At 36.7% G+C, this 72,089-nt stretch overlaps 1 long non-coding RNA gene across 1 annotated transcript; it reads left to right on the top strand.

The window, feature by feature from the left end:
* The first annotated feature begins 26,115 nt into the window (after positions 1 to 26,115).
* On the top strand, positions 26,116 to 52,551 carry LOC128085662 (uncharacterized). Its single transcript, XR_008209046.1, has 3 exons — positions 26,116 to 26,224; positions 46,311 to 46,516; positions 48,185 to 52,551. It is a non-coding gene; the product is annotated as an uncharacterized LOC128085662 (long non-coding RNA).
* The last annotated feature ends 19,538 nt before the right edge of the window (positions 52,552 to 72,089 follow it).

Here is a 72,089-nt window from a genome sequence, read left to right as displayed (position 1 = left end):
ATGACAGAAGACAGACCTGTTGCAGCTTAGCTGGACTGCTAATTCCTGCTAGGATGCAACTTAGTTTCATATCTTACAAATGGATTTCTTACTGCCAAGCTATGAATTTGGTGATTGAACAGAAGAAGGAATATTGGAGATCCTCTGCCATACCACGTGAATAATCACAGCTCTGTGGAACATATTTGCTAAAAGTAAATAGGCAGAGATAACAGGGTGTTCTGTATTGGACTTAGACACGTGCAGATAATTGCTCAGGAAATGACACTTAACTGTAAGAGTGTACGAATGCATGTGTGCATGTGCACACATGTGCTAGTAGGGAAAGAGATACACATGTCCACTGTAACAAAAATTTGCTGGTAAAAAAAGAAGTGCTTGGATATAGTTTACAGAACAAAATAAAAATGCATAAAAATAATTCCTCAGGAATATAACATAAATTTAACAATTTGTCTGTGAATAATTTAATTTGCAGTTTTAAGCCCTTAGAGTTATGGTCTATTTATAATTGGAGCCACAGTCTGCATGTATTTTAAATGCAAAGAGAGGTTCCAACCAACAGCCAAGTTATTATATTACTCGAGAGTTTAATTAATAACACACTAATTGTAGAAGCCAACATCAAGAGCCACACCATATTGTTTCCATTACATTTTGAAACTGTTTGAAGTGATTTTGTAATTAAAAAAAAATGAACTTCTGAGTAAAGTGTTATCTTCACATGAAGACATCATTTACTCTATGAGTTCTCCTGCTTCACAGGCTGTGGGATTCTTCACCAGGTTGAGTAGCAGAGCCTGCTTTTAGATCTGAATAGCATTGCACTCTCTCACACTTAGAGGGAAAGAAAAACAACTCAGTACAAAGGCTTTTGTTAGACTTCGTTTGAGCTCCCACAGTACATAAACGTTTAGTGACATAATATCATTAAAAATATAAATGATTCAATGTAAGAAAATTCATGTAAAAGTAAGCATAAATAGTATCTCCTGAGAAAATGCATGCCGTAAATTGGATTTTGCCTGTGATTTAGAGATGATAGATAAATTTAGTTCTAAAACACTGACTCTAGATATACTTCCTCCACGGGTATTCATTCCAATTGGTTCTAATCAAATACATAGGGATTCCAAAAGCTGATCAGTGCTCTGCAAACTCACAATAGGTACATTTTTTCCATACTTACCAGTAAACCTGAAACACAGCAGGGTTCCAGGACAAGGGCAGAGAGGGACATGGCCCTCTTTCCACCCACAGACTTCTGCCTCTTTGGGGACCTTTTCCTCTTCCACCCAGCACCTAGGAGACAATCAGCAGTTTTGTTAACAAGGCACTAATTGGTACGTAGGATAGAGATTGTGAGATACCCTCCTTGAAGTTTTCTCTTATGGTAATGCTCAAGAAAAATGATTTTCCTGCTTCTGTCCTTTCACTCCCCTCTCCTCAACAACCCTACTGTGTAACAGCAGGATTTTGCCCTAAGCTGTTGTGCTGACTCCAGAATTTTCAAATTTATAAACTCTTTGTAAATTGATAATCCATTCCTCCCCCTCCCCTGCATTTCAAAATAAGCAACCTACTGATGTAGTGAGATCTTAAGAGCAATTAACATTGCATATGCATAGCAAAATAAAATAATAAAAATAATACTTATATTCTACTTCTGTCTATAATACAGCAGGAACATGATTAAAGAATTTGAAATTGCAAATATTATTGAAAAGATTAATACATAAATATTTCTCATACCAGATTAGGAAACAACAAATTCATTTACACTATGCATACACACCCACTAATAAGATTAAAAAATCTAGTAATGCAACAGACAGAAACCTACAAATCTAAGTTATGTCAGCAGAAGTGCAATAATTCTAAGTCTCCTTCAATAAATGTTGATGTTCTATTCTACCATTTTAACCATCTCAAAACGATAACATTTTCTGTACCTTTAGTGAGTTGATGTTCCACAACCATATGGTGATTTATGTGTGAAATCTTAAAAAATAAATTAAAAAACAACCACTTATTTCACTGTTTCCATAGGCATGTCAGGTTATCATTTACATGAGAAAAGAGAGAGCCAAGTGGGAACTGATCGTTAACAGGGGGTTATTATCTGAGGTTTCCTCTTGATGAAGGATCCAGCTGAATTTGTGTTTTGTTTACCTAAACATTAACACGTGTCATTTAAAAACCAAGTACAGTTTGGCTGGCTTCTCCACTTAGCAGTTTACCATTAAATATTTCTTAAGCCCACTCAGTTTGAAAGTCCTCACTGTTCTTCAAAAGCCAGATGAAAGAAATGTACTTCTGCAGTATGTGTGCCACAGGACTTTTTGTCAACAATAGGAGCAAAATGGAAATGTGTCTCCTTTAAGATATATTTTCACAGCAGGTGAAGGACATATTGGATAGATTGAGAAGTTAAATTCAAAACATAATATGTTAGCAGGAGTTCTATACATATAAACATACATATATTAATATGTACATAACATGTACACAGGAGTTCTATATATATGCAATGTATATATACATGTACATTCCACAGAAGATCTGGTTCATTAACAAACCAGAGGTGGAAATGAACAGAGGAAAAGGCCCATGAAGAGACTACAGGAAAGAGGGACCCAGCATGATGTGTGGTGCAAGAAAGAGATGATGTGTTCCTTTTCATCAGCTCTCTTCCTGCTTTTACCAATTGAGGCTATAGAAGTCCAGCAACAGTCTGGTTAAGACTGGAAACTGAGAATTATTAAATAATTTTACTTTTGTAAGATGAATAAGTTTATATGCTTCTTACCTTATAAAATGAATACATAAGGAAATATACATATTTCCCAGATATTTTAATGAACTTGGAGCCTAATTAGATCTCATTTAATATATCCTCCTGCATGAACCAGGACAGCAGGCATCACATGGCTGAAATCTGAGATACTCTTGCCCATAGCACTGAGGCCTTCCATATTCTAGATACAGAATCTATCACTGATGAGCCTCCCTCTCTTAGTGTCAAAACATCACTGCTTGTTTCATGCAGTGGCAATGGCCCTGATGGAGATTGAGGATCTCCTAATGAAGCTTCAGTCTGTCTGGGCATCCCACACCTGAGGCAGGATTATCCTAATTCTAATCCAGGTTTAGTAACAGAGAAAGCCTTCAGGGCACCGGCTGTAAAACTGTGATTCTGATCCCTGTGTTGGGGCTGTCCTGTTTGCAGCAAAACCCTGCAAGAAGGGAGGGGGTTGATTCAGAGGGCAACACAAATCTTTTGTGCCAGGCTATTCCTTCCCGAGTCTTGCCCACAGTGGCAGAGACTCCATTCTGACAGACTCTTCAAAAGTCTGGAAAGATACAGCGTTCACTAGAATTCCCTCTGGATTGTGTTCTGGGCACAGAATAGAAACACACAACTGAGAAAAATGTCATGTATAGCTGAGCAGAGAAAAGTCATATGTGAAATGGAAGCATATAAAAATTGATAGAATACAGAGCTCACTGTGAATCAGAAAAACAATTTTAAAAAACAGCTTTGGAGATTTTGTTTTTGTATACCTAACATAAGTCTTTTTGTTAATGTTGTTCAATGCAGTCACAAATTTCAGGCCTGACAGTGAAAGCAGATCACAAAGTTTTCCCCTTTTTCCTCCAGACTCTCTTTGAGATTAATATAAAGAGGTACAGTACATGACTGATTGCTGGCATAAAAAATTGGAGGTAGGTAGAAGTGGTAACTCCCATGGCAGCAAGATGTGCAGTATATTGGCCAATGCTTAGTAATTTACAATAAGAACTTCAATTCAGAGGAGTTTTCACATGTCTTGCAAAGTTTCAGTGCAAGTGTGCCATTCCACATCCATGTTTTATTTTTGTGTAGGGCTGTATATCCCTGTAGAATTCTCAGTATCCTCTCAGATGTGCACAGGCCTAGTTATTCACTTTGAAATCATTTGCACATTAACAGATCAGTTAATTCCTCAGTCCTCTGGTGGTTCACGTCTGGAGTTGTTTGTTTTTGATGTTCACAACCCTCAGTTATGTGAACATGGTTTAAATATATTCAATCAGTATTCTTTTTAAATTGTGACTGACCTGCTTTTTGCTTTTAATGAGGAATAATAAGATTTGACTTTAATTTACTCCATGGCCTAGAGTCTTCTCTCTTGGATTAACTAGAATGATACATTCTACATGATACTTGGAGGTACTGGAGGTTTTAATTTAAAAGATAGTCTCCCAGCAAAACTTCTCAGACTTCTGAGAACTTCCTAAAATATTGTTTCTAGCTAACCTGTTCCTAAAAATAAAATTCACTGGGTATTACATATAAAGTAAATTAATTTTATACTCTTGAGTCACAAATTGTATTTTTCATGCAAATTTTTATCACATTATCAGTATTTAGAGCTCTTCTGAGTGATAATTCTGGCCAACAGTTCAGCAGTTAAGGTGAGGACCTGCAGCAGAAAGCCATGAAATGTGAGAGCATGACTAGGAAAGAGCACAAGTTTGCAGAACAAGTTTGTGTCTCTGTCCCCAGATAGATTTGCATGGTTTTCTCACCTCAGCTAAGAACTGGCAATATCACAGCTTGCATAGTAACTTGGCATAATTTTATGCCTCTGTTTGAAAGAAGCCTAGGATTAATGGACAAAAGTAAGCCCCTGACATGTAATAAGTTGTTGAAATCCTGTAGCAAGCCTTTTCCCCTTCATGTTTGACCTGAACCTGTTGGCAGATCATGACAGAAAAGAGTGACGTACTGAGAAGTTTGCTTGTAGCAGCGGGCGTGAGTCTTTCCACTTTTAAAAGAAACCACTTAAACATGCTAATAAATGCAATTTCTTATTGGATGTCTTCATGCGAGGTATCGTTTATGCTTTCATGAATTATGCTTGCAGATAGTAAGTTCTGGGGAGCTACAATCCTCTGCATTCCCTTTCTCCTCTATGTGTTTGTTCAGTACCAACTACTGAACTTGATGCAATCATCAAGAACAAAAAGTTGAGAAAGAACAAGTGTATTTGGAGGACTCTCAGTAAGACCAAATCAGCATTTTATTTGCACCAATCTTGTGTAAGAAAGGATTAGGCCTGCAAAAGCACTGCGTGATGTTCAAGAAATATGTAGTTGTAGTACTTAGGGACATGGTTTAGTGGGCCACCTATTGGTTGTAGGTGGACAATTGGACAAGATGATCTGTGATTCTACGATTCTATAACTGGTCACTTATTCTTTAATGGAAATGTCCATTCCTATTACTACGTAATCACTTCAGCTGTCTCTTATAACAAAATCCAGTATAAATGGATAGAGAATGATACCTTGTCTACAGCATTTTTATGCCAACTGAAAGGAATATATAGCAGAGATAAAATACTCTATTAGAAACGCATATATTTATTTTAAAATATTGTAAGACAGCCATTGCTACTGAGTTATATAGATTTTTCTTTTAATTCCTTTCTCTGCAATCACATTATATGTTGGTATAATTAAACCAGCTTCAGCCCCATTTACATTCTATGCTATGACCTCCACAGTGCACCGTGCTTCCCTGGCTCAGTGCTCGGAACCTGAGTCATGTGCCTGCTTACTGCTACTGCTTCTTCACTAGGCAGTCTACAAGTAAAGCTCTGCACAGGACTGCAAATCCTCATTCTGGATGGGGTTTTTCTTACAGTGATTTTATCTTTCACTATCTCCACACTGACAAAAACATTGAAACATCTACCTCGTGCCTGGAGAACGACAAAGATCTTTAACAGTGTCTGGTAGGGCTCAGTGTCCAGGATGCTGTTTTAGGCACCCTACCTTACTGTGACACTCTGCAGAGATCTATCCAGATCTCAGGAATGTCTTTATTCATTCAAAGTGAATAATATGGTATGTTTATCATCCTCTGTGTATACATGTCAATAACTGTTCACAACATTTCTTCAAGAACATTATCAATACTAAGTTCTTCTGTCTGCTTTGCTGTAGTTCATTACTGTCTGCCAAAGAAATCAGTAATTTACCTGGAAATTTTCTTTACAATCAGAAGAGCAGGCTTCTTTGAAACAGAATAACTTCCAAGCTATATGTGCTGAAGTTCACATAAGGAAAAATACTTTTATGGGGGAAAAAAAAAAAAAGAGAGGAATTGTTTGGGTTTTTTTTCACTATAGAAAAATCTGATTTACTATTTCAGTTTTCAAAACTAAAGCTGAGTTCTTAAAAAAAATAAAAAATAAAAAAAAAATGTTATAATTGAGAAATTCTTTTTTTTTTTAATTGAAAATCTGAATTTCAGCAAGCTTCACTTTCTACTTGCATAATTCACATGACCCAAATCAACAACTTGAATATTCAGAATACTTGATTGTCCCATTGTTCTTGTAGGAGGGGTGGACAGGGCATATATATGAGTGGTGGGTTTTTTTTCCAGCAGAAAGAGGAGGGGAAAATAGTTCATTTTTCACGTCTAAAAATCATGTCTAAAATTATGTAATCCATCATGATTTATATTTTGAGACCAAACTGTTTGAATACTTTAGGTAAAAATTTAAAAGTGTTACCAGAACTGTGAGAATTCTGGACAAATTTGCGTTCTTAATGGTTTTCCACCCCAAATGATGCCATTGAAAGGTCCTTGCTAGGCATCCTTGGATGACATTTAATCTAGTTTATTTAAGCAATTTCTGTAGACTGAAGAATTTATTGCATCAGTTAATAATGCCATATTCAGAAAACACCTTTCAAAATATCCTAGCACTCCAGATTCTGAAATTTGGCCAAAACATGAGAGGACAGTGGAAAATATGAATGTCAGTATTTGATATGTTTTAATGAACTTTGAGTTTCAAAATGTACAGAATATGAAAATGGTGATATTTAAGACCTACCAAATTGTTACTAGATGCATCTAGAATCTTTTGCTTTTTTTTCTCTGAGATCTGATAAAGTTGGTTTTGTTTTTTTTGGTTTTTTTTTGCCTGAATATCAACACTTGCATATTTGGAGGCTTTACTACAAATGCTGAATATATAATAAAGGATAACAGGGTTGTAAGTTTTACAATAGCTCTGCTTGATTTATTTCACCCCAGGACCTATCACAAGCAAGTGACAGTACTGTCATAGAGCCTCTCAGAGCTGCTTCACCTAGCCCTGCTTCCAGGAAATATGGACCTGCTTCTTGTGTCTCGCTCTGTGCCTATGGCATAGCTATGCAGGATTGACTTAGTAGCTTGATAAACTTTTCTTCATATTATGTCAAGGGCCAGAGTTCAAAGAATAATCATAGAACTGGAGCTGTAGCACATGCTGTAGCTTGATCTGGTGCAAGCATACACACCTCTTTCTCAAGAAATGGCAACTAGTGTTTCGTCAGACCATTTTCAGTAAGAAGCAAGGAGTTTCAAGAGTTTTGAGTTTGCTTTCCAAATCAAGTGAGTACTGAACATGAGTGACAGTGTGGATTCTCTTCTCTCTAATAAAGCCTGAGAGGCATTTAGGTAGTTCTCTGAGAAGGAGCACAAATATGAACTCTGTCCTCTGAAAGCTGTCTACATTGAAAAGATTTGCAGAAACTCATTGTTTTTGAGACTTTATCCTTAACAGATTTAGTTGAAATTAACCACTTAGATCAAAAATGACGAGGAAAGCAGGGAAAGGTCTGAAAGTCATAGTGGACAGAACTCCATTAGAAAGTCAACTTCAAAAATTCCTAAATAGCAACACAGCCTGGTGTTATAAAAGATTGTTTGTTTGTTTGTTTGTTTCTAAATCTCTGTTTTTTTTTTAATAAATCTATTATTTCTTTAGAACTGGATCAGAGCAGGACCATAAAAGCTAAAGAGAGCCAATAATTCTACCCTGAATCAAAGTAAGGCTGATGTATCATAAAGACTGGCAAACCTTAACCGTGCTGCAGAAAGTAGGGAACTGGACCTGAAGTCTACCTGGAGTAGCTCATATGCTGTCTTTCATGCTACCTCTGTAATACCATATGTGTAGCATAACATGTAGACGTGTTATGTTCACTGTCCCATAAGGAGACTAATTCTTTCCAAGGGACACACAAATTTTATTATTCACACTGACCACAGATACTCGTTGATTTTTAATAGTGACATTTTATCCAAAGGAGAAAGTTTTGGATATCAAACATAAGCTGACACAGTATTATACTTTTGAGCCTTTACTTTTTAAAAGTGAAATTTATGGCAGAATGCCCTGAGTTTCCCTGTTGCACCATTTTTCATAAAGCCAAGTTTCCCAGTGGATGCGTTAATCATGTGTTTTACATGCTGTCATATCACATAACATTTTGAATTTGACTTAACCTGGTGTGATATGTCACAATCCTACAGTATGTGTGCCCCAGGGAACTTTAAATCAGTTTGCTGAAAAACACAATTAAAGACCCACATTGAACTGAGTTTTCTTGAAAACGCAATACACATACAAAAGCATATCTCTTTCTCTGTGAAATAGCATACGATATTTGTGAAGATATTAATATCATATGCAACCTTTAGATGTTTCAAAGATAATTAGAAATACTGCTTTGTAATTGCTACATCATGTAATAAGATTGCATGTATGCAGTGGAATTTGATAATTCAAACTATTCTTCCCACCTAAGGAATTATACTGGTTTTCTTAGGCAGCTGCAAAACAATATTGGAATTGGCACTGGGAAACCCATTTAGAGTGCTTTATCATACCCTGATGCTTTGAATTCTGGCTAGTTGAGAGAAATCTATAGGCAAATGCTTAAAGAAAGGAACTGCAAGTCAGGAAGGTTCTGATCAGAGCTGAAGTAATAATTTATAATTAAAAAAAAATACTAATTACAGCTTTTATTTGCCAAAATTTGCCTTTTTTCACCTATTTGCTCTCTGACCAGAAATTGACCCTCAATTGTTTTGTTCAGTCAGATTTCAATGGCCTGACACTGGCTTGTGGATTTGTTGACTGACCTTCATGAGTTGATTAAGCCTGTGTCCCAAATGAATCTTTTTTCTCTCAAAACTATTCCAAAATTATCTACAGATCTGAATTCTTTATTTCTACAAATATAATGGGCAATAGTGGGTATGTTATTAAAGGAATTTGACCATGACAAACATTAATTTCTATTTTACAATTTATTCACAAATTCTATTTCATGTTATTTATTCAGTTATTTTTTTAGTTCTAATGATGATATGTTTTTTTTATTCTCTATCATATCATGTTGACAGTATGAGTGGCCACACATCTAAAATGGGTTAAGTGCTTTTCTCATAAATTCACTGTATACAAAAAGTGCATTTTTAAACAAAAGTTACTGTTCCGATCATAAAAGAAAAGACTTGATATTCTAATTCATTTTGCTGTGACTCATATTTTACATGAAACTGGATGTATGATCACGTGCAATAGTAATAATGAAAAAAACACTAACAAGACAACATACTGTCTAAGCATGTGGCCAGGTTTAACAGTACGTATTTTGACACGCATGTAAATACAGGCAGAAGAAAACAAACATGTCTTTTTCACTGTATATGATAGATAAACAAATTCTAAAGGGAAATGACACATTTTGTTATTCATTAACATCCAATGATCCTTTCATGCAACACCCTGGAGGCTGAATGCAGTGACAGGATAAAAAGGTATACACCCACTAGTACTTGGCATCAGGCACCAAGCAGTTTGCTGGAAAGGAGTTGGCATATATTCCTTGATAATATGTCTCATAGGTTTGTTGGATGGCAATACAGTGAAGTGTCTGACCATTGAACGAGGAACCAAAAAAGCTGACATTTAACCATGTGTGCTGGTTGCCAATCAGTCAAGTTCTCCTCAACTTCTATTCTTTTTCTGCTTAGTACAGTTTAAATACATGTTGGCTGCAAGCAGAGACTGAGTAACATGTAAATATGTTTCATATGTGTTATGAAAGACAAAAATGTAAATTTACAAGGTAAGCATGAAGCAGAGAATTGCTTTACACTGCAATATATTAGACTGGACCTTGCTGAAAATGAGTCATAAAATCTACTCTTTATTTTATATATACATGACAGTTAAATATTCACTGCATAAAAAGATAGCAGCATACAAGTGAAACATGGATATCTTTTTTATCCAATGAAAATGTACAAAAGGGTAGAATGTCTTTGCTTTTATTATTTTGTAAGAGTTTTTGTCTCTGACTGTAAAATAATAATGATAAGAGAAACTAAGAGAGAAGTTCTGGCTGTATATGGGCCTGCAAAAATTACTGAAATAAAGCTTTCAGATCAAATTTTAGCTAAAAAGGTCTCTGAAGTTGGAACCACATGAGCTGTTTTCATCTTTAACTCCTTCTCTGTTTAGAGGAGTGACTCTTACAGTCTTGCAGCTGTACAGGTAACAAAACCTTCCATAAAGAAGTTGAAAATAACAAGGAAATAGAAAGGAATATCCAGATAATCAGGGAAACCCAGACAAGTTTATAGTTGTTAATGCAGTATTTAAAAGGTAAATTATTTTCTCTTACTCTTCTCCAAACGCAAAACTATGTGGCCACATGTTCAAAACGGGTCAAATAAAATTATTTTTAAACCAGTGGACAATTAACCCTTGAGAATAATCTCTGCAGAATATTACTAATGCAAATATCTGAGTGAAGTGTATATGGAAAGAGATGGAGTTGGCAAAGTATAATATCTGTAAGAAAAAGTATTAGTATAATGTATCAGCAAAAATAGGATGGAAAATAGCATAGGGAACCTGAGGAAGAAGTTCCTGCCAAAGTAAAATGAAGAAGGATCCTATTACTAGAGGAAGAGAGGGAGTTTGATATGTGTTACTGCTATCATTAGTATAGTAGCTGGTTTCTGATGTAGTGTCTGGATATGTTAGTCTATTTTTTGTGTGTATGTTTAACTTTCTAGAAATCCAGAAGAGACACAGTGCTCATCCACTATTACTGCTCTTCACTACTGTCATTCACTACTTTGTGAGATTTGGGAGGTGAAGGTTTTATATGGAATATGAAAAAATAGCTCTGCAGTTTTCACATAAATTAAACCTTATTTATTCATTTCTGTAAAATTTATTTCAGGTTTTTTACTAGCAGATACTACACATCTGTATCATTTGTAGACAAAATGTTCAGTTCTACCCTTCATCTTTGCTTATTCATTGCTGCAAAATGCAATCAACTGAAAAGCAACTCTGGAATTCACATCGACTTTGTTCACAGAAGCACCTAGTACCTTTGTATACAGTCCTGTAAGGAATTCTTTGTACATGCATAAGAAAGTTGCATGGCACAGACAGGCACTTTGAGCTAAAACCCTCAGCTCGTCACATTGCAGCCTGACTCTGAAATGGCTGTCCTAAAAGTTTCCCTGAATGTCCTATTACTAGGCAAAATTATTTACCTTCTTGCCTTTAACAGATATATACATTCCCCTGCAGGAACTGACATTCTGCTCAACAGTTCAGTAATAATATAAAGTGATCTGCCCTTTTAGAGACATGCTTCCTGAGAAAAATTTGCTTTCCCTTTACACGTTACATGCAAAAGGACATTGAAGGGGATTGATGAGCCTAACTGTTGTCAGTCAGAAGTGACATCATTGGGTGTAATACTTAGAAGATTAGTAACATCTGCTTTTTTAAATATGGTTAGTAGCAACCCCTCCAGCCCACTGCAACCATACGGGAAGCGCTGTATACCATGAAAGTTATGCTCGAGAAGGAATGTTTTCTACATATAACATAGTTAAAAAAATAGAATGAAAAACTGCATAGTCTTTCTAATCTGTCAGAAAGAGCAAATGCAAAACCATACTGCTGAACAAGTTTAGTATTATTAAACGATACCTTTGCAGTATGCCTAATATATTAAGAAAATTGTTATTCTTGAAGTATTTGTATTGTGTGGAAAAAAATCTTGTAACTCATCAAGACTATCAAATTAAGAAAAAGTCATTCTGATTTTAAGCAGAGTATCCTAACAGTTTAGTTCTTGGTGATTGGCAAATTATTGTTAATAAGTGCAAAGATAAAGGCTGAATAAATGTCTCAGAAATTCAGAAATTCAAGCCTATAAACCCCCTTGTTTCCTGGAGTGCAAGCTTACTGTAATTGCACTGATCCTCATACAAAAAAAAATTACTACTGAGACATGCAGAACAGAATGAAATCCCTGCACTTCAAACTGATAATGGGAATGACAGCTCCCATATATTTACGCTCAGAAAAGGTATTCATGTTTTGAAAAAAGAAAATGCTTAGAAAATTGGTGGGCTGCCCTTTAGCCCTCTGAACAAGAGAGATACTGTAAAGTAAGGGAAAGAGCAAGAAGGAAAACAAAATAATTATTTTTGTAAATGTTTTTTTCGTGTGACAAATCTGATTTCAGCAGTTTAAAAGGATATTGATAAAACGACATGAACAGTTTCCTTTTGTTTGTTAAGGATGGATTCGCTCTTTCCAGAGTTCAAAAAAATAAGGTATAAGGTTTCCAAATGAACATGACACACAGTTAAAACTCAGTAGCTTTCACTGCAACATGAGTTTGTACATTAGTTTTCCTTCCTCTTTTTCCATCTTGTAGTCTACAGCATGCAGTCTGTAGTCTGCAGAGATTCCTGAACAATTTTGGCATAGGATAATGAAAAATAATCTTTTTTTCCCCCTGCATTCATGTATAAATCAGTCATTTCGTATCTATGACACAGAATGGAGTATCTTGGAAATTATCATAAACTAGTATTGAATAAATTCCTATGCATTACATGCGTGTGCAGGCTGCTGTAGGGGGCATGCTTTGCAGGAGGTTTGGACTCGATGATCTCCAGAGGTCCCTTCCAGCCCCTGCAATTCTGTGATTCTGTGATTCAAACATAATCTCTTCTATACCGCTTATTTAGTCTTTTATGCTTTATTGCTATATTGTAAGTGGAGTGTGCTTTGTTAATACCTATAACACTTTCAATAAATTAACAGCAATTATATCTGCTAAAAATGGGCACATTTTCAAAACATCTGGTCAGAACAGGTCAGGACTGGCCTCTGTCTCTTCTCGCAGGAACAGTTGGGGCTGATACAGTTGTAAGCATTAGAGTTCCCAAGGGAACGTTACTTTACCTAATGTACTGGCCGAAATGGCACGCTTCACTTCCACAACACCTGCTTACAGATTCCTTGCTGCCACTCAAACCCATGCTAGCAGAGCAAGGGAAGCTGGGAATGGTGATACAGGCACACAAAGAATATCTTGGGAGACGATGACATGGTAAATGGGAGCAGGGTGCATTGAAAATCATAGAATGTACAAGGGGGCAAGAAAGAGGAAACGGTCCAGCATTTGAGAGGCGACTGTTGTTTGGCTAATTGTCGTTGCTAATTATATTTTCTTCCTACAGAGCTAGGTTTGGTTTCAGTTTCTTTTACGTTCATGGTTACATCAGGGCACCCCATCTTTTACCCACAATGAATAGTTTTACACTCTTAGGTTTTTTAGCATTACCCCTTGCTGTTTTGCCAGGAACTATCATATTATATTTTATAAATCCCAGGGAGAAAGGTCAAGAAGTTTTAAAGTTTTCAGCAACCAGCCCAGCAATGCATTAGCCATCTTTGCAGCCTGCTCATTCTACCTGTTTGAGGTGGTGACATTATTTGCAGAACTCACCTGCTATAGTGTAAACTCTCAACTTACTTCAAGTAGTGGTTTGTTGATTGGAGCAAGTAGTCAAAGGCATTAATTTTCTTTATGTGAAAAATCACTGATAAAATGAGAAGGAAAGGCAGATCCACACCAACATCTGTGAAACTTTGGTAGTATCTAGAGCTTATAACTGTTGTTTCTTTTTGCACAGGGAGAAAAAGCAGTATGAAACTGTGCCTTTACATTTCTGCTGGACCAAACTCAGAATTAATTATTCTCTCAGATTGTTGTTTTGAATATTGAAGTTAGGCAGGATCAAGTCACTCTGCCAAAATCTGGATTTACATTTTCCCAGAGTTTGCATTTCAGATTTGTACCTTTAGATGGGATCCACACTGACATCAATTACAGGAGTTCTTAAGGCACAGGACATTCCTTACAAGTAATTAGAAGTATTTTATTCTGACAGCATTTAAAAGAGGTGTGACCAATAAATCCATTTTATTTTTTGTCTTACTGTCCATTATATATGAAATAGTTTAATTAATATGAACCAACACTTACTCAGCAACCTCTTGCATTATTCTGATAAATGTAAGATTTTCTTTATGGTATTACAGCCAATACTTAGTAAAATGTAGTTTGGAGGAGTACACACTATAGCCGCAGATCCTTTTGGCTCTATTGTTAGTTGCTTTATAAACCTATTGCCCATATAGAAAATAATTTCATAAAATCCAAAAAAGTGTATCAAGTTTCAGAAGATCTGAATATGAAATAGCTAACTATGCAGAACAGCTTTTGTTTTCTGTTCAATCTTGGTTGCTTAATTTTCTTAGTGCCTTCTGGTGGTAGTGTGGTTTAATGCTTTTGAAGTCAGCAACACCAACCTTACAGTATATCATTGACGTCTCTAAGTTGTTAGGCCCAGAGTGATTGGGCAGTTTATTTTCCATATACTCCTGATGTGTTGACTATACGCATCTTTCTGATTTACACACTGAGCAGCCATGGACAAATAACAGTGTCAAAACATACTGTTTGCTAGCTAGCATTATGTATGTTACAGAAAAAATGTCCATCAGAAAAATCAGCCTGGGACCCAACTTGCTTCCATTTGTACCTTTTTTGCACTATTTATATTAATTAGTTTTTCTGGAGTTTATCTAAGTCATGCTTAGTACCATTCTACATCTGACTTGGGTTGAGGATTTAGGTTTGACAAATAATTTTACAGTTGAAAAAATAATAATAATTTATGGGAATACAAGGCAGAAACCACACCTACAGGCAAATTAGCTACTTCTCAAGAGGTTTATTAGCCTATGAATGTGCATTGGGTCAGCTGCTCTACCATAATTGCTTGCTCACACTCTACTCACCCAAGTGTAATGCATCCAGATATTTGCAGAGGAATAACTGGACAGATGATGGTGACATTTGTGATGCAAGTTCTCCCTCTAGCTTGCCTCAGGGAGGTATATAAAGTGCAAATAAAACAACAGAAAGGCATATTTAGCCTTGAATTCTACAGTTTGTCCAAGATTCCTTATTATGCATGTCAGTGTGTTAGTAAAGGCAACTAAAGGCAACTCAGATTCATGAAAAGCAAAAATATTAGATGGTGTTTGGGCTTTGTGTGAGTTCTACCACCTCAATGACTAGCCTACAATCTTTGTAAATATAACTTTGTCTGACAGACATTTAGCAATAAGTGCAGTTGAGTATAAAACCATTTATGTGCCAATGTAAGAACAGTACCAAAAAGACATGAAAAGATAGGAAAGTTTAAATAAAGTTAATAGAGCCAATGTGAAGAAATTTATATAGATTTAATACACATAATAAAGCTACTGGGGTAATATCTGGGGTATTATTTATCTGGTTTTGCACTTCCCAATCATATTGGAGCCTCGCTGTAATTTTCTAAATTGAGATCTTCTATTCAGTCAGCAAAAGGCCATGCACAGAGCAAATTTACTGATATTTTTGATTTTTTAAAATTAATTAAATTTTAAATGCTTTAAACACTCATTACATAGCAACAGCAGCAATTAAATACTTGGATTGGCTTATATAAGATGGGCTCATATAAGATGCTGATTTGCAAATTAGCTGGCCTTGGCAACCAAGGGAGAAGTCAATTTGAAAATGAGTGACTTTTCACCTCAAAAGGCCAGTGTTCGCTGAAAAATTGTTGCAGACATACTTATGGTGGAGGATTTGTGATTTGTTATACTGTTGACCACCGACATAAGTAAGTAGAAAACCATCATCCTGAGGACAAAAATAAAAATAAATCAAAGCTCACTTATCAGCTGTCTATAAGAAGAACTCATTATTAATGTAATTTTTGGCTAAAATTACTAGACACGTGCCAGGTACTTTGTCAAAAGTGCAGTTCTGGTTATTGGGAGCTCTATGACTTGTCAACAAGAGATAAAATCAGAAAGGAGGAGGTCTTGCTTAAGCCCCTCTTTGCATGCAGAGATATGAAACAAATTGTACAGAAACACATACACAAATTCACACCCTGATAATTCCTTTATAAAAAGCCTATTAGTTAATATAGCCTTTAAATTGCAGTTATGGAGTTTTATATGACGTTAGGGTTAGCAATATATAAACTGTTCCCCCAAAGTCTATAACATTTCCAAAGTGAAAGCTCATACTATTTGGGTTGGAACCAGCTGACATGAGCATGACTTGGATGAGGCTGTGCTAGTGTCAACAGTCAGTGGCAGAAAGCAAGCTGTTTGCATCAAGGCATTATCTCATTGTGAGACTATGATGAAGATGCACTTTGTTCTGAGAACTCAACCCAGACAGAGGAAATTGTGGGGACAGGAGGTGAATCTTCTCTTGCTTTCTCTGTCCTTGAAGCTTGTCAGTCTCCAGCTTCACCCTGAAACTGCTGTGTGCAAGCCCTGACTCCTTGAAGGGATGGAAGGTGGCTGACAGATCTGCAGAGCTCAGACTGGTGTCACTTTTCTTATAAAGCACAGGTCCCATGTCTCTTTTCAGTTTCTTTCTTCTACAGCAAAGAAATCTTTATATGTGAAAAGCCATCCTTGGCTCTTCCAGGTGATTCTCTAAGGAACAGTCTCAGCTGCTGCATGGGTGGCCTGGCTCAGTGAGACTGGGAGTGGTGGGGGGATTAATGCCGTGAATGCTGTTTCAGGGCTTTCCTCTGCTTCCCTATAAATTTGTGATGGGTCAGGAATCTAGCCTCGCCTCAAGAGATGTGGTTATTTAATATTCACATGTTAGACAGGAGCAATTTTGCTCAGCACTCTGAATTCTGAAAGTCATGTTTCTACTTCGTATGAATGGAAAATTTTTGCAGAATGGAAATGAGTGAAGTGGACTTTTTGGTTTTTCTGACAGATCTGTGGCTAGAGCAGTAACCTTGGATGTAGAAAGCTTAGGATCAGGTTCCTCCTCCTGCTAACTGAGTAATCAAAGATAAAAATCAGCATTGAAAACCAGTAAAATGTGATTCAGTCTGAGAAAGGACTTCTCTCTTGTATCCTTGGCTGAGGTACACAGACATACTTGTACGTAAGAAATTTTTTCACTAAGAGAGTGGTCAAGTACTGCAGTGGCCTGCACAAGGAGGTGATGCAGTCACCGTCCCTGGCAGTGTTCAAGAGGATTCTGGATGAGGAATGAGATATGGTTTAGTGGCTTGTGGTAGCCATAGCAATGGGAGGACAGTTGTTCTAGATGATCTTGTAGGTCCTTTCCAACCTTGTGTTTCTATGCTTCTATGATTCTAAAGGCAATTTCACTATAGTAGAGTGAAGAGTTTGTGTTTTGTATAGAAAATGAGACAAAAGCAAACCAAAACAAACTAGACATGAAGACACAGTCTTGAAAATTAATGTAGCGTGGAATTATTGTCCTCCAGTCAGCTTTAATTGCTAGTGCAACAATTGATGATTAGGATTCAAAAATTCATATCCCACATGAATTCTTCAATTTTTGTTTATAATTTGTCCTCCCAGCAGATTGTTCTTACAGTAAGTTTATTTATCAGAGTATTCATGGAAAGTAGAGCCCAAAGGGGATGTAAATCCGAAGTAAGTGAATTTGTTTAAATATTTAAATCAACATTTGTGTGATGTATTATCCTAGCTCCATTCAGCATCCAGGACTAAAATGGGATGGAAAATAATTTTCATAAGAAGTTTTTAAAGGTGGAAATAAATTACATTTCCAGTGTCTAAGATATACTGTGTAAAATAATGTTTCCTTCTTTTGTTGAATCAGGAAATTTACTCATATTTATTATCAAAAAATATTTACATCATTAACAGAAGATTGAATAAAATTCAAAGCTTAAATAAAGGGACAATAATTTGACCATGCAATATATCTTGAAAAGCTTCTCTACACAATTATTTTTAATTTATTTTTGTACGGAAAAAAAAATAAAATCTTTTAATCCACTTCAGCTAGTTCTATTTTGGACATTTTTTTGTTTGTTAGAAACATGTTGATTTAACTTGAACGTTTTCCAAAGATATTGGAACTAATCTAATATAATGAAACTCATTTTATACACTGTGTAAATGCAGTATATAGAGTTTGTTCATCCAGGAAGAAAAGGAAAGGCATCCTTTTAGACAGACTAGTGCTGAGAAGACATTTTGAACCATACTGAGAAGTCTGAGAGGTGGGTGGGGAAATTTAGGAGTCTGACTGTAAAAGTCCATGGTTGCTCCAAACATATTTCTGTGGTCACTGTGTACTTTTTGCTATGTATTCATTTTAATCATGTTTGCAATTTCTTGGGTGTACCTGGTGCAAATGCAACAGGGATCAAAACCATCTATGTCTGCCACAGTAGTTTCAATTCCTTTCTTATTGTATGTTTAAATGACTGGCACCGCAGAGTACATTCCCAGTAAACTGATAGACTTTTGCTTAAATTCATGTCAGTTGAAAGTCCTAAAATCAGCAAGGCACTCTCATTATGTAAAGTTAAGAATATGCTCAAGTGTTTCTCTCATCAGGGCTAATCCATTACATTTAGATGAAAATGGGATACTTAAGATATACAATATTTCTATAGAAGCCTACAAATGGGTTGTATATATAGGTTTCTGCATAGCTTTCTGTAAAAACCTATACAATTAAACTGATTGAGCAGTTTATATATTAGTTATGTATGTGCATGTATGAATATGTATATGTATTAACATGTTGAACTCATGCACTCAGATATTTAAATTGGACTCAGTAGTGCTAAACACATGCCAGGCTTAATTATATGACTTCTTTTTCTTCCCCAAAGTGGGTTGCAGTAATACCTGTTGCAAGGAGATGTGATTAACATTGTGTTGGCCCTGTAGCATTATACCTTTTATTTATTTATTTCCGAGAGAATCTCTAATCCCTGCTTAATTTTATGAACTGTCAGAATGATTCTAAATATCTCTCTGGTTTGCATTTTCACCTCAGGACAGGAGTCCAGAGGTACAGATTTGTTGTACAACAGTGGACTTCAGGCAATTTTCATCTTTTAATGCCTGCAGCGTCCGAGGTTGAATTTGAAATAATCACCAGATTATCTCTGAAGAATCTTTCTCTTATACTTGCAAATGGTTTTGCAGGAAAATGCAAAAGATAGTGAAGAAAAATAATTGATTAGATGCAGGGGATCATTTTGTCACATAATCCCAGATGGAATAGAAAACAAATGTTGATTTTTTTTTTATATTTTTTTATTTTTTGGATGGCAGTTGAAAGATACTATGCGAAAGATACTAAGATCCTTGCTATTCTGGTAAGTCAGATGCTGGTCTCAGTCCCCTGGTTAGTCCTTAAGATGCAGTAAGAAAATATACAAAAATAACAGTGCATCTAGAATTTTGTTTAAGAATGAGAATAAATTGTTACAGTGTTATATTTAATCATAACTAGGAAATCAGTATGGGTACACTGTTATTGATATGGCGGGTATGTAAGAATAAAAGGGGGACATATGCATTTATATAGAAGAGATTCTTATTATTTTTTGGAGGGGGGAGATGATCTATACACAAATTGGATGATACTTCCTTTCAGAAAAAGAAACAATATCTGACAACAGATTTCATATAGTACTTCTGTGTATGGAAGTCAGATGATGGTACTTATTAACATTTTATAAATATTGCTAAATAATTTAATTTATTATTGGTGTCACAAGTCAGGCCTAGTTCAGGTGTAATTTGTGGGCTGCTATAATTTTCTTAAATTGGTCCTTATTACTTTCTCAAAGCTGGGGTGAGACTCATTTTACTCGTATTCTAGGAAATTCATATAAATTGCAGTAAAGGCATCACTAAAAATTTACAAGAAAATAATTAACAAATTGAGGAATCTGGACTAACAAAAATTGTAAGGCATGCTTTTGAATTGAATTATTCATTCTTTTATACATAGATTAATCTCACACAGATCTTAGAGCCCAGAATAATTGGTGAGGCGTCATCGATGCTGGACAGGGAGAGGATGAATGGTTAGTCTGTAAGGTTTAAAAAAAATTAGAGGAGAGTCAATGGCTTCCAGGCATATTTGACATTAGGGGGAACAAGGAAGGAGAATTATGTGGGCATATCAAGAGGTAAAAAGAATGTATTAGTATTTCTATTCGTAACTGATAGTATTAGTATTTGATTAGTACTGGCTGGACATGCAGCACCCTAAATAGATACCCGGTACCTGTGCAGAAAGAAGTTGAAATTGAATTCTATGGAGAATCACAAGGGAAAAGTACACAAGAATGAGTAAAGAGATGCATTTCATATTGTTTCTGCATCTAAAGAAGTCAAATGTCATTTGGGATAATACAAAAACATTCAGACAGTACTTGCACAGAAATGCATATATGTTTTTTTCTATTGTAAATTAATGTATTGTTCTGAAATCACCCTGGATAGTCTATCTCCTGAAGTATGGGCCAGGAAACCCAGAAGCACAGTGATGTCTCTTGTCACTTTTTTTTTGCTCAGAAATGCAGGCTGTCATAAGCATCATCTTCTATTTTTCAATAGGAGAGAAATAACAATGTCTCTTTTCTCTGAAAGCTCCACCCAAAGCAACCTGTAAGAGAACAAAAACTTAAGAAACAAGTGGATAATTAAAACAGGGTCAGTAGCAGAAGTGTAGAACTCTGTAGGAGTGCAAATGTCTAGTCCCATCCTGCTGCAGAGAAAAAAATGACATAAATGAGGAAATTCTGGTTCTCATTTGCTGTTTTTGAAGGCTGAAATATCATTTTCACATCTGAGCAGTTAGTGCTGTTAAAATGAAAGTCAAAAAAGAAACCAGAATATTGAAATCCTCTTTCTACTTTCTACAGGCTTGTTTTCACAAATATAGGAAAAAGAAGCTAAGATTGAAATTGGTAAGCCAGATGATTAAAATATCATCTGTGGCCAGATATATAGATACATTAGCTATTGTCTCTATAAATTGATGGTGCACTGAAGGTATAAGACAGAGGTATAAGGCATAGCACTTCATTTGTTTGTTTTATTTGGCCAATGTGTTAAGTAGAATAACTTATGAGAAATGTTAGAATTCATCTCTGTTACTCCTTTTGTTAACAGGTTAGCACTCGACCACTTCACATATCCAAGGCTTTATGTATTATTAATCAAAAGAGTTAAAAAGTCAATCCAATCTGGTTATATACAGTAGTTCTCATGGTTTTCAAACCTCTAAATAATTTATGGTGTCATCACTTTCCCAGTGGATGTCAGGCTGGTAGAATGTCTGGAATCAGAATCCCACTGGGAAAAAAGAAACATAGTCAGAAAAAGTAGTAATTTTTTTTTTTTTTTTTAATAATAGCAACTCCAGCCTATTGTATCATCCCTATCAGTCTCTAGAGAGATCATTTCTCAGAAAGAGAAATTTTTCTTCTATGAATCCTTTTGGGATCAAAGAATCCTGACAAATCTATGCCTACACAGTACTCTAACTGGCTAAGGGTGCATGTACGTGTTGAGCATAGACGAATGTGTCTTCACTTTGAAAAAATTCCTAGATCTTTATTCAGTGAAAACCAATCATAATTGATAATAGTTCTTTTAGTATAAATTGTACCCTAACGGTAATTATCGTTATGATGTTGAGATCCATTCAGACCTTCTTAATTCAAACACATTTTTCTGTTTCTTTTGAAGTGATAAGCTGCTCCCCCCCTTTCCCTCCCCGACTGATCACTGTAATCTTAAATGGCTTTCTTTTTTTGTGTGTGTGTTCCAAATTCAATCAACCATTTTTGATTATACGAATATTGGAGAATCTACTTTCAGGCTTTTTTAATCTTTCTAGATATTCAAGAATATCATAAAAATGTGATTTAAAAATAATGCATTCAATTTAAAAGTGTGTTAAGAAATAATGGCATTATTTTATGTGATAGAATACTAGATTCTGGCTCCACACGTAAGGGCCTTGACTTCTATTATTGAAGAGACTGCTACCATATATTTAACACATAACCTCCTTTCAGAATTAAAAACCTCCTCTCAAACCAGAAAATCATATATTCTTCCTCCATGCAAAATAAGGTCATTGAGAGCCAGCAATATCTGGCAGGTACTCTGATACCTCCCCAATAGATTATCAGTTTTTATATCTCCTTGATTTGTGCCATAGAGTTGTATCTTAGATTCAGTGCAAAGCTATTTTCTTTCCCTTGCACTCCTCACTAACAAACCCAGGAATAATCAGTTAAGAAAGCTGTCCCATACTCTATAACACAGCTGATTGTACTTTCTGCTGCCAAGTCTCCATACCCATTCTGCTCAGCCAAGTACAAAGTCCTCCCTTCTGAATCAAAATCCTGTTGTCCTATATGTCTAAGAATTTTCATTTCCTAGCCCTTCATTGCTATGCATGCAATTATTAATGGAAACAGGTGAGAGTAAGGATGCATTTCTACGTGTAGTCAGATGTTTGCCAAGAAGGCTGCATGAGATTCAGAATTCTGCATTTATATAAATTAAAATCTTGGCCTGAAACATAGGTAAAGAAAGTAAGCTTCTGCAGCTGTGAAATGTTTGTCATATCATTATGAACTGGGGTTGGGAAAATTTGGTGGGAATGTCACGTACAGAATCAGAGTTTGGGACACTTATTCTTCTAAAAACAATAACAAAAATAGAAGCACAAAAAGTAATATTATAATCAATGAAAACTGTGAAGAATTTAGGTTCATGCATATCATAAAATTCCCTCAATACCACTAACTCAATTGTATTGATGACACATATTGACTCACAGTCTGCTTTCAGTAACACTTGCGTAAATCCAGGGTACTGCAGCTCCAGTCACTTTGGTGTAATTGCTCATGATTTACACTCATGTAACTGACAGCATTTGACCCTTAGACTGTACATATATCTTAAATTATGCATTTAGCTCCCTGAGCCACAACTGAACAATAAGGCAGTATATATATCATCCGGTATGTACCATGCATCAGCTTAATGTGGACATTTTAGTTTTGCAATTCTTCCACTCTTGTGCTGCCATTCTCACACTTGAAAGGGTATTAAATTATATATATATATAAATATATAACACTCATGCATACACTTTTAAGAAATTTGGGTAATTCCTAGGTCATCTCTGGCTCAAGAAAACTCTGTACTTTTGACATCTCTGTTAACCAGTATGTTCAAAAAATGAAGGCAGAAGTGCATGAGTATTTAAATTGATTTTAACTGGCCTTTCCACATATTCAGATCCTCCAGATAAAAGATAGACATTTCTCAATGGGAGGTTACTGAGATGAGGGAAAAGTATAGAAGAACCCTTAGTCCTCTGTTGATTTTGGCAGTATTTATGTATCACAGTTCCTTTCTTCATGTGGTGAGCTTATGGCTGAGGAGTGTTCCTTCTCCTAGGGTAAGTCTGCTGAACCTTGCAATATCAATGTTATACTGCAGGTTCTCTGTCTAGCTCTAACTTACCTTATGCTTGTCCTGCAGTCACATTCTTAGAAGTTTCCATTGAAGACAAAAGAGGCTTCCAGAAATATTTCAACAGATCGAGAGCAGACTAGGCAATCTGTTTTAACTTTCAACAAACAAAAATGCCTTTAAACAACTCCATTTTGTAGGGTCCCAAGTGTTGTGTCCTATACTCACTGTTTATATAATTGACACAGGATAGTCACAGTCAAGATGAGGCCAAAAGCAGAGAAACAGTATCTTTGGAAATACCTGAATGCTCTGAAGCATTTGCCTTCATTTTACTGCATTATAACATTTAACATTTTCCAAGACCCTTCTTTCTAAGGAGCCTAAACCTGCAGAGCTTGCATTTCTGTAGATCCTGCAGGCGTCTAAAAGGCAGATATACTCTGAAAAAAAGATTAAAAGTAACATCGTCTTTAAAAATGATATTGCTAAGAAGTGAAAATAGAAATTCATTTCATTTATAAACAAAATCACAGGGAAAAAAGAAGAAAGTTTAACAGAAAAGCAGTAAAGTTTTGGACAGTTCACAAGGTCTAGCAGCCTGTGGGCCAAACAATAAGCAATTTGTTGAGGAAGAGAGAATAAAGACATTCTTTCAGGCTGGCTGGCTGGCATGGTGAGCTGCCCATTGTGCTGCTGGCTGCAAGACCTGGGATTAGGGAGCAACTCAGGTTCCCAGGCTTGGCACCAATGGAGGCTCAAGTTTATGTATTTAGTCTTTGAACAGAAGAAGAGGTCACAGTTCAGTACCATTTGAGAGCTCATCTACCAAACAGCGCTAGTATTGGCTCCAGAGGATGGATGTTCGTCTGCCCATTTGGTCAAAGGTGAACTGCCCTAATAATGCCTCTAGCAAGGTAGAAAAGATAAAAAAAAGCTTGAAAAGCAAAGCTGAGATGGGGGAGGGAACTCTTTTAAGTGATAGACTCCAGTGAAAAAGAAAGCACAGTCATAATGACAATCTGTCACCTGAAAGTAGCACGGTAGGTTAAAATTGAATAATGCAACATACACCAAAATGTATTTTAAAATGTTTTCCTAAAGTTCCTCATCTAAAGTTTCATGTCATTTTTATTTCTGCATTAGGAAGCATGAAAGGAAAGGAAGACAGGGTGCTTCTATGCTGTACTAAATCTTCAGTTTCTTTCAAAAGCCCCAGATATTACACTCTACACTTAAAAATTGGGGGAAAAAAAAGAAAGAAAGAAAAAAAAAAGAAACAATATAGTTATCAATCAAGTATATATTTCAGGATTAATTTCACAGATTTCCATAGCTGCCAGATTCCCTAGGAATTACTAGCTGGGAATAAGAAAGCTACATTAGCACTTGAAATGTCCAAAAATTATTACACTCTGATGAACATTAGGGGTTTTATCTCTGAAACTGTCATTCTCTGTTGATAGATGGTCACTGCAGATATTCCAAAGGGGATTTCTCCAAGATTACAGCTTTCCTTGACCAGTTTAAATTACCAGATCTTTTATGATGGCCTCCAAATATTTGAATTATTTACTGGATAAGATATGCTGAAAGAATTGTATTCTAAAAGGAGAAATTATACATTAATAACAAACACATCTGTAGGAGGGCTTTTTCTTTGCTGATACCATTCATGTTTTGATACTTTAATGTAGGTCTAGGTGAATTTTAATAGAGGGATGACCTTATTTCACACTAATATTCAAAAATTAAGTTTTTGGAGTCATGTACAATAGATATTTACAGTTTATGTTTTTCTTTCACTTTCTGCGAGCACTCACAGAACAGAGTTTTTCCAACTTTCATGTCTCAGAAAGAAAAGTTGAGGCTTATGTGTGTGAATGTGAAATTAGAAATAAGCAGAATGAAAGGAACATGCAAGAGTCTAAAAACAAAACAAAACAAACAATAAACAACTAACTAAAACCAACATCTACATCATTCAAACATTCATGATTGCTCTCTAGAATAAGGAAGACAAAAGTGAAGCTAAACAAACAAAAAGCCTCATAGCCCAATTTTCCATAATGAATGCATTGGAGGCAAATGCAGTCTGTTTATAAGCATTTAAATTTGTCACCTTTGGGTTTAAACTGAGCCAGGATAGCAGAATCTAGCCTCAAGTGAATTGCTTGTTAAAGGCATTAGGTCCACCTCTACCTTCTTCAGATACTCAGAAAACTTTGGACGTTCTAGGCAAGGTTTTTCTGGACAAGAACATTTCATATGCGGGCATTAAAAAAATAAATCCGAGGCATGACGTCTTGAGGTTAGTTTCGGTTTTTCATTAAACTTCTGCTTGATATTGCTATCTTCTTCCCAGACAGAGAAAAGAAACTTTTATTTTTAACCAAATGAGACCACATGGTAACCAGGAAGAATAATTATTATAATTTACATTTTTGGTTTGAGGTAAAAGCATGAGATAGGATGATAGGATGAGAATTTGATGTTGTTGATCTTGAAGCAAATCAAGGCCTAGGTTCAGCCCAGAATAGAAAGAGAGCACATCGTGCAAGGTAGCACACCTCCCTACCAGGACATCCTGGCTGGCTGCTGGTTGTCTCTGTTCTCTGCAAACCCCTTAGCCTCAAATTCTTGCTGTAAGTTTTCCGAGTTTCTTAAATACTGAGGTTGGGTTTTTTGTTTGTTTGTTTTGTTTTTGTGTGTTTTTTTTAATTATTTTTTAAGGCAAATGAATGCTAAGACTTCATTTCTGTGCTGGAAAAATGGAATGCAAACAAGCTCTGCTCAAAACAAACTAAGAGGCAGATGTCATGAGGGGCAGGTGACATGAAGAACCACCACATTACCACATAGTGGTGGTTGGAGGTGATATGCTTTATCTTCTCAGAACTGCCATCTCCGGGGTTGGGGAGCTGACTAGCTAGCGTCCTCTCCCTCCAAAAACTACTTAAATGAAACAGTGACAGTCCTTGGCTTGAAAGTTATTTGGAACAGATGCTAAATCCTCCTTTTGGTTTGTTTTGCACCATGCAAGGAGAAGGGGAAACACTACTTCTGTGTCTAAACATCATATGAAATAGAAATAATTAACCATCTATTGATCTATACTGAGGAGTATAGCTCAAGTTAGTGAGGAACCTAAATATGAGTTTGAAAGCCTGAGAAACTATCCAAGCCTTCAAATCTTAGTCAATAAATCATGTTAAAGATTATTTTTTCTGAATTTCATCATAGTTTAACTGTAGCTTTACTCATAGAACTTAGAGTGGGGTTTTCCATCCTCCTTATCTCAGCCATATTGTACCTTTCATCTTCGTTATGATTCTGCTCCCCTCCAGTGTCAGTTCTCACACAGCTTCTAGCTTTACATCTTGATGTGTGTCCATTGTACGACTTCGGCCACCTGCATGTGCCTGGTACAGGCCCCACATGTCACCCCTCCTTTTTTCTTTTGCTGCCTCTCACTCTTTCTCAGACCACAGGGGCTGCAAGCTTGGTCTCCCATCATCACTTTCTCAGTGTGGCATTTCCTTCTGTGCATTGCTCTTGCACGTTGTTTATCTCTCAGAAGGATTGTAGCTATAGATAGCATCAGTGGAACTGTATCTGTCTAGGAGCAGATGTCTACCTCTGCCGTATCATCTTAATTGCCCTGCTGTGGCTCACCTACCAGAAGTCTCTTTTTTTTTCTGCCTTAGCTTTTTAATTTTTATTTTTCCATCAGTTTTGCAAATGATTAGTTGAAAAACAGCAGGACTAAGCTTTTAGGCATAGGACTCATCTGGGAATATTTAACTTTGAAAGGTAAAAAAAATCTTTTCAGTCCCTAATCAACTGGATAGAACTTTCTAAGATCTTTGAGATTCAGTCTCATCTCTTCATTTTGTAATGCATTACATCACCACTGAAAGAGAAACTAAAGAGGTAGGAAATTAATATAAAAATATCAGTCCAAAAAAAGGTAATAAATTTTGAACTCAGATCATAAGGAAGTCACGTAAATAATCTTCCTATTTATAATAAAATCAGTTTCACCTGCTTCATGAGTATTGATTTTGAGTTCACATTTTTTTCAAAACAAAATTGAATTACATAACTCTTCAGGGGCCTTTCTATTTGAAAAACTTGAAAGACATTCATTTGTTAGTCTTAAATATAAGTGGATAGTATTCTATCTCTCAATCATTTTGGATTTTCATTGATCAACAGTAAAAAAAATGGATTTGTATTAGTTTAAGAATAAAATTTAGCCTATGAATAAAAATGAAAGCTGTCAAATGATTTATCCATATTCCGTTTTAATTACTTCTGCAGAGACCTGAAGAAAGTGTACCAAATGGCTAAGCTTGAATTATCTCACTGTTCTCCACATGAGCAACATAGGTTTGAAAGGTATCCAGATTTCAGTGAGCTCAGAGTTAACCTTACATTGCAATAAAATTTTAAAAAGGTTTCATTTTATTTCTTGTAATTATGTTTTTCAAATGGCTTCTGAGTGACCTGAATTATATTAATCCAAAAATGTTTTACATAGTATGTGTATATATGATATGCACACATTTACTGCTGGTGATATTATAAAATTAATCAGACATTATCATGCATTGATGCTAAAATATTACAGTAATTTCCAAACACAGGTGGTTCTAGGAATTCTACTTTGAAATACAAGTAAAATTGCTGAGAACTTTGCACAGAGAACTCATAATCGGGTTGGGCTTGTTGATCTCTTGAGGTCCCTTCTAACCCCTGCAATTCTTTGTGACCCCGTAATCCTTGATAAATGCAGCTCTTCTTCCTTTTTCCTTACCTTCCAAGATCTCTAGACACCTAAGCTTGATTTCAAGCAAGTGTTCCTGTTTCTGTATCAAGATATCTTTTCTGTGACCATCACAGTAGTATGAAGAAGTATGTACATTTTTTTATAAATTTCTCAAGATTTCTGTCACGGAAAAATATATTCATTACAGTGCTGAAGTTCTTGATGTTCTGCAATGTGTAAAAATATTTCCAATTGGATGTAGTGAGCAACAAAAATCAGAAATAGTTATTACTGCAAAGCATTCATAGTAAAATGATCTAGTAACGAAGTCTCCTGTTCTTTGGGAGATAATAATTTTCAAGAGTTTCCATAACCATACCACCAGTCTTCTGTGTTTTTTTTAGGGGGCAACTGACTGGGCTCTCCCTGTGTTTCATTTTCTTTGGAAAAGTGCATTAATAACTTTCTTTTTTTCTATTTCTGTTTATTTTTTTATTTTTTACAGACTAAATTTGAAGTTTTTGAAAGATGGATGCTTGTTTTTATATGTAGGTAGCATTAGGCAGTACAGTACATTAGAATGTCTGAGTATTCTATAATACTATTTGTTGGAATAGTAAATATTAATAAATAGTAATTAGTAAATATAATAAATAGTAAATGATGAATTGATGTGAAGAATTTGGAGCTAACGTTAAACCTCAAATGAATCCACACTGTTTAGATGGCAGTAGTCCAGGCATTAAGAGTCATATCTGAATTTCTTTCAAGTATGAAATGTTTGGGTAGTTCAAGCCCAAAGGACTTAATTATCTTCATGACTAAACTTGTAGTATCTCTGCGGAACTGGAAATTCCTCCCTATTTATGCAGGCAAAATAGGGTTACATATAAGAACAATGTGAATCAGGAGAGTGGCACCAGGATGTCATGTGTTCGCTGTTATACAGTGTGACTTGGGAGCATGTGAACTGCAGAAGAAGCACCAATCAGAGAAGTGCAAGGTCTGCCCAACATTCCTTTCTGGTCATTTCTGCCACAGCAAGCAAAATCAGATCCATTTAGTTTGTTATTCCCAAGTGATACTAACATTATTGTGATTTGAATTTGGCAAGAAAGTTCCTTCTCCACAGTTCTTCCTGATTTTTCTTTTTCTTATGCAACAATGAATTTTGGCCACATACAGTGTCAGCTGAGCCAATATCAGCATACATTATCATTCATTCAATACTGTATCTGGAAGCATTGTTACTATGTGCACATTATAAGCTACTCAACCCTATCCATCTGATGCTCATAATTCACTGTGACAAGAAGGGAGAATTTAATAAAATTTGATCTGTATATCTAAGAGAAAGTGGAAGAATCTGGATAGTGGGGAAAGCATGTCTTGATCCATAGTTACTATGAACTGAATCAACACTGATGGCTACCACCCTTCATTTGACATTGAAATGATTGAAATACTAATGAGGAATGTCTCTGAGACCTTGCTCCTGTGTGTTGCACTGATTGGTCACCTAAGAAATCGGGAAATGGTTTCAAGCTTAAAGAGGGTATATTTAGGTTGGATATAAGGAAAAAGTCTTTTACAGAGAGAGTGGTGAACCACTAAAGCAGGTTGCCCAGAGATATGGTGGATGCCTTGTCCCTGAAGACTTTCAGTGTGAGGCTGGATCAGGCTCTGGGCAACCTGACTTAACTATGGATGTCTCTGTGCATTGCAGGAAAGCTGGACTAGATTACCTTCCAACTGTAAGGATTTGATGATTCTATAATTGTGGATCTAAAGAGAGTTTTCATTTCCACACTTTGCCCTCCAGACCAAATCTGGAATGTTTCTGTAGATAAAGGGTTTCCGTTTGAGAGCAGGAGAAAAGTTTTGTACAGTAAATACTGACTTTGATCTGTACTAGGGTTATTTTGTATCCTGATATTGGAGACTCATCCCTCTATATTGGAGAGTTATCTCCTTATTGTGTCCAGGTCTGTGACTCCCAGCAGAAGAAAAAAACATGGAACTGTAGGAGTGGAACAAGAATCACAGAATCACAGAACTGTAGGAGTTGGAAGGGACCTCTAGAGATCACTCCTTAGACCAGGTTGCACAGGTAGGTTGGGTCAATTGGGTCTTGAATGTCTCCACAGAAGGAGACTCCACAGTCTCTCTGGGCAATACCTGTTCCAGTGCTCTATCACCCTTACTGTGAAGAAGTTCTTATCACTTATAAACAAAGGGGGCCACAAGGATGAGGTCTGGGGCACCTCATCTCTGAAGACAAGCTGAGAAAGCTGAGCTTTTTCAATGTGGAAAGAAGGTTCCAGGGACACCTCATTGCAATCTTTCACTAAAGGGGAGAGGCTGATTTTTTATATCTACCAACAATGATAGACAAGGGGAAATGGTTTTAAGCTACAAGAGGGGCAATACAGGTTAGATGTTAGGAGGAAATTCTTTATTCAGAGGGTAATGAGGCACTGGCACTGCTGCCCAGAGATCTGTGAATGCCCCATCCCTGAAAGTGTTCAGAGCCAGGTTGGATTGCGGCCCTGAGTAGCCTAATTTGGAGGGTGGCAGCCAGCACATGGCAGGGGTTTGGAACTGGATGGGCTTTAAGTTCTCTTCCAGCCCAAATCATTCAATAGTTCCATGATTAACAGTTTTTCATTTCATTTTGCTTCATTTAGCCATGGGTTCCCATGTAGCATTTACAACATATTCACATTTTTACTGGACAATTTTTGTTACCCTTGCAGATTTCATTTAGAAGGAGAAGGACCTGAAAATAAGGTTGATCTTTGCTTGATTAAGGTGTCTGGAATTTGAACTGTTAGCTTGTCCAATTTTAGAACAGACTCAGATACAAAAGAGCAATTTTGAATATGGCAGTACCTTCCCTAATTCCCTGTTCGTTCTGTGGGAAGGACCCATTGTGTTAATCTAGCTTTTTCATCAGCAGTGTCTGTCATTATAAATACTTTTCATGAATTTATGGTAAAAACAATAAAAATAACATTTTCTTCTGCATAAAGTTTTCTGCAAAAACTGTTTTCAGAAAGGTTGTATTTTAAATACTGTACAGGAACATACTGATTTTAACAATATATTCAACAGAAACTATTTCAATACCTCAAAATCAAAGTAGATTAATTCATTTCTGCTTTTTTCTTCTGTATTTATCCTATCAAAATTTGCATTTATTCTGTATTAGTATTTGTATCATGTGCACATTCAATATTTTAAGCTCTTCAGTGAGAAAACTTGTGGACTTCAGTGACACAATTCAACGATATAAAAATAAATGCATTGTTTCACTTGAAAATAAACATTTTTAGAGAAACTTTCCCATTGCTGTGTGAATGTGGAGTTCTGTATTTTGTCCTAGATTCACACTAAAGAAAAAGTTAGAATTTATTCTACCACTCAGGATGGAAACTTGCTCTGTATTGGCTCTACGGGAAAAGAAAAAGTGGAGGCGGTATGTGGGGAAATGTTCCCAGGGGAAAAAAAAAGGGAACCCAAATTCTGTTCTCTTGTCACACATACCTTACCACCTTTGGAGATTCACTGCAATTTGTAGCTCTGATCCTCCAGTTCTTTTTTTTTTTTAAAAAAAAATACTCTCTTTCTACCTGTCTGTACAGTATAGTCAAAACAAAGCTATAAGTATTAAGAATTTTTTAAAGACATTTTTTCTACTAACCTTTTTTTTTTTTTTTCATAACAAAAAACAGTCTTAAGAGGTAGAAGCTTCTATATGATAGGTGACACATCTGAGAGATAATGAAGTAAAAATTTATCTACCCAGTGAGTAATAAAGTCATTGGTCAACTGTATTATACTGAAATATTTCTGAATAGTTCCAGTAAGAGTGTTTCAATTTTAGGGAAAGAAAAATTACTTGGCCTGTCATTAGTGAAGCTATAGCAGTGTCAGCAGGGGAGAAGGTAAAGAAGCCTAAAATAAAAGACAGAGAAAAGGAGAAAACCTAATTAATGGAGTTTGTAGATTGGAAAGCCTATATGTGGTTCATTTAAACACGAATATCTAATGTAAGGCTAGGCAATCCCTCATAGCACTGACTTCTATAAACTGTGAAAAAAAGATCATGCTTTAGTCCTGCTATTACTTTACCTTGATGATAGGAGGTTAGAATATGAATGCAGTTTGAAAGATAGTACCATTTCTTTGATACATCAAAAAGCACTCTGCAGTAGACTGCTACTTTAGTAGGACACTTATAGTCAAAGCTAGTATTTGACTATGCTCCTAATGTCATATTACAATGACAGAAGCTCTAGATATATCAATTTAATCTTAGTTCAAAAAAAAAAAAAAAAAAAATCTTTTAGTTCTGCTATAGTGAAGTCAAAATGGACTTTTATAGTTTTTCTGCTTGAAATTGGACAACGAACAACTTTTATAGTAAAAATGAAATGCAGAATATGGTTGAAAGGGTAATCATATTCAGAGTTAAAAAATATAGCACCTTGTACTTATTTGGCACTAAAGTTTCTAAATAGGAAGCTATGTTAACAAGATTGAGATTACATAATTAAAAATTGACTCTTCTGACTAGTAAAAGATAGTGACTCTGTATTTCTTGTACACTTATTTTACACTGTTTAAGGATAATGGTGTCTTTGAAATTACTCCTCATTTATCCTGATGAAAAGGAAAACTAGGTTCACTTCATTGATATTAGTTGTACTGCTCAAAATAATATTGAGTGAATGGATTTTTGAGTCATCTTTTGTGTTTTTAAACTTCATCAGTCTAATCTTTTATTTATTTATTTTTGTAAACGTTCATTTGTCAAATTAAAATGCATTAGACGTTCTTACAAAGGATAGGTGTTATCAGTTACCGGTTTTACCAGATTGTAAAATGAATCCACAGACTGAGTCATGCAGTTCAGAGCAGATACCTGGCAGCTACTTTGTTACTCACAAAGAGATACGCAAGTGGTGTGTACACAAACTCATCAGCAATATAATGTTTAAGAGGTTTACTTGACTTTAAAAAATTTCCAAATCTAGATATAATCTAACTCAGGCTTCAATTACGTAACTTAAATGAGTGGACTTAAGGATAAAAATATACCGTCTGCGGCTAATATAGGTAATTCTTTCTCTGCATATGTAATGCCTTTTTCTAGGAAGCACTGTAACTACACGGAAAGACACAACGTATGAACACACTCCTAATTGCATTCTTTTCCTGCCCAACATTGCACTTGGAAGCTTCCTCTTGCTCAATTCTTACTATATTTGGTATACTTGATTGAGAAGCCTCATCCTTGGAAGAAAACTGCCTTCCAGCTCTGTGTCAAACCCATTGGGATTCCTTAATAGTTGCAACAACGACACTCCCCTCCCCACTAAGACACAGCTATTCATGAGTCTATGTAACTTCTCATTTGTACTTTGCTGTCATTGCTGCAATAATGAAATTCTGTAAAGTATTGTGGAAGTAAACTTTCCAAATCTTTGGCTTGCTTAAAAGGTATTTTGTGGTTGAGTACCAAAAAGACGTGTCAAATTACCTAACTTTAATTTCAAGTAACGGTAAACGGAATTACCCTTGGGGTTAAGGGAATTATAAACAATGCAGCTCCTGGTACTTTCTCCCCTCTAGATAGAGACAAGTGGAAATTTCTGCTGGTGGGTATGTTACAGCTGCTCGTGACAGACTGGGAAGGTGGACATTTGAAATAGTACAGTTCACTTGACCTTCGCTGCTTGGCAATGAAAGAAAAATTGTCTGAAGTACTTTCTTGGGGTTTTGGTAAGCACTACCATTCCTGTGACTTCTGTGATAACCATTTATATCCTGGTAACCATTTAAGACAATTTCTTCTGAATAAGTTTTGATATGTGTGGAATTAGCCTAATGAAAAAGGACAATCCAGACTTAACCGCAAATGCTGTTCTTTAGTTAATACTATGCCTGCAAAAGAAACATGAGGCTTATATTGATTAGCAGGAAAAAAAAGATATAATTAATAATATATTAATTATTAACATCATTAATAATGTTAATAATATATCTGACTTTTCCTGCATGCATTTTGCTTATGCTTCTTGTATGAAAGAGGTGATGCAGTGGAATTCGTGGATTTTTCACTTCCCAGAAGAATTTCTGAGAATTTACTGAGCCCTGACAGAGCTCTACTTTTGTTGTCAAACTCAAAGGGCCTGATTCTCATGTCACATTGTTTATTTCCTTGACTTGAATAGGTTTAATTTTGTTTTATGTAGGATATGTCAACACATGCTTCTCAGGGTATTTTGTTCTGGACTCTCCAAATCAAGATGTGAGAATAATTCAAATCAGTTTGAGATAAATACCTGAGCTGAAGTTGTCCCTTTCAGGCTTGATTGGCATTAAGTAGGAACACAGCAGGTCTGTCAAATCCTTTCTTAACATAAACTAGTCAGATTACTTTGGATATATTCATTCCTATTTTTCATGTGTTGCTGTTTCCTCTGTTGCACTGATCACTTCTGAGGCTGATGGGATTTTGTTGCCAGTGTAAGAATCTGCTGGGCCACCTAGCTTCTGAAATATCTTTAGGGACTTTATGATACAGTCTCTAGACCACAGAGCTAACCACCAATTGCAAAGAGCCTCAGTTAGACAATTCTGCAGAATCGCTGACAAAGGAGGTGAGGAATGATGACCAGGCAACTTTAAAAGACACACTGCGTAGAAAGTTAGTCCACCTGTTTGGGTAATGGCTTTTAAACTTAACCATAGGCACACATTATTGTCAAACACTCAGACTGAAAGCCTTGTAAAACACATAGACATATAAATCTGAGTAAATTATTAAGAACATGATCAGCATCAGTTAGAGTCTTGTAAACATCAGGCCATGCATCCCAATGTAAAACACTGTAGGTCTAAGTGTTCCCATAGTATTTCAGTCCAATGGGTGAGAGAAGAAAAAGTGCAGTAGTCTGCTGTATAGGGGGTAAGAAAGGCCTTTGGCATCCTAGTATATTATTGGCAAAGGCATCTGTTGGCCAAACTTTGTAGACCACTGGTTTTGCAAAACAGCTAACTATGCCAGTGGTCCAAAAATAAGTAAGTAAGTAAGTAAGTAAGTAAATAAATAAATAAATAAATGAGGAAGAATACAGTGTTTAATAGACTCTTCTTACTATTACTGTGTGTTTGAGATGGTGAATTGCTGTTGTTTGTAAGATGAAACAGACTACTGGGGGGGGGAAATAGAGTTTTATTTTATGTTCTATATCTCTTTTCAAAACCATTGTTAACGGATGTAGGCAACCAAGAACCATACTGTGAGGTATTATGTAGCTGTGCTGTAAAATAAAAATTGAATTTGAATTCTTATAATACAAGAGAGGAAAGGCATTACTGTGTTGATTTCTACATCGACTTCCATAGTAATGAACAGTGGCAGTCCAGGCCCACTCATGAAACAAAGAATTAGGTTTGCATGATGAAGTCCTTCTTTCAAGAGAAAGAAAAATCAGATATCAGATTTTTTCTTTCCAATGCCACAGGACATTTGATATCTTACTTGTTCAACAGGTTTTACTTGCAGCTGCTTGTCAGGACCTGAAGATTGCCTCCATTTCGTTTGGTAACTGTAACTTAACCTGCTACCAGTCTGTTTTACTTGCAAATGGTATCTCTCCTCTTTCGTTTAGAGCACTATCCATAATTACGTCTGTGAGTGAGTGTGCTAATGCATCATTTACCTATAGCACAGAATGTTTGTACACGAGGGCAGCAATGTCTATGGGTGGTCTCTAGCCAGAAATATTCTATGATCAATTTCTATGGGTTTCAGAATACGTACAAAGACAAGGAGTCAAATCTTGGGCTTGCAAAAATCATTTTATTCCAGTTGAGATCAACGGAAGATAGAAGTTTGGCCTCAGGTGTTTAAGGCCTTTCCTTCCTTTTCAACCACACTTGCCTTATCGGCCCCAAACCATTTCAAGTTTGTCAGCTTTTAACTGTGAGAAAATGAGTGAGCAACCGTCCGAAGCCCTGCCCGCTTCTGCTGCTTCTGCTGCTTTCAGTGTCTGTTCATGACACTTGCACCCCAGCCCTGCTTCCTGCCTGCAGTACCCATCAGCAGCACACATCCTCCTGCAAAGTTATCCCCTCTGTGCACCAAAAACAATTGTTAAGTGAATGACAACATTTGAGCTGAAGCCTCTCTGATTTGGTTCTTTTTTTTCCTCCAGTCCTAGCACTTCTCTCTGGAGTTCTTAATTATTAGATTTCTTCTGTTATTTATTTATTACCAAGCTGCTATGCACAACTGGAGATGTTTTTCAAACTTTTAGAAAAGTCATGAAGCAGGAAGTTCTGTGAGCTTAAGTCTTTCCTTTTTGGTTTGATTTATTTCTCATTTAATATGTAATGTTGAAAATTTGCCCCTATAAAATGACACATTTGCTACAAGAACTAATTCATTAGAGTTTGCAGTGCAGCTTCAGACTAAGAGGAGGACAGTTAAATTTTTTTCTGCTTTTCCTTCCACTTTCTTAATAATACTGCTGTAATGTCATTAGTATGCTCTGCTCCTTCTTTTTGTGCACTGTTAAAATCAAGGAGCCTAAAAATACATCAGGCTCTGGAAACATGGACATGGCTTAAAAAGTAAAATATGTTTCTGTGTTTTTTTTTTTTTTTTTTTTTTTTTTTTTTTTTTTTTTGTTTAGTTTTGTTTAGTTTAGTTTAGTTTAGTTTAGTTTTGTTTTTGAGATTTTAGGGTTTATTCTGAGCAAATTTTCAAGTTTTGTTTTTGCTAGTAATATTTTATTTCATAACAAGAGCTGAAATTCTTATGGAATTATTTGATTCCAGCAGTTATGTGTTTAAAATAGCTAAAAACTCAGAATGAGGCCCTGACAAAAGGTCTCTTAGGTTAATAAATATTTAAAAAGCAACAAAAACAACAACAAACACAAAACATTTTTTTAATATACATTTAACATTTCTAATTGCTTATAAAAAACTAAGTAATGTCTCTTAGTACTCCTGATTTTTTATGAACTCCAGAAAGTCAGTTTTAGCTTAATTTGATCATCTAGTTGGTCTTCACATTTTGATTTTTTGAGAAGTTTAAGAAGTGATTATGTATTCAAATTTCCACAGACCTGGTCATTCTGATTTGATACTTAAATTCTATAATTTTTTATGAGTCATTTCTCCTGACGAATACTGTGTTACTCTTTCAGCAAGAAAATGTCTTTTTCTCTCCATCTACTGCGCCAGTATATCTAGTAAAAAGGCATCATATTCATGATGTCACCATGGACTGGGAAGGTGTTCAGGGATATTATAACCTAGTAAGAAGTTTGCATTATTATTTGTATTTTACTACCAGTAGTAGAGGTGCTCATGTAGTGTGAACACAAAGAAGCCCTCTATCTGAACCCCATCATGCAGGGTATGAGGAGAAATGAAGAGCATACAGCTTGATCTTAGCTGAGAATGAAACCATAGTATTATTTCTTTATACATTCATTGCACAGTGGCTTTTTCTGCTCCTTCAGTATAGAAGACAGTATTAGTGACCTTACTGAGTTATGTTTAGTCATTCACAATTAGAATAGAGGTATTTTTGTTTGTTTGTTTGTTTGTTTTCCTTATTTTAAGGACCCTTCATAACTAACGAACAACACAAATTCTTCAACATCTAGGAATATTTAGTGTTTCAACTTAGAAAGCAAATAAAAGTAGAGCTCCAAACATGTAAAAATCACATCAAACTAAAAAAAAATAAAAATAAAAATAAAAAAAAAAATCGCATAATGCATAATAAAGCCAGGGCATGAAGAAAAATAACAGCAATACAGAAATATTGAGACTCACATGATGCCAAATTACCAGCCATTCTCCTCTACCTGTTTAACCAGAAACTCAGTGTCCTGGTGCTCCATGGATGGGAACAGAAATAACTAAGGTACAACTCAACCAACTGAAGTACAATGGTTGAAACAAGTATGACTAGGCAGGTAGAGGGTGAGGAGTCAGAAAAAAATTAAGCTATATATAAAAAAAAAAAGCATGACATATCACTAAGGAGAGAAAACTCTCTGTACTATGGCAATTCACTGCACATGGAAACCTCACCTCCAACGATCTTTAGAGTTTATATGGTTATATTATTTACATCTGATCATTCAGTTTAGTAAAACAAAAAAGCACCATCTGCCCAACCGCACTTTCCTTCCAGGAAATTGAAATGAGAACGGATGTTGTCTTTCGTGCTTATTTTCATTCTTTTTCATATTTAACTCTTAGCACAGTTAGTATATACTCAAAGAGAAGTGTAAACCAGTCCATTCCACAACCACTTTTCCAAGCACAGCAAAGGGGAAAAAAAAGGAAAAAAAAAGACAAGCATAGAAAGCAGAGGAAGATCCAAACTGAAATAGATCTCAGTGCCCAATTATCGCAATTAGGACTTGGGGACACTCATTGCTTATGTTTCTTGGCAGCTATTTTTTTCCTAAAAGGCATGTAGTTAACCAGACAGAAAACAGCTCAGGAGAATAGTCAATGTACTGGGGAGCTATCACTCCCTGGAACAAGTTTCATGCTTCATTTTTCAGATTTCTGAAATGTTACAGGTAACTGAAAGCCCCATCGTGCCCTCTGTCTCCCAGATACGTAGGGCTGTGTGCTTATGTACTTAAGCATGAACGTCAAATAGGTATAGAAGAAAGACTCATAGTTATATTTTGAAGCATGTGCTTGGCAGTTTGGTTGCACAGACTGAGCTGTTGTGGTAGCTTGAATTTTTACTTCACTTCTCAGAAAATTCTGCAACATCTTCCTGTCCATTTTTTTTAACGCTTGTATTCCTTGTGTAGTTAATATTAAGGAGCTATACGCCTATCAGGCATAGTCAGGCTGCAGTCATATTCTTCAGGGAATACTGTTCTTACCATACTCATTTTATAGAAACTGTCTATATATATGCAGTTTAATCCTCATGTTTCTCTGATAATCTGTGATTATCTCTGAGGTGAGGAGGAAGGATGATGAATCTCTACACTCTTCACCACACTGAGGTAACCAGAGACTGCTGTTGGCACCCAGTTTAAATGAGGATAGCCACAGATCTGCTCAAACCTACGCAATAACTACAGCAGCTTACTCACTACGAGCTGCTCCACTGACTCACTAGCTGGCAGTTTTTATCTTTAATTGCACCTCCCCACATGTTGGACATGACCCCTTCTTCACTAGATGTTCGTGTTTCCCCTTCTTGCCTATGTATTAAGTACACCTCCTAGTGGCTGTAGAACAGGAAGCCTTGAAAAGATCAAAAAACAGCATGGAGCCTACACTGAGGGAATAGACAGCTGTGAACTGATGGACATCTTCTTCCCCTCACCCTTCTGGATTGTCCACGTTTTCCTTGGCAGAAATGTTAACATGTGATAGATGATTAAAGTTCAAGTTATTATCACCATGTTTTTAGGGATTTGTTTCCAGCCTAGAAATGACCAACTACTAATTTTGGGTTTTCACAAGAATTCTAATTGCAATCCTAAAAGGTTTTGCATCAAAACCTAACATTTCTTCTAGTAATAGGAAAAGAGCACTTTTTTTAAGGATACATTCTATTGGGTAGCTTGGCTTGCAAAAATTCAGTTTCAGTGTCTCTTTTGTCACAGTCATCCTGCAAGACCTCAGACATTCCTCTGAGGTTTCTTTGTCTAAGTGGTGCATGCAATACAACTTCTGAAGTCAAGAAATAAAAAAGAAAAAATGTACTAGCACAGGCACAAATCCATTCATCAGAGCTTTACTGCTTGCAGTACTCATGCCTTATACAGCTTCAGTCTCTCTGGTTCCAGTCCTAAAAAGTATTTGAAACAAATTAGGTGCATAAGTACTTTTGAGATTCAGGCTTCTCGCCTTCATTTCCCATGTCTATAATGCAGATAATAAATGCTCTTCCTTACCTAGATGGCCTAAGGATATTCATAAATCATATTAAGGTTGTGGGGTGCTCAGATACTATAAATAGTGGAGGTGCATGGTGGTAACCTAGGAGATACATGGATAAACACACCCCTACTTTGCCCCTTTGGGGTTGATATGGCCATGCTTTTCACTGATGAGATCCTGCATGTTTTATCACTGTTCTGGTCAGATTCAAAACTGCAAGTAGAATATGGCTTTGGAGAGAGGTAAAAGCCGTGCTTTCTAATTTGCTTTCCCACTCTCTTCCCCATTAGTGTAATAAGTCTCTCCTCTCTGTATTAACAATTAATAGTCTTTAAAATGCCCTTTTTCTGAAATTTTAACATTTTTATTTTTAATTAGAGAGTGCAAAATAATAGCAGCAAAACTACCTACTTCTATGCTGCTCTTTAGCTTAATAATAAAAAACTGCTCGTTTAAATCAATTTTATGTAAAAACAATGGTAAAGGCTTAGTGCTTTGCACGCAGAGATCCTTCTTGATGGAGAAAGAATGCACCAGAGAATGGAAGTGCCTGTCTAATTGGGATGTACTGCCGTACTGAGAACTGCTCAGCTCTATGGTATAGACCCTGAGCTGCTAACAGATATCCTTCTTTAGCTACAAGACTGTGCTTTTGGAGTAAAGAAGATCACAACTCCATCTGTACTGTTGCTGTGATGTACTGAGTGGGAGTTGTGTACAGGACAGTGAGAACTGTGAAGTTTGAAAGTGGCCATAGATATATTACAGAGAACTCTCAAGCTGTGTTTTGTTTGTGGTTTTTTTTTTTTCAAGTCTATCTTGAATGAAGCTTTTTAATATTTTTACTTAGTTAACTCTCTGAACAATTTCTTCCGATTTTCATTTTCTTATTTACTTTAAAGGAGAAATGGCAAGAGCAAAATATCATGAAATGAGGAATTTTTTTTGTGCGTGATATTTCTGATTAAAAGGGGGAAAAAAAATGATGAGAAAGACCAACATTATGTAAGTATCCCAAACACTTTTGTTACCTTTGCTCATTCTAACCCTGAATTCTTCCTTTTGAAGACTGAGTAATGCTGATCCTCAGGCTACAAAAGGAAGGATAGATCCCAAAAAAAATTTATAGAGGCAGTCTGAATCTCCTCAGCTGAACTTTATGGATGTTTTTAATCAAGACAGTCAAATATTCAAAGCCATTCTGAAGTGTGATTCGTACCTCCTTATGGAATAAAGTCCAGAAGCCTAGCTGGGCTTGGCTACATCAGCAGCCTGCCCAGCTCAATTCTGTGCCCAGCCTCAGAAATAAGGGATGCTGTTTAGGGAAATCACACAAACCTGGCTGCTTTCTGCAATTCAGTACCATTCATGCTGATTGGATTAGGGCTATTAGAGGGTACACCTTCACTTAATCCCTTTAGCACCCTTTATGGACCTGTTGTCCATGATAAAACAGCCAAATGTAAAGCCCCTTACAAAATGAAGTTCTTTAGGGGAAACACTGACAAGCTCCTTTAGTCTATTAGCACTGTTGGGTGCTGCTTTAATAAAGAACTCCAGTTGCACTGTGAAGCAAGAGCAATGCCTGACTGCGATATCACTGTCATGTGAATGAGCTGTCCCAGTACTGCAGAGTCTGCTCTTTACTGTACGCAGAGACACATCAATACTGAATATAGTGTGTTAGCAAAACAGAATGGAAATCTTTTAGGTGAAGAATGGCTTTGCTGATTGCTCTGCTCTACCAGAATGGGGTGTGTTTTCAGGCTTTCTGATAAATGTGTGCTATTTTTCAGCCATTCAGTGTGAAGTGCTGTAGGTTTCGTATAAACTTTTATTGCTCACCACAGGCATGGAAGGATTGATTACATTGTTTGGGGATTTCCTAACTTCTGAGGCAGCCTCTTTAGCCAGACTTAATACAGTACACAAGGGGAACAAAATGCTGTTGGGCTACTTTGTAGTTTGCTTTCTACCTTTACTTTTTTGAGATCATCCCATCTGGTTTGGAGTTGTATAGTCCACAGTCTACAGCTATCGTCAATAAGGGCAAATCCATAAACAGAATGTAAAGGGCTATTTCATATTAGTACCTATGCTTTTGTGTAGTTCTGAACATCACTGAGAAGGAAGAAATATCTTACCTTGGGAATGGGGTACTGGAGATGTATGGATTGTGCTAGCAATTTTGGTGCATCTATACTTAGATCTCTTTAATGCCAAGGGAAGACATTGAGGCAGATTACTATTTTCTGATGTGAATAGCAGCACATGCTTGTCTGAGTAGGGCAAATTCATGTATAGCCCTGGCAGTTAACTGTTAGTGACTTTATAATATATCTTAGGGTCTCTGGACCAGTTACCAGAGGTACTACCCTCCAATTCCAACTAAGTGAACTAGTCAGACCTCAGGTTTACCATAACTCAGTTTTTCCAATTCTCAAATCATGGTTCTCAGGCTGGGAATTTTGCTTTTCTCTGTATCATCAGATACGTGACCAAATATAAAAAAATAAGATTTTATCGTGATCTAAATTTCTTAGATTTTCTAGTAGGACTGCGTAGAGCCCCCGCAAAGACACTGACCTGGATTTCTACTACTTTACAAATTGAATCTACTGAAATTCTCCTCTACTATTATGCATGACTCTTGTCATCATCATTTGCTAGCTACTTGGCATATTGTTCCATTCTTGATTGTTGGACAAAAGTCAGGAATATCTCCCTTAAAATGAATGCTGCTTTTATTGTTAAAAACCTAGCATGAGGAGACTGGCGCCCTAGTCATTATGAACAATTCAAGCTTTCAGTAAATAAATAATTCAATTCAATTAAAGCAAATGTTTGCCCTGATGTATCATAGTTTCTAATTTCTTTAGCATGCATTCTCAGGAGGTGTTTATGGGAAGTGATACTCAAAGAAATCTTCAAGGAAGATTCTGTAAGAAAGCAGTTATGGTGCAATTTTACTTTCCTGCCAGGAGTGTGTGGTGTAAAGCTTAAAGAGGATCCCAACTCAGAATAAGCCTGTCAAGTTCACGTGGTATATGGAAACAAAGGTTCAGTCTGGCTTCCTATAGGAACATATCATCTTCTACTTCCCAGTTGTAGAAAGGCTCTTCTTAAACAGGGGAAGTGGACAATGAACTAGATAAGGAGCTATGAAATTGTATAAAACCCGTGCTATCATGCCTACCAGTGTCCCAAGCCCTCTGCAAAGTTGTTTGTAGCTCTGAAGCTGTTTATAACATCCTCGACTAGTCTTGTGAACTCCCAGACTCCTCTCAGGGAAGCAATAGAAAGAGCTGTAGTCCAGTAGAAATCAACAAGCTGAGCCAACAGATTCTGCAGCTACTTCTTCGAATTCCTGAGCCTAGTTCTTTCTAGTCTCCTCTGGAGGTTTAGACATTGCCTCTATACATAGATGTGAGGATGGAGTTCTGGTTTGGTCTACTGATCTGGAAACAGGATTTTCCTCATATATTCCTGCCACTTTTGTCACCTTCAAACCAAATCCTATAACTCTACCTCAATACAGAAAGTAGGGGGAAAATGTGACTCAACAGTCTTGCATTAAAACCCCTGGGGGAAGTTCTCCATTCTGTTTTTCTGCCTGAATATATATGTGGGAGGGTAACAATGTGTTGAGAAGTGAGAACATTTAGGGACAGAATCTTCCCAGGAATGAATGTTCAGATTGCCTACCAAAGCAACTCGAGGGCAGAAACTAGCCCTTAAATATTATCAGACATCTGGGCAAATAAAAGCAGTTTAGCTCAAACTCCCTCTGTTTTTCTTGCTCAGAAAGTACTCAGCATAAGATGTCAATTTTTGAAAGTAAAGCATGGGTAAGTGATCAGATCCTTCACCCTCCTTTTCCTTTGAGAAAAGACTTATGGCTGTGCTTGAAACCAGCAGTCAACTCAAAATGAAATTCACACGATACAAACTACAACTGAGCTTAAGTCTCAAAACTCAGATCTGGATCCAGATTTCAAAAAGTAAAACTGGGGTAAAAACTCACGACACCAGGGATGAAGTAACAACCCACCTAATCCAAGCCAATGTAAACCCAAATCTATCCCAAATTTGTTAAAGGTTCACCAAAACCATATTACTTTCAGCTCATAGAAATGACCTTTGGGCATTTTTTGTCAGGGAGTGATTTAATCCTTGACTCAACACTGCTTCCTCAATGGATGCTATCTCTCATATTTTTGTGATCCTTTCTCCACAGAAATTCTTCACAAAACCCGTAGAGGAAATAATTTATATATAAAATATGCACAATGGTACAATCAGCAAAAGAGAAAAAGAAGAAAGAGAGAAAGAAAGCAGAGATACAGAGAAGCCAGTGCTGTTTCTTGTCATCTAAAGTGTTGCCAAGTACTTTTCATTTACATAGATGACTTAATGATGATTTTATGATACTTAAAATTACTACCGCCCACAAGAGATGCATTAAAACTTTTATCAATATGTCTCTTTTACAATCTCTTTGACTGTAACAATGAGGAGAACATGGGGGGGGGGGGGGGGGGGGGGGGGGAGGAGGGGGGAAATAAAAAATGAAAACAAATAGCTTCATGCCAGTAACCAGAAATACAACTTTGTGACCTTTCTAGATTAATAAATAAATAAATAAATAAATAAACAAATCTACTAGTATCGACATGATTTAAATTTACATGAACAAATAAGCTGTTTCACACAATAGAAACAAGTAATACACTAGGACGGGAACTGTGACCAGCCTGGGACCTCTTAAAGACCCCTCTGGACCTGGCAGGAGCTTAGTTTTCCTATCTCACAGAGAGCCCCCTATGCTAGTCTAATTACCTTTTTAAATTCATATCTAGAACCACAGGCTGCCTCATGGGATTAAGCACAGTATGCTTTGCAAATTGAAAATAAGATAGCTGTTAGGGATATACACTTGCCTCTATGATTACAGCAACAAACAATGGCAAAACATTAATTTACATCTATTATAATGGCGAAACAAAGCCCTGGATTTTCTTTATGTTATAGGCAAGAGATAAATCTGCAAAGGTGAGATTCTAAAAAGTGTAGGCTCTAATGAGGGAGATTTTCTGCAGAGCAGGTAACTGGCAGGATGACATCAATTCAAAGTTATGAGGATTTGGTATATCATTAAATTTATTTTCCATAAAATGGATTTTTTTTTTTTTATGTAATGGTAAAACTATTCATAGGGAGAAAAAGTTTATGTATATATATGGGGTGGAAAGAAATTGTGTGGGGTGAAACAGTGCAAAGCAGTTGCAACAGCAATCCAGTCATGCCTGGGTCTAGGATTTTTAAAGGTGTTTTATCTGGTAGAAATGAATACAGCATTTACAAATTGAAAATAACTCTGTAAACTCAGATAAGATTGTCTTGGTAATATTTTAGCAAGGAAGGAGCTCACCACTGCTTACTTTCAATTAGCCATCTAAATCATAGCCTATACAAAAAGCATTCCCTGCTGCCTTGTAATAAAAAAAAAAAAAGAAAGAAAGAAAAAAAGAAAGGAAGAAAGAAAGAAAGTTAGACTAGTTCCTCAGAGTTTTGATTCATGTTGCTGAATATGGAAGATCTGTAATCTTCCCCTTGGAGTCTATAGTCTAATGTAACTGCTTGAAAGTACTTTCCTTCTGCTGCTGGCAAAGATATTTTTTTCTGAAATGAATGGTGATTCATTATAGATAACCCTTCCCGATTAATTTTGTTTTGACTTTAACTTCTGAATAAGAATATAAGCAGTAAAGTACCTTCTCCCCAAATAATAACTCTGCTTATTTTTGGTTGACAAAGAGAAATTCACTGTAGTTGATGTAGAGAGAAATCTAAAATTAGAAAGAAAACAAAGACATTGACTGTCATCCAAAGTTCTAGCTTTAGGATAAATAAGTGTCATTTTATTACTGCTACTTGCCTGTGATTAATAATAAATATGTATACTTGGAATCAGTATTCACATTTTCTGTCTTCTGTCTACATAGTCCACAGGCCTAACTTGCTTGGAGGACTGACTGGTCAAACTGAAGAAATCTAATTTGTGTTTACATTTTTCCACTGATTCACATGCAGTATTTTGGTAAACTTGAAGAGACCAAATACCAAACCTTGCTGCAACAGTGACTGGAACTTATCGGGGCCGAACTCTGAAAGAATATGAAATTATGAAGATTGCTATGACAGAAGATACGTAAGAACCTGAAAACCAGACATAGGTGTAAGTCACTACAAATAACATTTTTTTTTTCAGCAAATGAATCTGCTTCATGATTTTGTAGATGAGTCTCCCTACCTTCTCTCTGGTTTTTAACCAAAATTCCATTTATTTTAGCTCAGTTCTTCAATTTTTTTATAAGGGCATTTTCTTTTTTTCAGTTGATAAGGACTTAACCTAATTTTGCTGGATGAATACTATGACTTGAACTTGTCACTTTTTCCAGTTTGGTTTAGTTTGTTTGTTTGCTTTCATATTTTTCTTTGTTTTGTTCAGTGTTTTTTAGGATTGAGAAGATGCCTGAATATATGTCTGAGTTATTAGCCAAGGTCCACCAACACACCCAAAAAAGAGAAAGAAATATGACATAGAAATATTAAAATTAAAAATGAATTCTGCAACACTAAACAGTACATGCAATATATAAAAAGGGTTTTGCAATGTTGGATGTTATCAAATACACCTGAATGATTTTATTTGCACTCAAAAAAAGGTTGAACCATGCATGCACCTCCCTGCAAGAAGTTAGCCCCAGGCAGGAAAGGAGTTTTTCACTCTTTTTCATTCTCTGCTATTTAATAGTGATTTACTACCAGTTAAGCACATGCCTGGTGTTTTAAAGCTGTTGAAGTATCCCAGTGAAGTCAAGGGGACTAATGTATGCTGGGATTCTCCATGCTGAAAAATCAGGTTGATGTTTCACTGTCTTGTTTAAGAAAGACCTAAGTATTGAAGCATAATTTGATTAACAGTTTGGTCACTCGGGACAAGGATATACTTATTTTCCCTTTCTATGCTGAAAGGAAGCATTTCATTTTATTTTTCTGTGATTTATTTTTGACATATGAAATACCTAATTTATAGTAACGAATGGGATACTTCTGCCTTAAACAAAAATACATTTTACATAAATCTTCAGCCATGAAAAAATGAAGCCCAGGCTCGTGAAAACAAACATTTTGTTCTATCTGTGTGTTCCCTAGGTTTCAGCCTACCTGCATCATTTTGTTGCATGCTTTCACTGACACTCCATCTATAGTTGTAGATGGACCCACTGTTCAGCCTACGTTAGTGATTTTTCCTCCTGCAAAGAAGCTGGAAACATCTGAAATATTGCTGCAACTGCTATCTGCAGTGCAGTCTGCAAAGTTTTACACACTGGCCATGTTCAACCACAGTCCCCAATCAAAACCAACATCAACTATGTAGTGCAGACAGCCCTCATATGCTCCTAACACTTATGAAAAGTTGTTTGCTTATTGTATTTCTTGTGTAGTGCACAAGAGCACTTAATAAAATAGAGACAGGTTGGGGGAGCACCTATAAGAATGCAATAAAAAATTATTTTATAAAGAGTATTTGTAAGTATCTTAAACAACAGCATCCTCTGAACTGCAGTAAATATTAATCTGTGGATGACTGGGGAAAAAAAAAGAAAAAATAACAACAACAACAAACAGAAAAAAATTTAATTAAGTTAATTCTGATTTTAAAAAAAGAAAGAAAAAAGAAAAGCTGCTTTAGGGGTGGGAGGAACTAGAATTGAAAAGCGGAGCCAGGCTATTGCATTGATGACATTTTTACTATTTCACCGAAGCTGATTACAGTTTACCTTCTTCTTTCCACATATACGTATTTTTAAAGCACCAATTCACGCTGAAGTGAAGAAGTGGAGTACTCTACATATGCCATAAGTTCAGTCACCCAGCTGTGATCTTCCCTGTACCTGAGCAATGTCTCAACAAAATCCCATGTGTGCGTCTGTGTATGTAAATGTATATATATGGACAGATTTGTACCAACTCTGCATTGTTACACTTGACTTACTCTTTTTTTTAATTATGTAAAAAAATCACATTAAGCTGAATCTAATTACTGCAATGTATATTAGAAGCAGGGCACCATCAAAATTTTATTTAAATTAATCAGGTTTTGATTTAAGATATTAAATTCAAATTAATCATGTAAAAATGGAAATGATCCTTGACGTGCTTCCAGCTGTGACTTCAGTCTGTTTTCTCGTGTGAGTCACTTTCGGGATGTCTTGGGGGGAACATTACGAAAATTCACGCCGGTGCTATTTCAATTAGAGTTATTTAGCAGGACAGATGTAAAGAATACGGTATAATTAAGAAGGAGCTGATGACACGGCTACAGATTTTCAGGATCAAAAAAAACCTGTTAGTGAAAATTGACTACTGGTCATGTAGTCCAAGTTCAAATATGCTGGGGTTAAGCACTCATTAATGATGGAATAAGGTCTTTAGATAGACCATTGGACTCTTTCTCCGGAGCAATATGCAGAATTCTTCCCTGGAAATAACTTTGAAGCTTCATTAGCAAGCAGATGATACCTGATAACATAATTTTAAAATTCTTAAAATAATTTTCCACCCCCTAGTGTCTAATCTTTATCTGGCTAGCTAACTTCAAAGGCCTTTAGGAAAACATGTAAGAGACATATAAATGACCAGGTAAGAGCACATATACACAGAGAAATGTATATGTGTATACTCAAAGCATTGTTAAACTCATGATGAATATGAGCTGCCAGGAATACTGCTATTTTTTCTACTGCTCTTTAGCAGAATGAGAGACTGTACTAGTTGCACATTTCCTGACTGAAATCAACAAAGAGAATGGGGGCTTTCCCATGCAGAGGCCTGACTTTGTGTTTATTTATAACTCTTTAAATGATCAGTATTTCCATTGTGAAAAGTGAACTGCTCATTGTTTCTTTACTCAAGTATAGAGTGATGCAAATGCAAATGTGCCGCAATACTATGCAGCGTGAACCTTGGAAGTTATTTTTTCAAATTATTTTACCTCAAATCTATTCTCCCATGTAAAAGTCGACATGGAAAAAGATCAGAGGGACTATAATCCTTTCCTTCTCATACTCATAGTTGTCCTGAAAATATGCATCTTTAAACATGCTTCTTATAGTTGCTATCCAGGGCTCTCAGTATCTGCATCCCTCCTACTGAGTAATAGCAAAAGCCAAGTTAAATTTAAAAAATGCACAGTACATACTGTACACTCATAATTATAGATTAAATATTGATCTCCATGGTGTTTTTTCCATTTCACTGGCAATCTTTCTCTTTCCAAAGCAATGTCCTGTTGTCACTTCACTCTGAAAAGCATTACCAAGTGAAAATATTTTCTGCAACTAAAACCATTGCTTTTGGCTAAAATTTAAACAAATCAAACTATAGCAGGTGACAATAAAATAATTTAAATGTCTAGTTCTGTATATCTGGTAACATTTTTCAGAAGCCAATCTTAGAATTTGTAGTCACATTATTTGCTTGTTCAAGGAGCAGCACACAGCAGTAGCTAAAGGAGAAGCAGTGCACCAGACCAAGTGTTCCTGGCTATCCATAATAGATGAAAATTAAATAGCATATTACACTTGCCATGGCATACCTATTATGTAGATTTCTAGGCAGGAAATTGTCTGCAAAACAGATACATAGTAGGCATAAACTTTTTGTTATTAGGGTAGTTGATCATGGTGTTATTACAGTTGTAGGAATATAATGATTCATTGAGGATTTCTGCTTCCCACTCAGAAGATATAAACCAACATAATGATTGTTCTTTAATAGTATTTAAAGATATTTTAAAAACAAATTGCGCAGGAGTTTTGCATAATAATGGTTTCAGTTTTCCAGGAAATGCTTTTTTGGGAAGTGCATAACTGTTTAAATATTAAAAATGGCTCCTCATAATAAACTTGAATGTAGTAAGCAACCTATGAGAAAGGATATGATAAAAAATATGCTCAATTTTGTCCTTTTAAAATTTATTTTTTCTTTAGACATAACAGCTGGAAAGAACAATTATTTTTTTTCATGAACTAGGTTGTTGTCTGGATAACTGAGATGCATTTTCCCATGAGAGATACACAGGTTCATTTCCCATCTGGGTATCTTTCCCCTCCTGTTTCCTTTCTCCCTCCAACTCCCCTCTTGCAGGACTAGAACATATTGATAATGAACCATTGGTTTCCATTTCACACCCAAGAGATTGTACGAAACACAAAGCTGCTCTGTGTGAAGCATAGATTAGCCCAAAGATGTTTGTTCACATTTTTCTCAATCTTTCATCCATGCCTGTATGGGTGGATTCCCCTAATAGCAGGGACTCATTTGTAGGTTGAGGACACAAGTAGTTTAGATTGGATTCTTTGATCAAGTTAGAAGTGAAGTTGATGATCCCAGGATGGAAACCTCAGATGCCTTTAGAGATCCTATGGGGAGGACAGTTGGACAGGGTTGAGTCTCACTCCTTACCAAGCAAAACTGGCCTTAACAATGGTGGTTGGCCATGGTCTTAACATCTGTTTATGAGAGGGCAAAGCTAAGTTCTCCTGATTTCTGGTGTTTTCTTTAATTTTAAATCACTATGAAAATACATATTTTTAATAAATTTTTAGTTAATTCATTTTCTTTAGCCAAAATGTATAAACCTCTGTCTGTCGCTCATTGATTTACAACATGTCTGACAAAACATAAGTCTTAAGGTATCATGGGTCTCTAGAATTGAGCCTGGTTAGTATACCAGAAAATTATATATGAAAGATGCGACTTTTGCAACTGGAACCTTCATTCCAAGGATATGTTGAGGTCTTTCTCTCCAGGGGCAATTGACAGATGCACCTGGGCCGACTCAATGAGTAAAGCTTGTACTTGGGGAGAATTGTCCTGAGAGAAGGAGGATCTGCAAAGGCGAAACCTTAATTTTTACCAGTTTTAATGAGTCATTTTGGAGGCATTTTGTGTCTCTGTCTACTAGTAGCACTCTAGCTAAGGCTGTAGTGGCTTTTCATCCCTGGATAACTGAGTTTGTTCTCCTCTGTTTGCACAGCACAGTCAGCATTGGCCCTCATAATATATGCTTTTATTCCTTCTAAGACCAGCAAGAAAAGATACATAATATCTTATAGACAGACATGCTAATTTTGAAAGTGATTTTCCCAGCAGCAGAACATGCCCCATGTTTTCCATCTAGAAGTCAAATGTTTATGATTAACTTTAGAAAACTCTTTTTTAGGATACTGAGGCATGAATATGCCTGTAGAAACGCCTCTTTCAGTGGCCTTGCAAAGTTCCCTCTGTGAAATGGTTAAAGAAATTTTCAGAGGAGAGGTCCTCACTTACCAGCTGTGAACACACAGCGTGCAATGCCAGTGGAAGAGTCTGGGCAAGTCAGTGAAAAGAAAGCTAATTACACTGAAAGAAATCTCCACATTCAGCATACATTAGCCAACCCAACAAATCACTGACACAGTACAGAACCTGAAACCACCCAAAATACTAAGCTTGACTGTTAATTAAAAACCAGGTCCCTAATTCCAGGCCACTCTGCTCTAAGAAGCAATAAACACTGACAAACAGCAGAAGTCAATGCTGCAAGCCTTTCCACTGAGGATAGTTAAACAGGCAGTGAAGCCAATTTTCCAGGTTTCATCAGGAACCATGCCATCTTTTGTGTTGTTATTAACACCTGTAGAATTAAAAGGAAAAAAAAAACAAAAAACAAAAAACAACAAAAAAACAACAAAAAAACAAAAAACAACCCACAATCTCTTCTATTTTATTTTAATGATATGAACATTTCTACCTATCCTGTTTGCAAAGAACAGTTTGGACAATGAACACTGTAAGGTTGAGAAAATTCAGTTTTTAAAATAAACTAATATTTAAGATGGGCTTTAAAGATATTGTTATTTCTACACTCATCTCACATTCTTTTGGGACCTGATTCTGAACTTTTGAGTTTTGCAGTCTGTCAATATTAGATTCTGGTTCACATATATGTTCACATCCTAACCTGGTGGAGTGGGTGAGGTACTGGAAAAACTTGAAATTGTATATAGATTGTATATGGAATCTGTCTCTTGATTAACACACTCAAAGTAGAATAGAATGGCACAGGATTTTGTTTTGGTATCAAGATATTTTAGAGTTGGATACGATAGTATCCTATTCAATCTAACATTAGTAGACACAATGATTCAGACGAGTCTTTAATGAGTTTCTTCCTCAGTCTTGATGTTACATCAGTTTTTTGGCCCTGACAGCAGGCAGTTATGGGAATACTTTACTTTCTCTTGTAGGGAAAAGAGGTGTATGAAATTCATAATCTTCCAGGCAGCTGTGCTGAAAATTAGGCAATCATTTGGAGTTGAACAACGTGTTCAGATTTGAGAAAAATGAGATGTCCTCTGGGTTGAAAACAGTAACATGAAAAAGGGCAACTCGGCTAGATGCGTCCAAACAGGCCCACAAAGACAGATAACTATATCTGTGCAGAGAATTTAACTGAATTAGAGCTCCAGTCCAAAGTCTAAATTCTGTATCAATTTACAGTCCAGATCAGAAGATGCAAGGAATCTTTTATCTTTAGCTGAATAAAAAGTAAATCTGTAAGAGAAAGGACATTCTTGATTCTTTTAAATTACATACCATGCAATATCTGATTTATGAAAATCACCCTGACACAGCCAAAATCCATACTTACATACCATGTACTCTTAGTTTAGAAACTATCTTTAAAAATAAAGTAGGACAAAGTCTAACTATTTTCATGAGCAATAAACACACCTCTAGTTGTTTTTTGTTTTTGTTTTTGTTTTGTTTTGTTTTGTTTTGTTTTCCCCCTTCTGGACTTCCCATCCTACTGGTTCTATGTGTTTACATAAAAATATTTTTAGAACATCATATTTTCCTTATTCAGTAGCAGCACAATGCTGTGAATAGCTTAACAATTCAGTGGAACTTCACAATATCCTAACCTGAGACAGCAGACTCCTAATTATAAACTGAGAATAAGCTGCAGCCTTGTCAGAGTGATTTCATTATCCTGATTGCATCAATTTTGACCCTTTATGAGTCTGTGTGTTATTTGGGACATCAGAAGCCTAACAACTGAAAACAAGCAAAAGACAGCTGCTTTCTGCTTACAGAAGTCTCTGGATATATTTAGCAATTTAGCCTTCAAAGCAAGCAGTTTTGCTTGTACTATTGTAAGATGTATCATTTCTCAGTAGGGCCCACATGTTTGCCTTAATCAGATAGGGTTCTTCTTGTTGTTCTTAACCTACTTCCTTTCCAAGAGAGGTAAGGGAACTTTAGCAGCAGCCGTCAGTAGCAAATGAAGTGGGAAGAAGCAAAGAATAAAAAATAGGCTGGGATTTATAAAAAGAATGTAAAAATCTATGATTATATAATGATGTACAGAAGATGCCAGCTACCACAGAAAGCTATGGCATCACTGTTAATTTAGTGAGCTCCATGATTCTCACTTCTCTAACATAAAGGCAGTTTCTGAAGTAGTTTGAAACCCATAATCTTTACGATATGGGTTGAGAAATTGTCCCAGTGCTCAAAGTCAAAACTGAAGAAGGAGAGTTTGTTATCTGATGAAAGGCATTTGACCCTAAGTTAACTTTTGTTCAGCTTGGCTGAAATAGAAAAGGAAATGAGAAATCATGTAGAGGTACAGGTAGATGTGGAGTTTTCTGAATGAAGAAGAAAATAAATCAATTAAAAAAAAAAAAAAAAAAAAAAGTGAATTCAACCAAGGTAATTATTTGTGAATCAAAGCAAACAAGTCCAAAAGTCTAAGTTCTTAGCAGAGGAAACTACTTCTATAAAACTTACCATTTCAAGATAAGCAAATAAAAAGTAGAAAGCAGATCTATAGCTTTAAGTGACTTTGCTGCTGCTCTGAAAGGACAGAGTGTGGAAGCTGTGACCATTCGCTTCCCATCCTGTTTTGCAGAGATGTGAAGCCAGTAGGACTGCTGCACTGGGAGCCATCTTGGCCACAGGTGATGAGCTTCATCATCTGCAATGCTCAGTAGGCCAATCAAGCTGGCCCTGCGTGAGGTAAGATGGATAGCCTCCCCATGTGCCCTGAGCTCCCTCTGAAATTTCAGCAGATCAATGTCACTATGGCTTTTAATTACCCCTTTGCTTCATCATTATTTCATGGACTTTAATATGCCCTGCAGGACACATCATCACAAAGTACAGATAAACAACCACCAAGCCTAGTGCCTCTTGAGGTGCTACACTCACCCTCTAAAGGGAAATGTCAGTGCCGAGCTCATTTCCCTGGGTAAGCTGACCTCAGGGTTTCCAGGCTAATTTCAACCTGAGCTGAAACACAAGAGTAGTCGCTCCACCAGCATGTTCTGGCCTGAGAGCTAGAATTTCTTGCTATTGTCACACACAGGTATGGAGATCAGAGTGGCCACTAGGTCTTTTGCACTTAATGCATGTTTTCTGAAGGGGAAACCAATCTATCCTTGCAGATCCTGTGTGGTAACCCCCCCAAAAAATTGAACAGAGTGGAGGACAAGGTCTACCCATAGAAGATATTGAAAGCATCCTAAAAGAGGCTCAAACAGCCTCTCAGAGCTCTGGGCTCAAAGGTACTCAAGTGGTGTGCAGAAAGAAACACATCCTGAAGATTGTGAGCAGCATGATTTGTTGTAGAGTTTGGTCTAATATACACTCATTGGTATATGATGTCTGCAGGCAAGCTCTAACTGCAGAATACAACTCTGGGCTACTCAATAACCCCTGGTTAAGTACTGTGCCAGTTAAGGTTGGAGCAGTTCTAGCTTTCTGGTTTTAATTTGTGAATCACTGTGGCTCATCAGGGAGACAGTGCTTATCTGGCAATTGTGAGCAAAACTGAGGGGTAAAAATGGTATGATGAAAATTATCCAACATCAATATGTGAATATAACTTTTGATGAATGTTGAGGAAAAAAGATCATAAGCAACTTCTCTTGGAAGATGCTATTAGATATCTGCCATGTTGCTTACAATGTGGCTAGCTGTCACTTTCTGATGTGCATCACTGAGTTCTGATTTGCAGCACTGTAAATTCTCCATGAGGAGAAAGATCTGCCTTCTTTAGACATCTTTGTCAGGCTAGAATCAATGCGGGGGGGGAGGGGGGAGGAGAGGGGGCTGAAAAGACAAGGCATACTGCAGATTTATGCTCTAGTAATAGTAGATCTGGGAGAAAGTAATCTGCAGTCATTTATGGTACTTCCTCCATGGCAGGGAGCAAGTGAGAGAGAGGAGATGTTTCAACATGTGAGCAACAGTAAGAACATAAGCAGTAACATTGTTACTAGCATTCCCACCTGGGTTCCCAAATACTGGCCACTGTGTCTGACCTACTGCTCCTGCTGGCTGGAGCTAATGGGAATGGGAACTCCCTTAATAAATCTGTACCTGCTTAGGTGTGATAAAGCAGCATCCACATTAAAAGGCTCAAACAGGGATGATAATTCCTCGCTATAGTTCTCGTTCAGGTGCTGGATACCCTGTGCAGAAGCTAGCATAATTGTTATGAAAGAATGGGTGATATGAGAAAAGGGAAGGCTAAGTGGCTACTCTCAACAGTGAAGAAATTGAATCCCTGAAGATTTTTCCCTAGGAGACTGTGGCCTTTGTTTTCCCAAAAATCTACTGGCTGAACAGACTCCCTTTGTCTTTCTTTCCTCATTAAAAACTGTTATCTGTCTGTGGGTAGCTGGCACTAGCTGACAGAGCTCTGTGGAGAGTCATGGCAAGGACAAGTATGAGAGTGGGCTAAATGAATTCCATATTCCTACTGGGGAGAAAAAAAAAAAAAGAAAGAAAGAAAGAAAAAATAAATAAATAAAAGAATATATTTAGTTTTACTGAGAGAAAGGGACTTCATTAATTATATATACCTGACATGGTTCTAACTTAATTTTATTGATGCCAGGAGAACAAAAATAGAAGAAGATGGGTTGACCTAAATGCATAGAGCAAGTAATGGTTCTATGCTAATTGACATGAGAGTATGTAGGCAAAAATTATCATGTAAGGGCAGCTTAAATCAATTTTTGTGAGAGGAGGTATTAATTAATGAGTTGTGGGCAGTGCAATTAGTTGACTTATTAAAGCCCAGTGTATCTGAAGTCAGTTTCCAGAATGAAGATAACACGTGCTGTAAACTTGTTCCTTTGAGATTATGCTTAAGGCTTTGATAACCACTGCCTGATTGAATGAGATGCAGCCATGTTTAGAGAACCCCAAGAACCAGATCAAACTGTTCTACCCAAATTCTCATCGCAGATACACATTAACCAGCTCTCCCTGTGGAGTCTAGAAGTTATGCATATTTAAACTCAAGCTTAACGCTGCTTAGATTGGATGTGAAGGTTCCACATCCATGGGAAAATACAGTTACATTTTTTGTGGGTAATTAAAATCAAGAAGCGGTCAGTTTAATGAGGACTGAGATATGAAGATGCATTTACTTTGAGCTCTTCTTATTTGAATTCTTGTTTAAATAATAACAGGGCTATTTGCTTAAGAAAAAGAACCCCGAGGTTCCCAAATGGACCCTCAGTCATGTTAGGTTTTCTGAATTTTCTTAAATTTGTCTCCTTCAGCCATGAAAAGTTTTCTTAAAGTTTATTGGCAAGAGACTATTTGCCAATTGACCACTTGATCTGGATCTTCATGTGCCATTTGAACACACCCAGAGGCATAAAGCAGTTTCCCACTTCAGACGGGCATTGCAAATGAAGCTACAACCACAGACAGTATTTCTAATTCTGAACTACGTTTTCAGGGAAGAATTAGCAGGCAAAAGGTCATCACCAGCAAACGTTTCAGGAGCAAAAGTTGAAACTTAGAATTTAAATACCTCAAAAACCCAAACAAACAGAAATAAATGGACCTGTGTGAGCAATCTGAATTTACAGTCTTGTGTGACGGTGCTACAGTCTTCCAGTTCCCTGTGTGTGATAGGTAGGCAAAGTCACTGACAATAATTTTGAGATAAAAAAATATAAGGCAAAAGAACAAAAACATGTATACATTTCCCTTTCTCTCTTTCTTTTTTGATTTATATCTGGAAATGAATTGTGTTGAAATAAATACACATCACAGAGTTCACCTGGTGTAGCAGGTAAATGCACTGCTTCTCTGAACCACGAAACAGCAACCTGCCTTTGAGGCAAGTGAAGGGGGATCAGTCATAGGCAGATATGGCAAAGAGGTCTTCCAGAGGAGCAAACTGCATTGACTTCAGTGTTTTGAGAGCTCTGTGGCTTGCACTGTACAACGGGCTTGGGAAGTACAGACACGCTCCCTTCCTTTCCCTTCCTTTCCCTTCCTTTTCCTTCCAGATAAAATCAAGCAAAAATCTGTGCTCTGAAATCACACCTACACATTACACCTCCTCATGGACATCCAGCCCATGGGACCAGACTGGAAATGGTTTGAAGCCACTTCCCCTGAAAGACATGTAGTATGGAAGTATTCCACAACACCAGTTCACTCTATACATGTATTTATTGCTCTAGGCCAACTACTTGCAGTCTAAGCCAGAGGGACACATTAAGGACTGCCATAAAAAAATCATCTGAAGGAAGCACATTTCCACAAGCATATTATTATTATTTATCATTTGCACTGAAGTACTATGTGAGAACCCTAAATTCCCTGCTGTGTGAAGTACTAACACAGAACAGAATATGATCCCTCCCCCTGAAAAATTAAAACCTGAAAATAATTTGAGGTGGAGCTTTTCCTTCAGCTTTTCCTGCTGCAACCCATCCTATTCCCTGGTGCTGCAATGGCATAAGAAAGCTGTAAATTCAGTCATGTAAATTGGGGAAGGAGGTGGGAGTAGGGAGAGGAGTGTAACTTTTCACAAAGCTTGCTTTTCCTCATGCCTTCCCTGGATTGAAATGAATGGAAAGTAGCCAATATCCAGCAGAAAGTAAAGGATGGGGGAGTACAGTACAGAGCCGATATCCTGGTGATTTATGACCTTCTTGGGACACTGTGAAGAATAAGTGACAGATTATCCACTGACCTACTGGATAGCTCATTTGCTTTTGTTCAAGCAGCAGTTTTTCAGTAGAATTGCAGGTCCTAATATTTCTATGTTGAACTGAGTTACCTTGCTGCTAAATAAATGTGTCAGTCAGCAACAACACAAGTTAGCATCTCTGGTGGGAGGTATTTGCCTCACTCTAAAGGGCAGCCTGAGAAGATGTAGTGTAGGCATGTAGGAGATAGGGACCTATGGCAAAACAGAGCAAGTCAATCTGATGGCAGGGACAGGCTGAAGAGTTTCCTGGTAGTATGGAACTCTAGATGCCTTTAATCAAATTGAGTTGTGATTTCTGACTTTATGTAGGTCTTTTTCAATCTACTTTTTCTTTGAAGTTTGGAGAGGTCTGGGGTTCTTAAACTGAAGTTAGTCCTTCCATTCTTAGGTGGCCTCAGATTCAGAAGTTGCATTTTTTATTTCAGAAAAAAATCATAAAACATTTTGCATTGTCCCTCTTCACAAACATATTTGGCCCAATCCTTCACTTCACCTGCATCTAATGCTTATTTTGTAATATAAAGTCTTCCGCTTTACACATCTGACTTTATATAACTCAGCTGAGTAGATGACACTTGAGTGCTCAGCAGAGGACTATGGAGAAGGATGGTCTGGTACACTGTGTAACAACCACTTTCACTGGTTATGTTTAAATTTAAAGCTTTTTCCGTTTGTACCACAGAGACTATAAAATTAATGTTCACTGCAGAAATGAGAGGGGTACAGGGAGCTCATGTTATTGATGATATCTTTAGAAAGACAATGTTTCATGAACAACAATTCTGTTGACTTACTTGAAAGTGAATTAACAGCAAATATGTACACCTAGGCATATATAGTGAGCACAGAGAAAAAACGTGGGGAGTAAAAATTTGGACCCTATCTGACCTTGCAAGGGATCCAATAACAACAAAGGTAAGAGTAGGAGAAAACATTTCTTTGCCCAGTACTGATTGCTTCAGTCTCGCCCTCCTAATAAGCATTTAAATAATCTAAATGTGAAGGGTGGTGCAGCAGAGAAAAGGGGGGGAATGCACAAACCTTTCTGACTCTCCTTTTTCCCCTGAACACTGATGCCATTGCATAATTATATGGGTTGGCTTGAAAGAATGAAACCCAGTTCAAAATGTATGAGTTCATTTTTATGTTCTACTGAGAAAATTTATTCAGTGTGACTGCTCAGTAGCGAGAGCAGTAAAACACCTTAATCCCTGGTTGAAGAAAGGTAATACCTTGACAGATGTGTGCCTCCTACTTTCCTTGCGGCCATGTTTCAACAACAAACCTTTATTTCTGCTTCTCGGCTGTGGCAGAAAAAAAAAAAATGAGAGGAGCAATAAAGCAGTCAGACAAATCTCAGGAGCCAGGCGGCAATGCAATAGTAATGACAGATTTTTAATGTGGCAGGAGAGATTGACAGGAAAATGTCTTCAGAGCAAACGCACGCCAGATGGAATGAAAACGGTTTATTGGAGTATGGAGGTGCTGCTGAACTGAATAGAGGGCGGGTTTAAGGTGGGTGTTTTATCTGTTTCAAGTAAACAACAACAACCCCCCAAAAATTCCATTTACCAGGTATTGTCTTAGACTGGTTCTTGCACCAAGGAGATCATTTCTGTTTGTTTGTTTGTTTCTTTTTCCACAGTACTGCACTAGAGAAAAACTTTAAAGTCAAAAGTTCAGTCACTACATACTCTGCACAAAAGGAGAAGGCAAACTGATTCAGTTTGAGTTTTCTTTATCATTTGCCTCTCTTCTCCACTCCCCTCTACTCCCCAAGTCTGAAGGAATTTCTCAGTATGAATAGTAAAGGTGTGCTGATGTGCTTTTAGATAGATCAGAATGATTTTTTTTTTTCCAAAAAGGGATAATGTAAGAAACAAAAACAACAACAACAAAAATTTCAGCTGATTGAGTAGCTATCAAATGCAGAACAGTTGAAGTCTGCACTAAAAATCCTATAAAAGCCTGTACAGCTCTTTCAGTATCAGGAAGAGCAATATCACTGTGTCCTTTACAAAGGAGTAAACTTAAAGTTGCTTGCTCTAAGTAATGATAATAATGTCAAATTCAGCCCTACATCTCACAAGAAAATGTAGCTCTGAAATATTTCATACTCTCACAGAGAGCAAAGGAAAACATCCATAAATGGAAAGAAACAGCACAAAAGAAAGAACAAAAACAAAACTCCAAACAGTGTATCTTCCTGACACCTTTTCATTATCAGCTTAGTCAATAAAGAATGCTACTAAGGAAAGGGTGGCATGATATTACTGAAGCATGCTGATTTGAAGGGGGGTGGGGGTGGTGGGGCAGAACGGGGGCATGAAGGATGCACTTGCATAATCTCAGTTGGTAGAGGTTTTTTATTTCACTACATTTGCCTTTATTAACGCTTTGTAATTGTAACTTATGTTCAGAGCTTGGATAAAGTGTTCTGCATGTATTGTGTACTTTTATGTTTCTCTATTTAGAGTTTATTCATGGCATTTTTATCCTTACACAAATACATCAGAAGGAAATCACTGAGCTACCTCCTCTATTTGTATTATATTTTAAAACAAAACAAAATAACCCTCTTTGTCTTTCACAACCTGCTTCTCTTTTGCCAAGGCATATTTATTTGAGAGTAAAAAGATGTTATGGCTCTTTCCACTGCTTGTATTTATAGTGAATATGCTCCAATGTAATTTGCAGAAAGTGTGGGAAATGCTCTGGAAAGTAAGCAGGGAGTTTTGCCATGTCATTTCATCTGATAACTACAACACCACAATAGTAAAGCTTTAGGCAAAATGCTTAATACTGACAGGAAAAGTAATTGGCAAAGCCTTTTACAGTTTATATTTTGTAGATGTACTGATTATTTTTAAAATATAAGTTTTAAAATTTTGTCCTATTTGGAATCCTACTATAAAGTTCAATTTAAGCCTCCTTTTGTATTACTCCTGGAAGGGATATAAAGAAAGATTTCTTGTATGATTCTTAAGGTCTGTAGGTTTTTGCTTCAATTACCTTAGACTTGGCCAAATATTGGAATACAGGCTGTTCATCACAGTGCAAGATATTTTTGTATTAAAAAATGCCTTTAACTTGTTAAGTCATCTTTCAGTATAAAGAGGAACATGATGATAAAGCAAAGCATAGCAGTGCAGGGGTTGTTAGTGATGCTATGCATACTTCTGAAATTATCCTATTTCCTCACACTCAAGTGTGACTCGATTATCAGTCAACTTAAGTTTTTCTGGTTGGGTTGAAGCTGTTTTGTAAATCAGTTCTGCAAGGAGCATCACTTCTTTAGGAGCTATGTTTCAGGAAAAAAATAAAAAAAGCCAAAGCCATTTTCCAGCTTATTTTAGAATCTGTTTGACTAGTTTTTAAATACCCGAGAAAATTAAACTCAGACTGAATATTAAAGCAATGTTGAAGATAAAACTTGACATAACAGGATGTGATGACTGCCATTCTATCCTTAAAGCACCTTTTTGCAACACACATAATACAGAATATTAATCAGTGTTCTAAGGCGGTGGCAGTATCCAGAGACGCAATGACAAGTTAGGGACAGAACAGCAGGCTTAACTATGAATGGCATTGCTTTATTCTGCACCAGCATCCTCAAAACACTTAAAAATAGATTTTACTGTGTCATCATCTCTGTTCTGGTATCGCTTGTAAACTGTGCTAGGTAAGAAAGCTGCAATAGAGATTGTACAAGCATAGATATTGAAGTTACTATTGGTAGTGTACTATTGGTAGTTTTAATTTCAGAAGACACTAAATACTGACTTTCAACCTCCAATTGTATTCATTAGTAGCTTGCATTTTTTCCTTTTTTTTATCCCTAAAATCATACCAAGTATATCAGCATGCTTTCATGCACCCCCGCACTGTGGAATTTTGATAATGTATGTCCTAACCGCTTAATTGATTGATTAGCTTACTGCAGCTTTCTGAGGCACCAAATTTATCTTTAATAGCCGGAGTCAGGCACGGCAGGCAATCGAGGGGGGGGTCCCTTGGCGTCGATTTGCTCTTAACTGGAAAGTCATTACCACTTAATACATGTAGATTGTGTTGAAAGAAAATTATGTGTAATGAAATGAGGGAAAAATTAGTGGAGTGTTATGGGCGAAAGCAGATGTTACGGAGGAATTATGCTAGCAGAGATAATCACCTTCGCTAGTATTGTGTGTGCTGGGGTGTTAACTCAGAGAGAGAGTTGGTGAGAGAGCTAAATAAATGCATTGATTTACACAGATTCACTTTTCAAACTACACTGTACGGCCAGCACTACACATCTACATATACGTACATATGCCCACACACACAGGCATGCTCAGGGCTCAACTTTCATATTTCTGAAGCTCATACCTTTTATTTAGTTATTTTCCAGCTACTCACACTATATTCAGAAGTCCTAGCTGGAAGCACAGGGAAATAGCTGTTGATTTGCATAATATCGTGAAGATGGGAATAATATTCAAGGGCAGAAGTACTCATATAAGTATTAAAACAAGACCTTGTATGCTTCAAACTCTGGACAACCACTCCTGAGAGAAATCTGATGAATACAAGAGAGGTCTTTGAGAGAGGCACCTGACATTTTAGAAGCCGTAGAAATGAAATAAATACCAGTGATAGTTGCAAAACAACAACAACAAAAAAATTACAGAAACACAGAGTTGTGCCTTTATTTTAATAGCCTGTAAATAAAGGAAGTGGAAGAAAAAAATGAAAAGATGAAACCTTTCTTTTTAATGCAAGTTAGGAACACATTTTAAGATAGTTGCGTTGCAGACAGGCAATAGCAAAAACACTCAAAATCAGGCTGGGGAAGAGCGATGCAGCAGATTTTATTTTGAACACATTTTAGAACTCTGTAAATTAATCTTTCACCTTTGGGCATATCCCTGTCCTTTTCCAGCCGTGACTGATATATATCCTTGATTATTTTTCTTATATACAGGCACGCAAGGTCACTATTAATTTTTATCTTGGGTTTATCTATTTCATATAATATGTGTTTGGATTTAGAATTATCTCTGCTTTATCACCCATTTCATAATAAAAATGCAGTCTCAGAAAGATATTAGTTTGCAGATTTTACTATCAAAACCATTGATAATTAGGGTTTCCTCACATATCCTTCTATTCCTTCACTACTAAATGAGGCTTTTATGACTACAGTTATTGCTGGTGATAATAATACAAATTTAAAAAAAAAAAAAAAAAAAAAAAAAAAAAAAAAAAAAAGGACAGAAAGATTCAAGGTCTTGTATTCCCGGTGTTACTGTTTAGAGATAGGAGGTTAGCAAAAGGACTGTCAATTTGCTTGTCACTATATTAATGAGTCAAAGAAATGCAGCCAGCCACTCATTAATCAATTGGAAAACCATGATGAATGTTTCAATAATTAAGAGAATAATTAAATTGCTGAATGTAGGATGGCATTAAATGAAATAGCTTTTGTAACAGCAGCATATTGCTGTTTATAAATACAAAGGGCCACATTTAAATAATGTTGTGAGTCCAACTTAGATTTATCTGTCTTATCACTCTTAATTGACTGAGGGCCCAATTCTGCAAAAGTCTATGCTATACATAGTATATCTTATGCCTTAGTCCTGTGCACAGCAGCAGTGCTCAGGCACACAAAGCTAAATGCTCAAAGAAATCTGCTGCTCAATCAGAGTCTCTCCGTGTACCTATGTGCCTCTCTAACTGCACACTAACGTGGCCACCATTGAGGTATTTTGGTGATAAGCAGCTAAACTTAAGTAGATAACGAAGGCAGTGAATTCGCAGTTAAAGCTGACACTCTGGTGGTAACATGCATGATGCTCATAGAAATGTTTTTAAAAAGCAATACGTGTTAAAGGTGAACTGTAAAGCTGGAGTGAAAATTATGTTAAGTTCAAAAATATGTCCTGAGTTTCTCATCTATCAGGCAAGTTTTACCATAGCTTTCAAAACTCTCTTTCCGCCTATACAATATCTCCTCGATAAAGTCATTCCCAAACATAACTTTGTGTGATATCACACATACCAGAACTAAAGATGCTCTAAAGGAGACATTCTAGAAAGTCATCCTTCAAATCGGTACATCTCAGAACATGGCAAATGCTTACAGAAAATATTCTGTGGAAAGTAAAGGTAAAATATGCACAATTCATAAACCCAAAGCTCAAAAAAGTTTACAAATTTTTTAGGGAAAAAAATAGTGGAACAAATAAGTTTGAATACACTTGTATTTATTGTAAGTGTGTCACAACTCTTTGTTGGCTGCAGAAACACTATCAAGCTTAGGAGAAGTCGCTCAAATAAGCCAAATTCAACCAAGTTCACAGATGGGTCCTCTCTGACTGATTGCGTACAGACAGCACTAATATTCCTCTAAATCCTGTAATGTGAGAGTTGAATTTGTTTTTCTCACCAGCTAAGATCCCAAAGGGCTTTTCACTGGCCCTTTGTGTCACCTTTCCTCCAGTTTCACTGATTATTTTTTTCCTTTTTTCTGTTTTCCCATTTCTATTCCTATATTTCCACCTGTTCCCAAACATGGTCATACCATTTACCTATCTTCCACTACTCCATTTACACATCATCCAATACTCCATAGCTTTCCCCAGTACAGAGGCAAATTTTGTTTTCTTGGAGGGAGAAGGAAGTGAAAAAGAATTGTATATGTTCATCTCTGAATTAGTGAGTCCTTGTAGCTCAGTCATAGTGTCAGTCTCAATTGCATCATCTTCTTTATCTCCTATATTGTCGAGTTTATTTTTTCTGTCTCTTCCACTAGCATATTCCTTTGCACTAAAAAGATCCTTTCTGATTCTTTCACATTTGCGTTAGGTCCCCTCCCATCTCCATTCCAATGTACGGAGGCACCACAGACACTTCTCTGAACTCCATACCTCCAATAATTGTTTTCCATTTTTCTCTTCCACCTTTGAATGCCTCTTTCCTACTCGTCACACAAATGTATGTTCTGAGATATTTGAAAACCCAGCATTATGTACTTGGCACACTAGTGTTCTGAGGTAGAACAGAGAATAAATATAGCCATAATATGCTTTAAAATAAGTGAATTAGTTGGGCAGGAGACTTTTAATGCTACATAGGTGGTCAGTAAAAAAGTAGCAATTACCATGCAATGGAATCTGATATACCACAGTTATTCCCTATTCTAGGCATAGGGCAATACCATGGTAACCTAGAATCCATAGTGTGGCAAATGTTGCTAATTGTATAGTGTTCTAATGGAGATAATTATATTTCTCTTGCCTGAAATCAACATTTACTGGCAGTGACCAATGCCCAAAAGAATATTCTCAAAAGGATGTTGCATGATGTACAGTATGTACATTTTATATTTTCTACTTCTAGAGAGATAATTTAATTCCAGCAATGTAAATGGTGAAAATTATCTGATAAGTTATGGAAAGTAATCAAAATATTAAAAGTACAAGTGAATAGAAATCCACTCTCACCAATATATTAGGGATCCCACATATTGATTGGTCAATCCTGGAGAAAGAAAACCACGCAACTTTTATTTGATAATTAATTAGATAACTGAATTTTCAACACAACTTTCTTCAGCGTGAAATTTAGAAATAAAGATAGCTTGAATTTTTGGTTGGCAGAATGTCCTTCCTGGGGGAATTGCTTTGCCAAAATTAACATTTAGGTAAATTTTCCTACTTCATGGCTCTATTGCAGGTGAATATTCACTTCTGAGAATAAGACTGCAGAAAATATATTGCTTGCCAATGTTTAAAAATAAATACAAGTTTCAATTGTTTCCTTAACACCTCTGCAATTTAAAGCTGAGTCTTGAAAACTGGTTGATTCCTAAGCGTCTTAGGAAAAAAAAAAAAAAGAAAAAAAAGCTTATTAAAGGGTTCTTATGGTTCTCAAAGTTCCTATGTGTCAGTAGCCCTGTCATACGAGTAGGATTTTGCTCCTGCTCACAGGAGTTGGCTGAGCCTTCTGATAAATGACTAGGAGCAGAGAGTGCAGTTCCAATGCAGTCCAAGAGATAAACAATGCAAGGAAAAGTTCAGTTTCACATGGCAAGTCAACAATAGAGAGAAAGGAAAGAGATGTAAGGAACCTGAGAATGGAGAATTCTAGGTGCCAGGGTAGAGCTTCCATTTAACAATAAAAAAGAACACCCACTTTGGACATGGAGATAATGAGCTTGCAGAGATTAGTAAACAGATGTGCTCTAGCTCTGAAAATTACACAGAGGATGGGAAAAAATACAAGGGTCTGAAACATGCAACAATAAACTGGCCAGAACATTTAGAAATGTTGCAACTGTAAGATTCTGTGTAAGAATTAATATCATTTAGAGGATGGGAACAAAAAAAAAGATGGAAGATTCATATCTATTTATGCATAAGAAATGGATAGGAGATAAGGAAGGAATTATAAATGTAAAGAAAGCCATGCACAAAGTACTACCAGAAAGGAGTTTAGCAAGTAAGGAGAAGGATGTCTGAGTTGGAAGGAATAAGAAGAAATATAACCTTTCTACCTCTATTAGACCTGAAAATCAAATAGCTGTTTTTTAGTTTAGCAAAACAGCAGTAACATTTGTTCAATTTTTTCCATCCTCATAAAAAGTTCCACAGATGATACCATCCCTCCACTTCTGTGTGAAAACCAGAACAGTTGCAGATGATGGCATTTTTGCTATTTTATTCTTACATTTCCAAAACGCATCCATGTGTTGTAATATTATCCATGAAATTTAAAATATACAAATATTTTTTTTATCCTTCATTTGGTTGTTCTGTAAACCCAAGATGGACATTGCAGACCAATCCAGACAGGAAGCAAGATCACACAAAATGTGTCCTGATCATGAGAAGTGTTAAACGTAACATGTTACATGTTTAGAAAAAATCATGTCTTTCATTTCACATGAACATGAAATTCAACAGTTTTCAAGACTTTGCCTCACTTTCACAGATGAAGAAAGAATACTACCTCACTTAATGAAGACCAATTTAGTCAAATCGGCAAACATGAAGTTACAACATTGCCATAGAAAAGCCTGTCATAAGTTCAGTAATAATGATGGGGCATAAAGATTGCATACAGATTGTAGCAAATGGCTGATGCTATGAGGAGTTATGAAGGACCTGGTCTTGTGTTCTTATTTTGTCATGAAGAATTCACATTAACTTCAGATAAATAGCAGCTGCAGTAAAAATAAGTCTTTAAAGCAAAAGATCCAATTGATAACACAAATTTGGCTTGTGACTTGGTCAGCATAAGAACTGGTACAAATGGTTCCAAACTTGGAAGTCCTCAGAAGACTGGACAGTCTGATGGGATGTTTTGTCCAAGGTATCGGAGACTGACAGGCTCTTCAATCAAGTAATCAGTTTTAGAGCAAAGATCATATTTTCCATCACACACTGAAGAGACTGAGGTGGTTTAAAACAGATGCCTATTCAATGCATATCAACATGGAGACATAACACAGATCTCTTCTAGAAAACCACGGAGAATAATGGCAAGGGGCACAATTTATGTCTCAATGACTCCTTGCAACTACAGTGAAGAAGTTCTTGAGGGCAGAGGCTTGTAGCTAAGAAAGAGAAATTCATACTGAAATATTTTTCATAAATGTTAGCTCTTACACTCCATTATGTATTTTCTATTACAACTTGGAGTGGTGGATCACGGCATAGAAAACTGCTTCATTTTAACAGCAAATATTTGCTTTCAAAGAAATGTGCCTCTGTTTACAAAAAGTCAGGGTAGAGTTTCAAAACTACTTCAGTCCCTACAGCACCATATTATCTTTTATATTTCTTAATTGAATCCTCATCCTGGATGTAGGCAGGGACTGAACTAGACCTCTTAGGTACAACTACAAAAGATAGGAGCTGGATACTTGGTACTCAAATACATTTACTTTAATACTGAATTTTTTGGGGAGGGAAAGGTTAGCTTTTATTTCATTCCACTGCTACTTCATAGGAATAAAGAAACACAGAGTGGAATGAAGGAATGTAAGGAGAGGAGTGAGACTACAGAATCATTCCTAAAATTTCATGTAGCTGGATAAACGCTATTAAAAAAATCTTGTACAGACACTGGAATTTGGAAATTGATTCATATTAACCATACTATCTAGTTTTGTTTGCTTTCTAGGGACATTGGTAGGATTCAATTATTATTTTGGCTATTCACAGAGAATCTCAGAACAGTGTGCATTAGTATTGATGGAAACTAGATCTTAGATTCACACATATGAATATGTGTCCCAGAAGTTTTTGCACGCTCAGTGCGTTGGAAAAATAAATCAACACCATGTGACTCATCAAAGTAATCATAACTAACAAAGCTCAAGAACTCACTGGTGAATGTTCACACAGAACTGTTCCTGAGCAATCCATGCAATTAAAAGTACTTAGAAAGGAAAAAGGATCTCGTTGAATTCTTTTGCATAATAAACTCAAGGAAACCTCAGTCTGCCCATGGAGATCCCATAAGTAGAAAAAAGGCTAAACTTACTGACTAAACTATTCATTGTGAATTATTCCCTCTGCTCTAATGTCTGCACGGCATGAAAGCATGGTGCCAGTCCTGCTACACACTGTAATTTTACTCTTCGAGGAATAAAGTGGGAATATACTGCTGGGCATGTTAAAGCATTCTGAAGAGGACATTATATATATTTTTAACATGTGACCTGCCTTTGCTTTTTGTGTTGAAAATGGAGACCTTCAGAGAGAAAATATTAGCTTCTAGCCAGTGAAATAAGATAATTTTACTCTCTTTCATCAAAGCAATATTTGGTTCAAAAACTGTATAGGACTTAAATGCAGATTTTAAGAAGTCAAAGATCAGTACAGCAAAATTCAGCCAGTTTGCTTCTACTTCTGCAGGCAGGCCACAAGTTACAGTTACGGATTTCTTTAGCAAAATTCATGGCTAATTGTTATTTTTCCTTGATTAAATTGTCTTTTATAAGGACATCTGTTCTTTTTCTTGACAAGGTGTAAGATAAAATCATATCTAATAATGTGTAAAATACTTTGGGCAACACAGTAATAAGTATATACTAATGAGGAATCCTGCATGCGAGATATCCTCCCCTCAGAGTAGATAGATTGCTCCCTAATGTTAGTGAGAGCCAGTGAGAGATGCACACAAGGATGAGATTGTGATGTGTGGTTGAGTACTTGGGAAAATGTGATCCTTTAAGGCTCAGACATTTAGTTCTTGAGTTACAATCTGGAATATCCCACTCTGAATTCAGGACAACCCAAAAACTGAAGATGTGCCACATGGGGATGGTCACTATAATTCATCTCCCTGGTAGGAAAACTTGTCCTTCCCAAGTCTCAAAAGCAAGAAGTATATGAAACTGCTCTCTCTAACAGAGGGAGCAAATTTTTGTCTGAGAGAACAGCAAAGTAGAGATGCAAAAAATTTAGAGGGGGAAAATTCCCATAGTCTGGGGAACACAGATCCAAAGACATACTTTGTAAAGACTGGAAAAAGTAATAATCTGATTTGTAGAAATTAAACTTAGAAGTGAGAGGAGCAGGTATGGTGCTAATAACCCTCCAGCATCGCACAACAGAGAAAAAAATTATCTTCAGTGATGAAAAAAGTAGGTCTCAAAAAAAAAATGTAAAGAGATTGCATTTTTGTTGTACTGAGTTTGTGACCAGACATCTGGCCAGAGATACAAGATAGAAACTACGAGATGCAAAGACTGGAAGACCGGACAGAAGGTAGCAATCAAAGATAAAGAGATAAATGCTAGGAAGCCATCAGCTTTGCGACAGTTGCTGAGAGTGAATTAAATCATGGAGGAGTAAGACCCAGCATGAGATGGGGGAGCATTGACAGAAAACAGGAAGGGGGGGAAAGCACTGAAGAAATGATTGGAACATTTGTTGGAGGTTAAAAAAAAAAAAAAAAAAAAAAAAAAAAAAAGCAAGCATCAAGTTGTGGAAACACACGGTGGAGAAAGGGAGAGTTGTGGGAGATGGGATGATTCGTTCCCATCTCCTACGGGCTCAGAATTCCCATGCATGCTCACAGCTTTGCCTAAATTCACACGCAAAGCATCAGGAATGGATTAAGCTGAACTGCAAGGGAACCACAGTGTGGGGAGGTAACAATTAAAGGCAGTTGCTGGGCCACTAAAGTGTATGAGAGATTGATTATAAATAGACAGACATACATTTGCTGAAGGGAGTAAGGGAAAAGTGATCCTGAGGGAAAGGGCAGCAGCCATAGGCAAGTCCAGGACTGAGTGTGCAAAGCAGAGAAGGTACTATCTCTCCAGCCCCTCTTAGCACATGTACCAGCCAGTCTGTCTGTGATTCTTTGAAATGGAAAGGGAAAGTGAAAAAGACATGAAATCCGGATCTCTCAAGACAGAATAAGCTGTGGCTGCATGCATTGTTTTTGATACTGAGAGTGACATACAAGCTCACGCTCCATAACAGCTTTACCAGTATAACCATCAGGGCATTAGCCATTACAGGGTAAAGCTAGCATCACCCTGGGTAGCATCAGAAGAGACTGCTACCAGGAGGACCACCACTATTATTACTAGCTGCAATAAAAAAAGCACTTCTTAAAATGTTTTTTCTACCTAATTGTCAAAACTGAATAATATTATCAGCTTTTTTTATCCTTTGAGTATTTTTCTAATAAGAAAGCACAGAGATGCACTGCAAATAAAAGCAGAAGATTTGAGGATGCAAAGCAATCATGCAAAATGACTTTCATATCAGTTTGATAAGCAGCTGAAATTTAATAACTACATCTCTCCTATGGTGCTGGATGAAAGTTTAATACTTCATGCTTTTGCTTCTTTCTTCCACACGATGCTTATTCAGAATCATAACTTTTCCTTTTATAGTCACAGAAATGCTAGGTGCAGTGGATTAATCGAAGCCTTAGGAGGCTCTAGCCCAGTCCAGACTAAAGTGACTTACAATCAAACCCTAGGAGAAGACTGTCAGGGGTCATAAGGGAAATGAGCGGAGATCCAAATGTGAAAGTAATATTTGCCGAGAATAATTCACACAAATCTTGCTGTCCCAATAGGCAAGATGGAAGGCCAGTTTCTCAGAACCCAATTCCAGGAGAAGTGGATGTGGGAGAAGAGGAAAGAAAAAAGGAGGGTAAAAATGCCTCTTAGAAGCTGGTCCATAGATTTTAGCTGGAAATTTTATGCAACACTTCAGAAACTTTCAGAAGGTAACACAAGAAAAATAAAATGAAAATCAGCCTCCAACAAATAATGTTGACACTGCTAAAATAAACAAATAAATATGTAAAAGAAATATATCACCACCATACCAGCCACTCCCTGCCATTTATTGCAAAGCGGCCAGAGCAGAGCATTATCCACCCAGCTTTCTCAGCTCATCGGCAATTTCTTGGCCCAGGAGACCAGCACGAGGCCAAAACCGAACACCAGGGGCTCGCGAGCCACGTCTGATGAGTTTCGAGATGGGAGGTGTGCAGGGGTCAAGGAAGCAGTGCAAGGGCAGGCAGGCAGCAAGGGCAGCAGGCTGAGGGCTCGCAAGGGGGCAGGCCGGGGGCAGACCGCAGGCCGGGGCAAAGCCGCAGGCAAACCGACCTGCGGGGG

Source organism: Tympanuchus pallidicinctus, unplaced genomic scaffold (genome assembly GCF_026119805.1).
Source record: "Tympanuchus pallidicinctus isolate F22 unplaced genomic scaffold, pur_lepc_1.0 scaffold3, whole genome shotgun sequence".
NCBI classification, from domain to species: Eukaryota; Metazoa; Chordata; class Aves; order Galliformes; family Phasianidae; genus Tympanuchus; species Tympanuchus pallidicinctus.
Note: the sequence above shows the minus strand (reverse complement) of the source record. Positions and strands in the feature narration are given on the sequence as shown.